The sequence below is a fragment of the Oncorhynchus mykiss genome, chromosome 10 (genome assembly GCF_057628025.1).
Source record: "Oncorhynchus mykiss isolate SJ-2025 chromosome 10, ASM5762802v1, whole genome shotgun sequence".
Classification (NCBI taxonomy): Eukaryota; Metazoa; Chordata; class Actinopteri; order Salmoniformes; family Salmonidae; genus Oncorhynchus; species Oncorhynchus mykiss.
In genome coordinates this window covers 62,397,466-62,469,554 of record NC_143031.1, presented here as the reverse complement: position 1 = coordinate 62,469,554, position 72,089 = coordinate 62,397,466, and the positions used below count along the sequence as shown (strand labels likewise).

Sequence of the window (72,089 nt, the reverse complement as noted above, 5' to 3'; positions counted from 1 at the left end):
CACTATATCTCAGTGCTAGAGGCGTCACTACAGACACCCTGGTTCAAATCCAGGCTGTATTACAACTGGCTGTGATTGGGAGTCCCATAGTGCAGCGCACAATTGGCCGAGTTTGGCCGGAGTAGGCCATCATTGTAAATAATAATTTGTTTTTAAATTACTTGCCTAGTTAAAAATTAAATACAAAATATGACCATGGTTTGTTTATTTGGTCTATTCAGCATAGCTCTGTTCTGCCCTGCCTTGCCCGCTTGTGGAGCTCAAGTTAGTTTCTTACTGTTATAACTCAAATCTGTGATTTTGTCAATGCAATAAACTATTTTTTATAGCAGTGTTTATTATGTTACTTCTTTGTAGTATTGTTTTATTGCTATATCCTTATATTGTATTCTAATGAATAATTATTCTTTATTCTGTACTTTCAGAAACTAGAAACGTTATTTGCCAATGTTATAACTGGAGCTGGACATCTTTGGAGCTGAAGAATGAGGACAGCTTTTGTATGCTAACGTACACTCCTTAACAGTTTTACTGGATGAAAACACAGCAAGAAAACACATATGCCAATATGTAATATTCATCTATTTTATTGCAGTATTGGTAGTTGGTTCAACAACTTGTTTTACTAGAGGACAAAAAACTGAATATGCATAACCCATATTTAATATCCATGCAGTGACTGAACAACAACTGCATTTCCACCCCCATCTCTAAAGGCATAGTATCATGGCAAGTCACATGTCAGGTCACCTGTCAGGTCAGTCAGTCACTTATTGCTGCAGATGTGCTCAATAATGCTTGAGCATGTGATACTCCTCAAAGCATGGTGAAATACATAGAGGTGTATCACAAGCTAAACACATGTATTTTGTCATCTTCCTCTGCTTACTTCTCCTGGCGCCAGACAGGCAGACTTTGCAATGCCTCCGTGTGCGACTACCTTGAGAAGCAGTTTGAGGGACTTTGCAGGGAAAATGCCATGCAGTGAGGCGTAGGGGATTGTCTGCAGCAGGACGACCCCCAGTGGATGGGCGTCGAGGGGTGTGGTGCTCCTCTAGCAGCTCTCTCATGAGGTTCTCTCTGTATTTTTGGTAGGTAATTACTTTACCTATGAGAGAGTGGGGAGGATGAGGAAAGTTAGAGGATGATGAGGCAGTGGGTAGGTGGGTGAGATATTGTCACTATAGTTGCATAATGGATTTGTATGTGAACTGTACATCCAATTACAAAAATACCTTGTTCAGTAATCTTCTTACCTGTTAGTTGGCGGTGAACTATGCTGCCGTTGAGGACAGCAGTGTCAAGCAGATGGAAAAATATCTTCTTATACCACTTGGTCGTTTTCCGAGTGCATTCCACAAAGCTGTTTATCATGTCCGCCTTATCCACGGCCCCCATTTTGAGGTTATAATCAAGCACACAATCTGGTTTGATCAATCTCTCTCCCGTCAGGTGGTCCACCTTCCCTGTGGCCGACATGGTTGCTGTATGGACAGTGGAGAGGATATGGACGTCTCGCTTGTCATGCCACTTTACTGCCAGCTGTTGACCGTTCTCCTGGAACTCCACCTCCCCTCTCTGCATCTTCCTGCATCCGAATGCCGGCATCCCCTTCCGGTTCGACCTGACTGTGCCACAGGCCTCTGTGCTGTTGGAGAGCAGATGCTGGAAGAGTGTGGGACTGCTGTACCAATTGTCCACGTACAAAGTGTGTCCCTTGCCGAGATGAGGAGCCAGCATGGTCATCACCACGGACCCTGACACCCCAAGCCCCTCATAATGTTTGATGTCAGTGGTGGACCCTGTGTAAACTATAATGTCCTGGACAAATCCTGTCTTCACGTCGCACATGACAAAGAACTTGACTCCAAACCTGTGCCTTTTGGAGGGAATATATTGACGGAACGCCAGCCTACCTTTCCATAACATCAGGGACTCATCAATGCATAGGTCCTTGTATGGCACAAAGACCCGACCAAATGCTGATGTCAGGCTGATAAGAACATTTCTTATTTTGTGTAACGGGTCATTTAGGTTGGCAGTAGCATTGTTGACGAAATGCAGGCATCGCAGCAGAACTAGGAAGCGATCTTGGGAAAAGAGGGTGGCAAAGAAGGGAGTTGCAAACATAGGATCTGTGCTCCAGTATTCTCTTAGGGAGTTCTTCTTTACTATTCCCATGAGAAGGACTGTCACCAGGAAGGTATACATTTCACTAATTGTGGTTGTCACCCATTTAGCGAGTTTCCCCCTCACTCCTGGCTCTCTCTTCTCCTGTAGCTCTAAGGCATAGCGATTGGTCTCCTCTACTATGTCTCCCACCAGCTCCTCTGTCAGAAACAACTTGAAGCACTCTGCCTCAGTTGGAAATGGCAAGGGGCGTTGCACTCCAGACTGGGATTCATCAAAGCAAACAGCAGGGCCAGGAGGGGTGAAATGACTGGTGGCCTTCCAGCTACCACAGAACTCCTGTACTTTATCCACTGTCGGTCTGCCTCCATCACCACCAGCATCTTCAAAGGGACCTGGTACTTCGTCAGTGGACAAGGGAAATTCAGATTCAGGGTTCTCAATGGCTACAAGGTTGGGGGGCAGCTCCTCACTGTCAGAATCTGATTCCTGACTTTCATACTCAGACTCATTGTCAGAATTTAAAAAAATCTCCAGAATTTCCACATTTGTTAGTTGTCTCCTTTTGAAAGACATTGTTAATGCTACAGCTTAGCTCACTAGCTACATACATAAACAACACTGAATGGCGCAGAGTGGGAGGTTACGTGGTTGACTGCCGGCACGCGCCACTTGTATCAATAAATCACTATCAGAAAATGTTTTCTGTGGCAATTATTTGTGTATTTAAGGTTTTATTCACGTTTTCAATTCTAGGTGACAAATCATGCATTCCGATTCTTGCACAGATTGTAATGGGCACATATTATGTGTGTAAAATAGTTTTTGAAGGTTGTACTGATTATGATGAGCTAAGCTAATTCCAGCTGTGTAGCCATGTTTGTTGACATACAATGCATTCTGGGATTCACGTCTGTTTGACCAAAGATGTTATAACAAAATGAGGTGAGTAAGAGTTCACACATTTTTTGAGGACTTCCGGAAATTAATGGTGGGATGTGAACGACGGTAGATGACACACCCCTTCAACATGCATACTATAAACAGACCAAACTCATCTCGTCTTCTCTTATTATCTTCGGTTTCTGTGAGGAAAAAATGCATGGCTGCGCGCTGAAACTAATCGTCGGATTACTTTCGATTTCTATAAAGTGTTTTACCTAGTTATTTTGATCAATGGTAAGCTCACCCATGATGTGATTAATTATATATTGCTATTAGCTAATTCATATTGTAGTTTATGTCAGCCGAGAGTTAGAAAATATGACTGCTTGTGTTGGGTCAATCTTTCCTCGGCGCTAGGACAAATGTAGCCTACATTTTTTCGGTTAGGATGATTGTGTAATGCTACATTTACTTCTGTGAATATCTGAACAATGCATCCCAAAATAAACTGCTGACATTCTGGACATAACTTTGTAAGGACTGTGTTTGTGTAAATAGTTTCTGAAAAAAAGTGTGGCCAGCTCAAACGCTGATTGTTGCGTCATTCGAAACTGCCGTTCTAAACGAGCATTCTAAACGAGTGTTCTAAACACACGGGTGTGATCGTACGCTTCAGGGACCACTGTAGAACGATCACACCCGTGTGATGGTACGTGTGAAAGGGTTAATGACATCACAAAATACTAAACAATATGATATGATTATTCTTTAGATCCCCACGACCATTCTTAACATTTGGATGTCAGGTATAATGTTCCAATGTTTCCCTTTTATAGACGTAAAAGTTTTGGTGGCAAAAGAGTCTCTGGAACAAAGATGTTTCAGTCTTCCCATACTAGTGAGCCAGAGTGAGAGTTTCTGCAAACTATTAAAACTTGTTAAGGATAGGGGGCAGTATTTCCCCTTTGGATGAATTGTGTGCCCATAGTGAACTGCATCAAAATCTGTCCTAAATTGCTAATATATGCATATTATTATTATTATTGGATAGAAAACACTCTGAAGCTTTTAAAACCGTTTGAATTATGTATGTGAGTATAACAGAACTCATAGGGCAGGCAATCTTCCAAACTAGTTTTGGATTCCTGAAAGTTGGGGCAACTTTGACGTCATCGCCCCCTCCCTTCCCAACAAGTTATGGATCTGGAAACACTTCCTATGTCTTCAACTAGATGTCCTCATTCAGTAGAAAGTGTAATGGAGCATTTGCTGTGAACTTTGACCTAATGGGAAGTAAAAGTACTAAGTGTCGCAAAGATTTCCATGTGCTTGCAGGCGCGTATGCGTTAGAGTGCTTCATCTGTTCCAATCAGCCCCAGATGAACTAGGATGGCCCGGTTGGAATGATATTCGATCTGTATGATTATAACATCCTGAAGATTGATTCTGCACTTAGTTTGACCAGTTTCGTCGACCTGTAATATGTCATTTGGAAGTTTTGATGCAAAATTATTCTGGACCAGAAGTCATTTTTTGGGCATTTGAGCTGAAAGTGGTAGCAAATGCTGCTACATGGACACTAGAATTGAACATTATGAAACAAAACGATTTATTGTTGAACTAGGACTCCTTGCACTACATTCTGATCGAAGACCATCAAAGGTAAGGGAATATTTATGTTGTAATTTTGTATTTCTGTTGACTCCAACATAGCGGAGAAATATTGTTAAGTCTGAGCGCCGTCTCAGATTATTGCATGGTAGGCTTTTTCCGTAACGTTAAAAAAAAATGTGACACAGCGGTTGCATTAAGAACCAGTGTATCTTTTTAATTATATGTAGAACATGTATCTTTAGTCAAAGTTTATGATGAGTGTTTCTGTTAACTGGCGTAGCTTTCTATAATTCCTCCGGACATTTTGGAGAATTTTCTGAACATGGCGTCAATGTAAACCGAGATTTATGGATATACAATGCATATTATCGAACAAAACATATATGTACTGTGTAACATGTCATATGACTGTCATCTGATGAAGATTTTCAAGAGGTTAGTGAATTATTATTTTTTTAATCGTGCTTTTGTCCTTTTATCTTTTGTGGTACAAAATGGCTACGTTTTCTCTTTGTTTTGGTGGTGGTCTAACATAAATATATGCTGTGTTTTCGCCGTAAAACATTTAAAGAATCTGACATGCTGGGTAGATGAACAAGGTGTTTATCTTTCATTTGAGGTATTGGACTTGTTAATGTGTGGAGGTTAAATATTTCTACGAATATTTTTGCATTCCCTGCGCCACCGTTTCAGCTGAACGGGGCGGTGTAGTTCCTGTAGGGGAACCCATAGGCTTAACAAGTCTGTTAAGTGTTGTGGGAGAGAGGGGTGGGGGGGTCTGGCTATCTGTCACCTTTGATCATCAGTAAGGAGAGAGTCATGACACCTGCCCCACCTGTGTGTTACATCACACTGATGATTTCATCACGGTGCATCCAAAATGTTATCCCATTCCCTACATACTGAACTTTTTTTGATCACAGCCCTTTATATGGTGAGATTTCAAATGTAGACCAGAACAAAGACAAGAGGGGTGTATGCCCCCCTGCCTGCCTGCACTCGTGTGAGGTAGGCAGGCAGGGGGGCATAGGCAGGCAGGGGGCATTTATCTTTAACCCCTTATTTTTGGCACTAACAGTCTCCATATACGTATACTTCCATTTATTTTTCAACTGGTACCGGTGGACATTAAGACGAGTCTTGTGAGGTCTGAAGGCATGCCAGAGCAAATGATTTTCGGGATGTCTCATGGGCAGATTAAAACCACTCTAGCTCTGTCATCATTCACCACAGATGTGGCTGTGTGATAATGGCAGATGGTGTGGATTGAGACACATCTAATGCAAAGAAAAAAAGATATCTATCTTAAACAGAGATTTTTTTTAATGGAGATTTTTCTATTTTGCTAATTAGATTTCTAAATTAGCACAGACATCGAACTCAGGGGTTAATATTTGAAACTGCACATTTCACATGTCAAACTGCAATTCACATGGGAGGTTAATTAACACGTTAATCTGCTCACAATTGAAAAGGTGGTGTTAACATGTGAACTCTAAATATGAACATATGGTTTCCCATGTGAAATTTAAATTCAGCATGTGAAAACAGTTACTTCACATCTGAAAATATACATTTGGCATATACATTTGGCAAGCTGGAACAACTAATACAACACCATTTATGTTAAGTATTATGTCCATGAGAGATTAGGTCAGGTCAAATGTTTAACTTATTTAAATGATGCGTCTATTATTATTTAACAAGACAGACAAACACGTATTGTTTAACTTGAGCCTTTATTGGAGAAGAGAAAATGGAGGAAAATTATACAGAGTAATAATTCCTCACACATCATGATAGTTTAGAACACAGTGAATAACATTAGTAGTACTAATTATGAAAAAGTCATTAGACATTAGATTTTATGCAAATCAATCAAACAGTCGATTTTCCAAAGTAAAAACAAAAAAATGTAATTTGATATACTAGAACTATTCATGCAAATGGGTACATTGTCTTTCTTAGAAGCCTCAATTATGTGAAATAATAAAGATTTATTTTCTGATCTTTCCACTATTGGATAAACCCTGTAGGGTTAGCATTTACAAACAGTGATACAAATATAATATCAGTTTTCAATTTAAAAGTGATAGTGGTCTATAAGATCTACATAGTTGCTCAGCCTCCACCTGCTTACAGAAAACTCTGACGTCAGTTATAAAGTCTATGGACATTAGCCATTCCTAAGAGAGTCATATAACATCACATTCAGTTTCTAATCATTTAAAAATAACTGCATTTAAAGGTCAACAAGACTAACTTATTGATTATAAACGGAAGTTTATAACGTTATTTTCATTATATCTACTACTTATCTATTTTCTTAATATTATTTGTACATTACCTATCACACAAGTGTGTCCTTTTCCACTTTCACAAGGTTTGATATTGAAAATTATGTATGACAGTAATCAAATTAAGTCAAACTAAATATCTTATCGATGCAATACTTCAGAGCAGTGACATCTAGCAGGACACTCACACTACTCACTACCTTCAGCTACGTTGTTGCCAAAACCTCCCTCAGGGGTGTATCATCTGAACTGCATGTAAAACAACATGTTGGTTGTTAGCCTGTCCAGCACAGTGTCAAAGCTGTCTAGCGAGACCCTCCTTCCTCTAATTGGCTATCAAGCATTTGCATCACTGATCACTAAGATGAATTTAGAAACTTCCTTAACTTTGGTCATATCTCTCTAGTCGCCAACTGTCAAATTGCTGAATGTGTCCCCCCATTGGATATGACGGATTTCTAGTAGCTTAGTTACTGAAAGTAGTGAGTAGTATGAGCACCCCGTAATAGGAAGTCATGTCTTCCTCAGAGACCTCTGATACACAGCAGTTTCCCAGCCCTGTGGAGGTAGAGGAGGGGCTGCATAAACCCAGTCACCACAGCAACGGTGAGAGACACAATCAAAGCCTGGGGTAATCTGGATCCCAAGTGCCCGTAAAGAGCTGCTACCAGCAGCATTGGGAGGTAGTTCATCACTAAAACTATTAGATTGATCAAAATGATCTTAAACGCCCTCATCTTCATGTTGTTTGTCACCTCCTTCTCACCATCCCCCGGCCTGGGGCGTTTCAGAGCCCAGAGAACTGAGAGGCAGCAGAATGACATCACTAATAAAATCACGATGTAAGCGCTCATGGCCAGTCTAAAGTAAGGAGCAAAGAAACCCATGAAAATTGTGGCCAAACAGAACCCGATCACAACCAACCAGACTAAACCAGTGATTCCGACCCTGTATCTGAGGGGTTTGTACTTCAGGTAGACCACAGGGTGGACCACCGCCAGGTAGCGCTCCACACAGACACAGCACTGGAACAGGGGCCGAGCACATATCAAGAAACCTGAGAAAAATTGCACAGCAGACCAAAGAGAAACTTTTGGGAGGTAAAAAGACATCAAAGAAAGGACGTCAAAAAGGCTGACAATGATTTCAGACATGGTCAGGTTGAGAGCGAAGAACTCTGAGGTCATCGTTCCTCCGGCTCTGGTCACTATCAGCCACAGGACATAGACATTGGTGGGGAAACTCAGGATGAGGTTGATTAAATGGGACACAACGAATAAGGTCTCTTGTTGAGATGTAAGGCCGGTGTTGTTGACCACAGATGGTAAATAAGAATCCCCCTCTTCAGAAGTGTTCATCTCCTCTCTGGAAGCTGCTTCTGTGGGTAGAGATGCAGGAGTGAACAACTGGGTTGAGTCCTAGACTGGATCTCAAATGGCACCCTTTTCCCTACATAGTGCACTACTTTTGAACAGAGTCCTGTGCCCTATATAGGGAATAGGGTGCCATTTGGGACACATCCTGGTTGTGGGAGAAGAGAGACACGATCAGATCAGAAACACACAAATGCATCAAGAGAAGATGATCATCAAGTTGTCACTTGAAACACCTTTACTCCAACTATATTATCAAAGACACGACAGACAAATATATGTATGTAATGTCATACTGTGGTCAACATCTGAATATTCCAATATTCAGATTTAAGGCTGAAATTACATTATTGCATCTATCTATGAATTTTGAGGTTTGTTGGTATTTTGGTCCATTAATATTAGTATTTTCGAAAAGTAAATATACTCATGTCAAAATCTTGATAAAAATGTATATTTTCTTTAGTTTATCATACTACCTTCATCAAAATGTCATGAATATTAACCCCTTTAAAATACATCCATACATCCATTTCAAAGCTCACTAAATTAAACTACACATAATCTAAAATGTAATCTGTGTAATACCCGAAAGTAATTATTTATCAGGAGATGACCATCTATGACAAACAGAAAGTGTTTTTTATTTAAAATATATGAAGTATTCCCTGAATCTGCTATAGTGATGAAACCACTCTCGCCCCGAAAGGCATGTGCTTTGCCAGTGGCTGTGATGTAGGGTTCAGCCGGGAGTTGGACAGTCGGAAGATCAAATTAAATGTAAGGTGGGACATCCCAGCGTCAAGTGGTTTCAGATTTCACATCTTACATCACACAGGTGCAAAAATATACTACTTTGTTTTTGGGAACAAGGGCTATCGCTCAATTTAAGCCATTTCGATCTACGGTGTAGAACCGGTACCAAACCATGCAGGTTCCCTAAACAGGGGAATTTACATGTAAGCAGTTGTAAAAGCCCATTTCATAGAGAATGTAACAAAATGGATAAACAATTTTAATTGAAAAAATTATAATATTTGTGTCTACATTCAACCGGTAAAAGTTGATTGTGATATGATTATGGGGAAATAAAATCCCTATTATGGAGTGGTGCCTGGCCTTAAAATAATATCTTTCTACATCTTATTGTTTTATTCAGAAACATATATATTGGATATTAATTGGGGTTTGAATTAAAAAAATTACATTTTAAAATAAAAAACAAACATTTGTCTAACCTGTATAGATGCAGCGTCCCTGTCCTCTGAGATGTGATGTGGTTGTGCCTGTCACAGACGCTGGACCTTATCCAAATCGCTGCTCTACCCAACCCTTTCCTGCCCCACCTGTTTGTTTCGTCACATTTTTTATTTCAAAGTGCGTCCAAAATGACACCCCATTCCTTTTATAGTGCACTTCTTTTGACCAGAGCCCTTTATAGGGTACAGGGTACTATTTTGGACGCAGACCTGAGCATCAACAAGAGGAGAGTCTGCCCCCCTTCCTGCATTCGCGTGGAGTATTTCATATTTCCCTTGACCTGACATGCAAATAGCCTGTTAACTCTGACTGGACTCAAACCCATCTAAGAGACACAAATATGTATGCAAAGACCGCTAATAGTTTTAATACGTTTTCTGACTTAATGATTGCCGGATTGTTTCCACTGTGTAAAAAGTAAAAGACATTAGTAATTCAACATAAGCATTTATTGAATATGAAGGATTCAAAAAAGAAAAAGAAAAACATGCAAAAAAATCTGAATTTAAAAACATTGAAAACATCCCATCTCTTTATTAAATTTAAACACAAAGATGCAATGTGAAACACTAGCAAGAATATTGTCACACCTACTCCATCTTCCCCGCCCTGGCGCTCAACGTCGCCAGTCTACCAACCAACGGCCCTAGCAACCATCATTACGCACACCTGGACCACGTTATTTTAATTATTACTCTTCCTTTATTTAGCCCTCAGTAGCCAAAGGGAAGCACAGCCAGAGCTGCCCATTGACACGAGCCTACCAGATGAGCTAAATTACTTCTATGCTCGCGTCGATGGCCAGTACGACTGAAACATGCATGAGAGCGGACGACTGTGTGATCACGCTCTCCGCAGCCGATGTAAGTAAGAACTTAAAAGAGGTCAACATTCACAAGGCTGCAGGGCCAGACGGATTACCAGGACGTGTACTCCAGCATGCACTGACCAACTGGCAAGTGTCTTCACTGACATTTTCAACCTCTCCCTGTCTCTCTGTAATACCAACATGTTTCAAGCAGACCACCATAGTCCCTGTGCCCAAGAACACTAAGGTAACCTGCCTAAATGACTACCGACCCGTAGCACTCACGTACGTAGCCATTAAGTGCTTTGAAAGGCTGGTCATAGCTCACATCAACACCATAATCCCTGAAACCTTAGACCCACTCCAATCTGCATACCGCCGCAACAGATCCACAGAGGATGCAATCTCTGTTGCAGTCCACACTGCCCTTTCCCACCTGGACAAAAGTGACACCAATGTGAGAATGCTATTCATTGACTACAGCTCAGCGTTCAACACCATAGCGCCCTCAAAGCTCATCAATAAGCTAAGGACCCGGGCACTAAACACCTTCCTCTGCAACTGGATCCTGGACTTCCTGATGGGCCACCCGTAGGTGGTAAGGGAAGACCCCCATGAAATGGACAAAATGGCTATTTATTGCTATTGGGCGACCCATATACAACATCGCAAATACCACTCCATTGGATGGCAGTTGGTCAAAAAACATATTGCAAGTGGAACATGTTAAATTCCGGGTGCCAACACTTTCGGTGTTGATTTCAATTTGGTGATGGTTTATCACTGTTTAAACCTATTAGAAATGGACAATAAGTCAGCCATCAAGTCTGCCATCTATCAGTCAATAAGATGTCATACTGACACCAAACCCACTTTATCCAACTCATTAAGAAGCCAACTATCACATATTTCATAGCAGGCCAAATTCACAGGGCCTTCTGTTAAAACCATTAAAAGATGTATAACACGTAGTTACGTTCTAGCTGCGGGTCCAGTTCTGACATTATGTGTAGCTGAGCTGACCTGAGGTGACCCCGAATCCCGAGTTTCGGCTTGATAGGTAATTCGGATCCCAAGCAGAGACCTTAATTAGTGCTGAAAATTATATTTTTTACGGCATTGCTACGGGAGGGAGCTATCGGACAGAAACGTGTAGGGTCGTCTATGGGCAGAGGCGGTTTCAATGCATCAATGTCTTGTGATTATGGAACTTATGGAATTTTCGCAACATTAAAAATGAATTGAAGATAATGCAAATGGCCGAGGCTGTTTCTCAGCGTGAAAACCTTCTAGAGCCATATAACTCACAGTGCACTACTGATTTAAGCTCTAGAACAGGTTTGTACAGTTTCAGAGCTCTAGGTCTGATGGTTCTTTGATGGTTCGAACGCCAGTAACTATTGCAGGCTCTGTGTGTCTGTAAGCCCCACACTGTGTCACTCCATATTGGCAGTGTGTGTGTGAGTACAGAAAATCACAGAAATCACATAGAGCTCCGAAACCCACCGTAACAGATTTGACTTAACACACCTCAACTGGATCTGTAACTTTTTTGAGAAAAGAAAACACATTTGTTTAAGCATAATTAAATGGACGTTGTACGATTTCTCGTAAACTACGATAGATAAATGGCTGGTTCTATTTTTCCTTACACCATAGTTTTATGCACTTTGACGTGAAGTGGTCAAATTAGCACTGTATTACCATTTTCAACCTTTAATCCCCAAAAATGTGCATTAACTCAAAGAGCGTTGTGGCCTCAACGCAATCTTGTTTCTGGGCTAAAAGTACATTTGGCCACCCCTGTGCTCATCGAGTTTCATCTTTGAAGTCTGTTCCATTTACAATAAAAGGCCATGTCCATTTGGTTATAAAATGTCCATTTACCATATAGAGTCATTTTTATTTCTTATTATTTCATTTTTTCTTATTTCTTTAATTAAGGTATTTTTCTTAAGCTGCGTTGTTGTTTAAGGGCGTGTAAGTAAGCATTTCACTGTTGTATTCGGCGAATGTGACAAAATACATTTGATTTGATCAGTCAGTAGGTAGTATTGTTTTTGATTCACGTACTGTAAGCTTCTGATGTTTTGTTTATCGACATTTATCATTATTAAACTCACCTTCTGCACCTGTTTCCTTACTCCCAGCTTATATACGTTACAGAATACTACCTCTACATATGGAAGCAGCAGAAGATAAAACCATCTTCCAGACAGTCAACAAACAGGGTCATCTACTCCACCAACATCACGACCAGCTGGCGCAACTAGGTACAGCCATGGAGGAGGTCCTCCGCATTCTCCACCGCCTCGACACGACCAGAGAAGATATTCGTACCATTATCAGAGGGCCTCCTATCACAAGTCGTCACAGTGAGCCAGTCCCCCAGCTTACCCAGAAGTTTGCCCAGGTCAGCAATGCCCGACTGTCCCTTACGGAGTATGATGGTACCGCATCGAAATATTGTGGCTTCTTACTCCAGTACTCCCTCTATTTTGTCCATCAGACAGAAGCCCCCACCACGGAAAGGTCCAAGGTTGACACGGTCATGTACCTACTGACCGAGCAGGAGTTGGAGTGGGCTACGGCTGTCTGCGAGAGAAGAGAGGAGGAGCGGGGTTCCTACAAGAGGTTTATGGTTCTGTTCAGGGTGGTCTTCGACCATCCACCAGGGTGCCCAGACCACTGCATAGTACGCCCTCACCTTTCGGACTGTGGTAGCCTAAAGCGGATGGAATGAGCCGGCGCTCCGCACCCTATTCCGGAGAGGACTGCACGAACAGGTCCAGACAGAGTCGTCATGTCGGGATTACGATCTTTCCTTGGTGCGCGACATATGTCAACTTCTGCTCCATATGTGCCCGAACAAAGTCTCCCTAGCATGGTCCAGCAGGGGGAGTCCTTCCCCTTCCCGTGCCTCAGCGGCCTTGGTTCTATCTGTCCATAGATTTTGGTATTGATCTTACCTGATGGTAAAATCCTGCCTTTTTATCCCTCTCTCTGGTTTCCCTACCACTCTCCAGGTCGCTGAGGCACTGTTCCAGCAGGTTTTCGAGCAGTATGGCCTTACGGAGGACATCGTCTCCCACTGTGGCCCCAGTGCGTCCTGGGATATCAGCCCTGGCCACATTGGCCACATCAGCCCTGGCCACATTGACCCCGCGCCAGACCGAAGCCCCAGCAGTGGACAACTGGTTCCGGCGCAGAGGAGGTTTGGAACGCTGCCCAAGTGAGGCTTCAACGTACCGTCCACCGTCAGAAGGATCAGGCTGACCGCCACCGTGTTCCATCCCGTGGTCCATCCTGGCGATGGCATCTGGCTCTCCACCAGGAATCTCCGTGTCGCCTGCCCTGCCGAAAGTTGAGTCCCCAGCTTGTGGGGCACTTCAAGGTCCTCTGTGGGATCCGGGGGGTCGGTGGTGGTCTGCCGGGCATTGGGATGACAACTCAATTCGGGATGAGGAGGGGTTTTAGCGGGTGGAATAGTGGAAACCAATTGGAGGTTTACTTAGTAGCAATGCAAATATCATGGTACAGCTATATAGACACTCAATCATCATGTTACTTTTTAATGATACGTTTACAATCATAGATTTTGATAAATATAATTTAAACTTGTATCTCATTATGGTCAATGCTGAAATAAGTATAGCCAGTTATAATTGTAATGGCTTAGCAGATAATAGGAAAAGACGATCAGTATTTACCTGGCTAAAAGAGAAGGAATATAATATCTACTGTTTACAGGAAACTCATTCAACAATTTTAGATTTTAGAACAATTTTTCATTGAAAAAGGACTGGGGGGGAGAAATGTATTTCTCCCATGGGCAAAGAAATTCTAAAGGGGGGTTGATATTAATTAACAGTAATTTTGATATAAATGTGCAAATTGTCCAAACAGATCATCAAGGTAGATGGATTATTTGAAATATGTTATTGGACAATAAACAGATATGGCTTATTAACCTATACGGTTCGAATAATGATGATCCAAGCTTCTTTGAAAAAAAAAATATATATATATATATATATATATATATATATATATATATATATATATATATATATATATATATATATATATATATAAGAATGTATCATTTCTACAAGCAACACTAGACTCTATTATTATGGTGGTGGATTTTAATAGGGTTTTAAATACCTCTATGGACAGTAAAGGAAATCACACTACCAACTATCACCCTCGGGCAGTTAAGGAAATCATGAATGTCATGGATATATTGGAATTAGTGGATATATGGAAGCTTAAATACCCTGACCTAGTAAGTAATACATGGTGTAGGCTTAATCAAGCTATTTGTCTTGATTACTTTCTTATGTCATTCTCTCTGGCACCAAAAGTTTAAAAAGTGTTGATAGGGGACAGAATGCGGTCGGATCATAATTGGCATATATATTACTTTTACAGAATTTCCACGTGGGCAAAGATATTGGAAATGTAATCAAATCAAATCAAATCAAATTTTATTTGTCACATACACATGGTTAGCAGATGTTAATGCGAGTGTAGCGAAATGCTTGTGCTTCTAGTTCCGACAATGCAGTAATAACAAGTAATCTAACTAACAATTCCAAAACTACTGTCTTGTACACAGTGTGAGGGGATAAAGAATATGTACATAAGGATATATGAATGAGTGATGGTACAGAGCAGCATAGGCAGATACAGTAGATGGTATCGAGTACAGTATATACATATGAGATGAGTATGTAAACAAAGTGGCATAGTTAAAGTGGCTAGTGATACATGTATTACATAAGGATACAGTAGATGATATAGAGTACAGTATATACGTATGCATATGAGATGAATAATGTAGGGTAAGTAACATTATATAAGGTAGCATTGTTTAAAGTGGCTAGTGATACATTTACATCATTTCCCATCAATTCCCATTATTAAAGTGGCTGGAGTTGAGTCAGTGTCAGTGTGTTGGCAGCAGCCACTCAATGTTAGTGGTGGCTGTTTAACAGTCTGATGGCCTTGAAATAGAAGCTGTTTTTCAGTCTCTCGGTCCCAGCTTTGATGCACCTGTACTGACCTCGCCTTCTGGATGATAGCGGGGTGAACAGGCAGTGGCTCGGGTGGTTGATGTCCTTGATGATCTTTATGGCCTTCCTGTGACATCGGGTGGTGTAGGTGTCCTGGAGGGCAGGTAGTTTGCCCCCGGTGATGCGTTGTGCAGACCTCACTACCCTCTGGAGAGCCTTACGGTTGAGGGCGGAGCAGTTGCCGTACCAGGCGGTGATACAGTCCGCCAGGATGCTCTCGATTGTGCATCTGTAGAAGTTTGTGAGTGCTTTTGGTGACAAGCCGAATTTCTTCAGCCTCCTGAGGTTGAAGAGGCGCTGCTGCGCCTTCTTCACAATGCTGTCTGTGTGAGTGGACCAATTCAGTTTGTCTGTGATGTGTATGCCGAGGAACTTAAAACTTGCTACCCTCTCCACTACTGTTCCATCGATGTGGATAGGGGGGTGTTCCCTCTGCTGTTTCCTGAAGTCCACAATCATCTCCTTAGTTTTGTTGACGTTGAGTGTGAGGTTATTTTCCTGACACCACACTCCGAGGGCCCTCACCTCCTCCCTGTAGGCCGTCTCGTCGTTGTTGGTAATCAAGCCTACCACTGTTGTGTCGTCCGCAAACTTGATGATTGAGTTGGAGGCGTGCGTGGCCACGCAGTCGTGGGTGAACAGGGAGTACAGGAGAGGGCTCAGAACGCACCCTTGTGGGGCCCAAGTGTTGAGGATCAGCGGGGAGGAGATGTTGTTGCCTACCCTCACCACCTGGGGGCGGCCTGTCAGGAAGTCCAGTACCCAGTTGCACAGGGCGGGGTCGAGACCCAGGGTCTCGAGCTTGATGACGAGCTCGGAGGGTACTATGGTGTTGAATGCCGAGCTGTAGACAATGAACAGCATTCTCACATAGGTATTCCTCTTGTCCAGATGGGTTAGGGCAGTGTGCAGTGTGGTTGAGATTGCATCGTCTGTGGACCTATTTGGGCGGTAAGCAAATTGGAGTGGGTCTAGGGTGTCAGGTAGGGTGGAGGTGATATGGTCCTTGACTAGTCTCTCAAAGCACTTCATGATGACGGAAGTGAGTGCTACGGGGCGGTAGTCGTTTAGCTCAGTTACCTTAGCTTTCTTGGGAACAGGAACAATGGTGGCCCTCTTGAAGCATGTGGGAACAGCAGACTGGTATAGGGATTGATTGCCTACTGGATGATAACTTGTCTATAACTTGGACAGAAGAATTTATAAGTGACTTTTTCCGCCCCTTATTGTATGGGACACTTTTAAATGTGCCTTTAGAGGCCATGCAATTCAGTACTCATCTATAAAACAAAATCAATTTAGATAAAAAAAGAGTCCATATTAACAAAGGAAATTGAAGGACTAAGAGTACAGTTAGGCAGGTAGACCACAGGGTGGACCACTGCCAGGTAGCGCTCCACACAGACAGGCAGAAGAAGATCTCAGACACGGTCAGTTTGAGAGCGAAGAATTCTGAGGCCATCTTCCCTCTCGCTCCATTCTCTATCAGCCAGAGAGGACATAGACATTGGTGGGGAGACTCAGGATGATTTTTTTTCTATTCCGGGCTCATGACATTTTTGTGATTTCAGACCAGGCCAGAGCTCAGGTTTTTGGTCAGAGCGGGATAAAAATGTTCTGTTCTGATGAGAACTATAAACTCCATTTGGTGTCTCTTGTGCTGTCCAGCAATGTCAATTATGCTTGTGCTTTGAATTTTTGGCAACTTTGTTTGAAGTAAATACGCTAGGCTATTTAATTTTTTTCCAATCTGCTGCTGCGGATGTGTAGTTTGTGGAATTGCATTAGGGTGTCATTGGGGGGGAAATGTTTTATTTCCCCAGCTCTTGTCATTGCATTTTTAATAGTCCCAGGAGTCAGAGTTACCGGTGTTAATCCCTAGTGGGAAGGAATTCAGGTAAATATATTGAATTATGCAATACAAACAAAGTGTGGTTAGTATATATATATGTCTACCTGACATTTGATGGTAGACATGTCTGCAATGTGCCATTTCGGGTGCAGACCAAAACACCAACAAGAGCACCCCCCCCCCCCCCTATCATATTTCCCTTGACCTGACATGCAAATAGCCTATTTACTCTGACTGGACCCAAACCCATCTAAGAGCCCCAAATGTATATGCAAAGACCACTAATAGTTTTTACAAGTTTTCTGACTGCATGATTGCCGGATTATTTCTGCTCTACAAAAAGTCAAAGACATGAGATGCAAAAAACGCTTTTTTATAACCATTTGTTTTATTTCACCTTTATTTAACCAGGTAGGCTAGTTGAGAACAAGTTCTCATTTGCAACTGCGACCTGGCCAAGATAAAGGATAGCAGTGTGAACAGACAACACAGAGTTACACATGGAGTAAACAAGTCAATAACACAGTAGAAAAAAAGAGAGTCTATATACATTGTGTGCAAAAGGCATGAGGAGGTAGGCAAATAATTACAATATTGCAGATTAACACTGGAGTGATAAATGATCAGATGGTCATGTACAGGTAGAGATATTGGTGTGCAAAAGAGCAGAAAAGTAAATAAATATAAACAGTATGGGGATGAGGTAGGTAAAATTGGGTGGGCTATTTACCGATAGACTATGTACAACTGCAGCGATCGGTTAGCTGCTCAGATAGCAGATGTTTGAAGTTGGTGAGGGAGATAAAAGTCTCCAACTTCAGCGATTTTTGCAATTCGTTCCAGTCACAGGCAGCAGAGTACTGGAACGAAAGGCGGCCAAATGAGGTGTTGCCTTTAGGGATGATCAGTGAGATACACCTGCTGGAGCGCGTGCTATGGGTGGGTGTTGCCATCGTGACCAGTGAACTGAGATAAGGTGGAGCTTTACCTAGCATGGACTTGTAGGTGACCTGGAGCCAGTGCGTCTGGCGACGAATATGTAGCGAGGGCCAGCCGACTAGAGCTTACAGGTCGCAGTGGTGGGTGGTATAAGGTGCTTTAGTAACAAAACGGATGGCACTGTGATAAACTGCATCCAGTTTGCTGAGTAGAGTATTGGAAGCTATTTTGTAGATGACATCGCCGAAGTCGAGGATCGGTAGGATAGTCAGTTTTACTAGGGTAAGTTTGGCGGCGTGAGTGAAGGAGGCTTTGTTGCGGAATTGAAAGACGATTCTAGATTTGATTTTAGATTGGAGATGTTTGATATGAGCCTGGAAGGATAGTTTACAGTCTAGCCAGACACCTAGGTACTTATAGATGTCCACATATTCTAGGTCGGAACCATCCAGGGTGGTGATGCTAGTCGGGCATGCGGGTGCAGGCAGCGAATGGTTGAAAAGCATGCATTTGGTTTTACTAGCGTTTAAGAGCAGTTGGAGGCCACGGAAGGAGTGTTGTATGGCATTGAAGCTCGTTTGGAGGTTAGATAGCACAGTGTCCAAGGACGGGCCGGAAGTATACAGAATGGTGTCATCTGCGTAGAGGTGGATCAGGGAATCGCCCGCAGCAAGAGCAACATCATTGATATATACAGAGAAAAGAGTCGGCCCGAGAATTGAACCCTGTGGCACCCCCATAGAGACTGCCAGAGGACCGGACAGCATGCCCTCCGATTTGACACACTGAACTCTGTCTGCAAAGTAGTTGGTGAACCAGGCAAGGCAGTCATCAGAAAAACCGAGGCTACTGAGTCTGCCGATAAGAATATGGTGATTGACAGAGTCGAAAGCCTTGGCAAGGTCGATGAAGACGGCTGCACAGTACTGTCTTTTATCGATGGCGGTTATGATATCGTTTAGTACCTTGAGCGTGGCTGAGGTGCACCCGTGACCGGCTCGGAAACCAGATTGCACAGCGGAGAAGGTACGGTGGGATTCGAGATGGTCAGTGACCTGTTTGTTGACTTGCCTTTCGAAGACCTTAGATAGGCAGGGCAGGATGGATATAGGTCTGTATCAGTTTGGGTCCAATGTGTCTCCCCCTTTGAAGAGGGGGATGACTGCGGCAGCTTTCCAGTCCTTGGGGATCTCAGAAAATATGAAACAGAGGTTGAACAGGCTGGTAATAGGAGTTGCGACAATGGCGGTGGATAGTTTCAGAAATAGAGGGTCCAGATTGTCAAGCCCAGCTGATTTGTACGGGACCAGGTTTTGCAGCTCTTTCAGAACATCTGCTATCTGGATTTGGGTAAAGGAGAACCTGGAGAGGCTTGGGCAAGTAGCTGCGGGGGGGGGGGGGGGGGGGTTGTTGGCCGAGGTTGGAGTAGCCAGGAGGAAGGCATGACCAGCCATTGAGAAATGCTTGTTAAAGTTTTCGATAATCATGGATTTATCGGTGGTGACCGTGTTACCTAGCCTCAGTGCAGTGGGCAGCTGGGAGGAGGTGCTCTTGTTCTCCATGGACTTCAGTGTCCCAGAACTTTTTGGAGTTAGAGCTACAGGATGCAAATTTCTGCCTGAAGAAGCTGGCCTTTGCTTTGACTGACTGTGTGTATTGGTTCCTGACTTCCCTGAACAGTTGCATATCGCGAGGACTATTCGATGCTATTGCAGTCCGCCACAGGATGTTTTTGTGCTGGTCGAGGGCAGTCAGGTCTGGAGTGAACCAAGGGCTATATCTGTTCTTTGTTCTGCATTTTTTGAACGGAGCATGCTTATCTAAGATGGTGAGGAAGTTACTTTTAAAGAATGACCAGGCATCCTCAACTGATGGGATGAGGTCAATATCCTTCCAGGATACCCAGGCCAGGTCGATTAGAAAGGCCTGCTCGCAGAAGTGTTTTAGGGAGCGTTTGACAGTGATGAGGTTGTGGTCGTTTGACTGCGGATCCGTAGCGGACACAGGCAATGAGGCAGTGATCGCTGAGATCCTGGTTGAAGACAGCGGAGGTGTATTTGGAGGGCCAGTTGGTCATGATGACGTTTATGAGGGTGACCTTGTTTACAGATTTAGGGTTGTACCTGGTGGGTTCCTTGATTATTTGTGTGAGATTGAGGGCATCTAGCTTAGATTGTAGGACTGCCGGGGTGTTAAGCATATCCCAGTTTAGGTCACCTAACAGAACAGCTGGGAGCTGTGCCCTGGACACATTTAAATAATGTAGGTCTTATTTTCCCACCTCATTATTAATTACAGACACAAAGATGCAATGTGAAGCACTAGCAAAACAATTGATAGGTAATCATCCCAGTTGAGAGGGAATTAATCAAACATAAGGTTGCAAAATTCTAGATTTCCTTCTTATTCCCACCTGATTACGGAATCTTCTGACCAGGATTTCTGGAGAACCTTTCTGGTTAAATTTACAGGAATATTGCAACCCTAATCAAAACACATTCTTGCCAGCACATCTACAACTAGCAACCTCTTTACAGACGATCACCAGTTGTAAACAAACAGGTTACAATTGGCCCTGTGTATCAGGTGAAACAGGTGAAACAACTCTCCTTCAGAGACCTCTGATACAGGGCAGTTTCCCTGCCCGGTGAAGGTGGAGGAGGGGCTGCACAAACCCACTAACCACACTGATGAAGAGACACACAGATATGGCATATAAAAACGGACCCAAATCTAAGATACCATTAAAGGGTAAAACCACTACCCAAGGGAGATAGTTTGCCATCATAGACACCGTGATAATCAAAATGGTCTTAAACGCCCTCATCTTCATGTTATTTGTCCCCTCTCTCTCCCCTTCCCCTGGCCCAGGATGCTTCAGGGCCTTGAGAACTGAGAAGCAGCAGAATAACATAAATGAAATTAAGACCAGAATTCCACCCCAAAACACATAAAATCATTGTTGTTGCTTTACAAACATAAAAGGTAAACAGTACCCAATCAAAACCAGCCAAACCAATCCAGAACACCCCACCTTGTATCTCAGGGGTCTGTACTTCAAGAAGAACACAGGGTGGACAACTGCCAGGTAGCGCTCAAAACATATACAGCACTGGAACAGGGGGCGGCCTAGGAACATAAAACCACTAAAGAATGATGCTATAGCTAGGATAGGAGGAATAGGGAGGTGTATGTAGACAAAGACAAAGACAGCACACAGGCAGTAGAGGATCTCAGATACAGCCAAGTTGAGAGCGAAGAACTCTAAGGCCATCGTCCCTCTGGCTCCGGTTAGCATCAAGCACAGGACGTAGCCATTGGTGGGTAGACTCAGGATGAGTTTGACTGCATAACAGGCAGTGGTGACAGCTGCGTCATGCTCCAGATAGTGAAAGGGGACAGAGGAATTGGTGGAGGAGTTCATTTTGGAAGTAAACGGCTTTTACGTTCCAACGATCGCTATGGAAGAGAGAGAGGTGACAATAACATCACCACCATGTTAACTATTGACTATCAAAGGGACTTAGGGGGAAAAAATCACAATATCAGGCAATGTATGCACTTCCCGGTGAAAATAACATCAAACACATTGAAAGGAATTTAAATACAAACATTTCACTCAGTTACACAGATAATATCAGAGATCGAAAAATGTAATCTACCTGAACTCTGTGTTTGGTGTTTCCTCTCTTCCCGGTCTTTCTGTGACTCTCCTTAGAACTAAGCTAAATCATATACCTGCCAACACACCTGTGTGACATATCACACACCAAAGGACCACATGTCAAGCAAATGTCCTACTCAGTGTGACAAAAACCACACCTACAAATGTGATTGATGAGGATGTGTTGCTGTTGCTACTGTAGGCCTACTTGTTAAACACAGAGCTGGTTGGTGCTACTACATGCTAGACAAAAAATATAATATTTTTATGATATGTTAGAAGAAATGTTAGTTATTTTTCAAGTAGTATACAAGGCTTACTAAAAAGTCCAACATGTGTATGCAAAGGTTAATGAAGTGTCCTCTGACATTTTGTCAGTCTTTGTTAGCTGTAGCCTCCTCACATATTATAGTAGTACTATAGGGCACTATACGGCACTCTGCCCTATAGACAGTAAATCATTGGATCTGACTAATTCGATTCAATACAATTTCATCTTTGAGGGATACAGCACACAACCACCCACACACCTCAGTGCTCCCGTCTGTAAACTGATGCTGCCCAGTCCCTCACTTGATGGACCACACCTGACATGCAAATGTAGAATATTGGTTATGACAACACTTTAGTATGATTGAAGAGAATATGACGTGTTGTGCGGAACATGTTAGGGACAGGGCGCTGATTTACTCCTGACCAGGTCAGGCCAAATGTGTCACTTATTTAAATGATGCTGGTATTATTATCGAACCAGACAGACAAAGGTGTGTACTCAGCTTCAGCCTATTAGAAATAAGAAAATGGAGGGAAAGTCTATAGACTAATAATTCTAGTAATATCATTTTCATAAACGATACAACCCGAAAATAGATAGAGGTAGTTGACGTTGAAAAAGTTATTATACCACAAGTTTTTTGCCAAATCTGTTAAACAGTCTGTTTCCAAAGTAAAAACTGAAAATGCAATGTGTCCATAGTGGTGGAAAAAGTATCAAATTGTCAAGTAAAGATACCTTAATAGAAAATGACTCAAGTAAAAGTAAAAGTCACCCAGTAAAATTCTACTTGAGTAAAAGTGTAAAAGTATTTGGTTTAAAATATACTTAAGTATCAAAAGTAAAAGTATAAATAATTGAAAATTCCTTATAAGGATCGGACCCTTTTTTTTAATTTTCAAGTTTGTGGAAATGTGAAATTAATATACGAGAATATTAGATCTGGTAAAAGATAATACAAAGAAAAAAAACTTTTTCATAAAATTTGAAATGCAAGAGAAAGGCCACAATATATTATTCCAGTTTAGGCGCAATTTAAAGTTTGGCCACTAGATGGCAGCAGTGTATGTGCACAGTTTTAGACTGACCCAATGAACCATTGCATTGCTGTTCAAAATGTTGTATCAAGTCTGCCCAAATGTGTCTAATTGGTTTATTGATACATTTTCAAGTGCATAACTGCATTCTCCTCAAACAATAGTATTCTTTCACTGCAGTAGCTGCTGTAAATTGGACAGTGCAGTTAGAATAACAAGAATTTAACCTTTCTGCCCATATCAGATAGGTCTATCTCCTGGGAAATGTTCTTGTTACTTACATCATCATGCTAATCACATTAGCGCATGTTAGCTCAACCGTCCCGTGGTGGGGGGTCAAACACCGATCCTGTAGAGCATTTTCTTGTTTTTTAAATTTCCCTATTAGCCAAAGGCACACTCCAACATTCAGACATCATTTACAAACGAAGCATGTATATTTAGTGAGACTGCCGGATCAGAGGCAGTAGGGATAACCAGGGACGTTCTGTTGATTAGTTGCGCGAATTGGACCATTTTCCTGTCCTGCTAAGCATCCAAAATGTAATGAGTACTTTTGGGTGTCAAGGAAAATGTATGTAGTAAAAAGTATAATATTTTTGTGTGGAATGTAGTGAAGTCAAAGTAAAAGTAGTCAAATATATAAATACCCCAAAAAACAACTTAAGTAGTAATTTAAAGTATTTTTACTTAAGTACTTTACACCACTGTGTGTCCATTATATACTAGAACTACATTCAAACAAATTAGCAGATTTTATTTCTTAGATGTCTCAATTATATGAAATAGTTCAAATTTATTGTCCGTTCTTTTTTGGATAAACCCCGTTTGGTCAGCATTTACAAACAGTGAAAATCTCATGTCAGTTTAAATTATTTTGAGATGTACATTTAACAGTGATAGTTGTCTATAAGATCCACAGTGTTGCTCAGCCTCCTCCTGCTTACAGAAAACCAATAGTACAGCCAATTGTAAGGTCTGTGGATGTTAGCCATTACTAAGAGACTCATATAACATCACAATCAGTTTGTCAATCATTTTATTGTTAGGTGCGTGAATGAGGACCCAAAAGCGAATCAACGTAAACAGAGCTTCTTTAATAACAAAACAAACGTAGGCTCAGATGGACCGGCAGATTCCGACAGGACAGGACAAGGTTGCAGCAAACATGACGATAGTCTGGTTCAGGCATGAATAACACAAACAAGAATCCGACAAAGACAGAAACAAAAACAGAGAGAGATATAGAGGACTAATCAGAGGGAAAAAGGGAACAGGTAGGAAAAGGGGTGACGAGGTAGTTAGGAGGAGACAAGGAACAGCTGGGGGAAAGAGGGGGAGAAAAGCTAACCTAATAATGACCAGCAGAGGGAGACAGGGTGAAGGGAAAGGACAGAAACAAGACACAACATGACAATACATGACAGTACCCCCCCACTCACCGAGCGCCTCCTGGCGCACTCGAGGAGGAAACCTGGCGGCAACGGAGGAAATCATCGATCAGCGCACGGTCCAGCACGTCCCGAGAGGGAACCCAACTCCTCTCCTCAGGACCGTACCCCTCCCAATCTACTAGGTACTGATGACCACGGCCCCGAGGACGCATGTCCAAAATCCTACGGACCCTGTAGATGGGTGCGCCCTCGACAAGGATGGGGGGGGGGGGGGGAGACGAGCGGGGGCGCGAAGAACGGGCTTGACACAGGAGACATGGAAGACCGGGTGGACGCGACGAAGATATCGCGGAAGAAGAAGTCGAACTGCGACAGGATTAATGATCTGGGAAATACGGAACGGACCAATGAACCGCGGGGTCAACTTGCGAGAAGCGGTCTTAAGGGGAAGGTTCTGAGTGGAGAGCCAAACTCTCTGACCGCGACAATATCTAGGACTCTTAGTTCTACGCTTATTAGCAGCCCTCACAGTCTGCGCCCTATAACGGCAAAGTGCAGACCTGACCCTCTTCCAGGTGCGCTCGCAACGTTGGACAAAAGCCTGAGCGGAGGGGACGCTGGACTCGGCGAACTGAGATGAGAACAGCGGAGGCTGGTACCCGAGGCTACTCTGAAAAGGAGATAGCCCGGTCGCAGACGAAGGAAGCGAGTTGTGGGCGTATTCTGCCCAGGGGAGCTGTTCTGACCAAGACGCAGGGTTGCGAAAAGAAAGACTGCGTAAGATGCGACCAATAGTCTGATTGGCCCGTTCTGCTTGACCGTTAGACTGGGGGTGAAAGCCGGAAGAGAGACTGACGGAAGCCCCAATCAAACGGCAAAACTCCCTCCAAAATTGAGACGTGAATTGCGGACCTCTGTCCGAAACGACGTCTGACGGAAGGCCATGAATTCTGAAAACATTCTTGATGATGATTTGTGCCGTCTCTTTAGCAGAAGGAAGCTTAGCAAGGGGAATAAAATGAGCCGCCTTAGAGAACCTGTCGACAACCGTAAGAATAACAGTCTTCCCCGCTGATGAAGGCAGTCCGGTGACAAAATCTAAGGCGATGTGAGACCACGGTCGAGAGGGAATGGGAAGCGGCCTGAGACGGCCGGCAGGAGGGGAGTTACCGGACTTAGTCTGCGCGCAGACCGAACAAGCAGCCACGAAGCGACGCGTGTCATGCTCCCGGGTGGGCCACCAAAAACGCTGGCGAATGGAAGCAAGCGTACCCCGAACGCCAGGGTGGCCGGCTAACTTGGCAGAGTGAGCCCACTGAAGAACGGCCAGACGAGTAGGAACGGGAACGAAAAGAAGGTTCCTGGGACAAGCGCGCGGCGACGGAGTTTGAGTGAGTGCTTGCTTTACCTGCCTCTCAATTCCCCAGACAGTCAACCCGACAACACGCCCCTCAGGGAGAATCCCCTCGGGGTCAGTGGAGGCTACTGAAGAACTGAAGAGACGAGATAAAGCATCAGGCTTGGTGTTCTTAGAGCCCGGACGATAAGAAATTACGAACTCGAAACGAGCGAAAAACAGCGCCCAGCGCGCCTGACGCGCATTAAGTCGTTTGGCAGAACGGATGTACTCAAGGTTCCTATGGTCAGTCCAAACGACAAAAGGAACGGTCGCCCCCTCCAACCACTGTCGCCATTCGCCTAGGGCTAAGCGGATGGCGAGCAGTTCGCGGTTTCTCACATCATAGTTACGTTCCGACGGCGACAGGCGATGAGAAAAATACGCGCAAGGGTGGACCTTGTCGTCAGAGAGGGAGCGCTGAGAAAGAATGGCTCCCACGCCCACCTCTGACGCGTCAACCTCGACCACGAACTGTCTAGAGACGTCAGGTGTAACAAGGATAGGAGCGGATGTAAAACGATTCTTGAGGAGATCAAAAGCTCCCTGGGCGGAAACGGACCACTTAAAGCACGTCTTGACAGAAGTAAGGGCTGTGAGAGGAGCTGCCACCTGACCGAAATTACGGATGAGACGACGATAGAAGTTCGCGAAGCCGAGAAAGCGCTGCAGCTCGACGCGTGACTTAGGGACGGGCCAATCAATGACAGCCTGGACCTTAGCGGGATCCATCTTAATGCCTTCAGCGGAAATAACAGAACCGAGAAATGTGACGGAGGAGGCATGAAAAGTGCACTTCTCAGCCTTCACAAAAAGACAATTCTCTAAAAGGCGCTGGAGGACACGTCGAACGTGCTGAACATGAATCTGGAGTGACGGTGAAAAAAATCAGGATATCGTCAAGGTAAACGAAAACAAAGATGTTCAGCATGTCTCTCAGGACATCATTGACTAATGCCTGAAAGACAGCTGGAGCGTTAGCGAGGCCGAAAGGAAGAACCCGGTATTCAAAGTGCCCTAACGGAGTGTTAAACGCCGTCTTCCACTCGTCCCCCTCCCTGATGCGCACGAGATGGTAAGCGTTACGAAGGTCCAACTTAGTGAAAAACCTGGCTCCCTGCAGGATCTCGAAGGCTGAAGACATAAGAGGAAGCGGATAACGATTCTTCACTGTTATGTCATTCAGCCCTCGATAATCTATGCAGGGGCGCAGGGACCCGTCCTTCTTCTTAACAAAAAAAAACCCCGCTCCGGCGGGAGAGGAGGAGGGGACTATGGTACCGGCGGCAAGAGCTACAGACAAATAATCTTCGAGAGCCTTACGTTCGGGAGCCGACAGAGAGTATAGTCTACCCCGGGGGGGAGTGGTTCCCGGAAGGAGATCAATACTACAATCATACGACCGGTGTGGAGGAAGAGAGGTGGCCCTGGACCGACTGAACACCGTGCGCAGATCGTGATATTCCTCCGGCACCCCTGTCAAATCACCAGGCTCCTCCTGTGAAGAAGAGACAGAGGAAACAGGAGGGATAGCAGACATTAAACATTTCACATGACAAGAGACGTTCCAGGAGAGGATAGAATTACTAGACCAATTAATAGAAGGATTATGACAAACTAGCCAGGGATGGCCCAAAACAACAGGTGTAAAAGGTGAACGAAAAATTAAAAAAGAAATGGTTTCGCTATGATTACCAGAGACAGTGAGGGTTAAAGGTAGCGTCTCACGCTGAATCCTGGGGAGAGGACTACCATCCAAGGCGAACAAGGCCGTGGGCTCCCTTAACTGTCTGAGAGGAATGTCATGTTCCCGAGCCCAGGTCTCGTCCATAAAACAGCCCTCCGCCCCAGAGTCTATTAAGGCACTGCAGGAAGCTGACGAACCGGTCCAGCGTAGATGGACCGACAAGGTAGTGCAGGATCTTGAAGGAGAGACAGGAGTAGTAGCGCTCACCAGTAGCCCTCCGCTTACTGATGAGCTCTGGCTTTTACTGGACATGAAGTGACAAAATGACCAGCGGAACCGCAATAGAGACAGAGGCGGTTGGTGATTCTCCGTTCCCTCTCCTTAGTCGAGATGCGGATACCTCCCAGCTGCATAGGCTCAGCACCCGAGCCGGCAGAGGAAGATGGTAGTGATGCGGAGAGGGGGGCAACGGAGAACGCGAGCTCCTTTCCACGAGCTCGGTGACGAAGATCAACCCGTCGCTCAATGCGAATAGCGAGTTCAATCAAGGAATCCACGCTGGAAGGAACCTCCCGGGAGAGAATCTCATCCTTTACCTCTGCGCGGAGACCCTCCAGAAAACGAGCGAGCAAAGCCGGCTCGTTCCAGCCACTGGAGGCAGCAAGAGTGCGAAACTCAATAGAGTAGTCTGTTATAGATCGATTACCTTGACATAGGGAAGACAGGGCCCTGGAAGCCTCCTCCCCAAAAACAGATCGATCAAAAACCCGTATCATCTCCTCCTTAAAGTCCTGATACTGGTTAGTACACTCAGCCCTTGCCTCCCAGATTGCCGTGCCCCACTCACGAGCCCGTCCAGTAAGGAGAGATATGACGTAGGCGACACGAGCAGTGCTCCTGGAGTAAGTGTTGGGCTGGAGAGAAAACACAATATCACACTGGGTGAGGAACGAGCGGCATTCAGTGGGCTCCCCAGAGTAACACGGCGGGTTATTGATTCTGGGCTCCGGAGATTCGAAAGCCCTGGAAGTGGCCGGTGGATCGAGGCGGAGATGGTGAACCTGTTCTGTGAGGTTGGAGACTTGGGTGGCCAGGGTCTCAACGGCATGTCGAGCAGCAGACAATTCCTGCTCGTGTCTGCCTAGCATCGCTCCCTGGATCTCGACGGCTGAGTGGAGAGGATCCGAAGTCGCTGGGTCCATTCTTGGTCGGATTCTTCTGTTAGGTGCGTGAATGAGGACCCAAAAGCGAATCAACGTAAACAGAGCTTCTTTAATAACAAAACAAACGTAGGCTCAGATGGACCGGCAGATTCCGACAGGACAGGACAAGGTTGCAGCAAACATGACGATAGTCTGGTTCAGGCATGAATAACACAAACAAGAATCCGACAAAGACAGAAACAAAAACAGAGAGAGATATAGAGGACTAATCAGAGGGAAAAAGGGAACAGGTGGGAAAAGGGGTGACGAGGTAGTTAGGAGGAGACAAGGAACAGCTGGGGGAAAGAGGGGGAGAAAAGGTAACCTAATAACGACCAGCAGAGGGAGACAGGGTGAAGGGAAAGGACAGAAACAAGACACAACATGACAATACATGACATTTATAATAATTGAATTGAAAAGGTCAACAGGACTAACTTAACTGATTATAAACTCAAGGTTCAAAACTATTATTTTCATTATTTCCACTTCTTATCTCCTTTTTTAAACGTTATTTCTACATTACCTATCACACTAGAACAGATTTTTCTTATTTGACACATTTTGATATAGAAAATGACGAATGACAAAAATCTGAGAGAGAGAAAGAGAGAATTAGAGAGAGCATACTTAAATTGACACAGGACACCGGATAAGACAGGAGAAATACTCCAGATATAACAAACTGACCCCAGCCCCCGACACATAAACCACTGCAGCATAAATACTGGAGGCTGAGACTGGAGGGGTCAGGAGACACTGTGGCCCCGTCCGACGATACCCCCAGACAGGGCCAAACAGGCAGTATATAACCCCACCCACTTTGCCAAAGCGCAGTCCCCACACCACTAGAGGGATATCTTCCTAACCGCCTTGTGGGTAGACAGAAAGACTTTTCCCAAAAACTCAATTAAATGCAAAGTAGGCTTACATGACAGAATGATTTCATGATTATTTGTATCAATTGGGTGGCGATTGTTTAGCAAACTCACCAATGAGCATGTTCTGCAGCAGTAGGCTGGACCGACACATTCAGCTCTTACTAGATGAGCAATTAATGGGGAATTACACAAGAAAATCTAAATGTGTTCGTTTTTTTGGCAGGGGGGGGGCCTCAAAATGGTATTCTGATGTGATTTAAGCATTGACATGGACTCAGAACGTCCATTTTTGTTGTTTCTCTATAAGTGTAATATTGAGAGTAATAAACAGGAGAAAAATCCCACAACAGACAAATCTAACAGAGAAAACAGAATTCGGGAAAAAACTAAATATGATTTTATGGGGCCCCCTTAGAGTTGTTTTACTAACCATTATTTTACTAGTTATATTGACAGAAAAGACATCTCTTGTGCACCAATGACCTGGAGAAGAGTCACAGGGTGGAGAAGATGCTAGAAAAGGCTATGGACATTCATGGGAAGTCTCCGATTTATCACATATGAACATAAATGTGCGTGGTTCTCCGAATCAGCGGGTGGCTCCATGATTCCCTGTCTGGTCTATATCAGGGCCCTAACCCTGTGAGTGAAAGAGGGCGACCTGGCTCTACATATTTCACTGGTGTATAACTCACTGACAACGCCCCAAGTTAAAGCAGCCCAAGAGTTAACAAAAGACAGGAACTTTAATCACACACAGGAAAAGATGAATTTGGGTATGTACATGGGTATGGCTCTACTTACTTACTGACTTTATTGTCCCCATGGGGAAATTTTGTTGCAGTGTCGTGTACACATTTAAAGTGGCGTTTAAATACAAAACAAAATTGACAATACAACTTTCATAACAGTTACATGACAATAAATAAAGAAATAAAACATTTTTTTAAAGATATTACACCTGGCACATATGATTGTCTAGTTCTGTTTTTCCTGCTGAGGGGTGCCCTATACCTGCGCCCAGAGGGGAGTAGTTCAAAGTCCAAGTAGAGGGGGTGGCTTGGGTCTAAAATTATTTTGTGAGCCTTACGGAGGGCCCTGACCTTAAAGATCTCATCCAGCCCTGACTGTTTGACTCCAAGTACCTTGCTTGCTGTGGTAATAATCCTTCTCAACATATTTCTCTAGCTGACAGTGGCATTGCCAAACCAACAAACAATACAAAAACTTATAGTACAATATAGTATAGTCTACATTAAAAGATCCCAGCTTTTTGAGAAAGCTGTGGGGACCTATTTTGACTCACTGTGAGCGTTGGCTCAGGAAGTCCAACAGCTACAAAACCAGCCCTCCATCTGAGGAGAAGTGTCGAATGAGTCTCTGTGCCAGAATGTAAGGCTGGATTGTGTTGAAGGCAGAAGAAAAGTCAACAAACAAAACCCTGACATGGGATTTGGCACCCTCTAAATGTCTATAGACCATGTTAAGGAGGGTCAGAATGGCATCATCAACTCTGCTAGGCTCATAGGCAAACTGAAATGGGTCGAGAAGCTTCTGGTTGACACTGAAAATATAACTTTTCACAATTTTCTCAAGGCATTTCATTACTAAAGATGTCAAGGCGACAGCTAGCGGCCTTTACCTTCTACACAGATACCATCCCTTTATTTTTAGTCTGGATAATACTCGCTAGCCTAACAGTATCGGACTGTCTCTCCACTACAACGGAATCCTGCCGGAATCCCTGGACCATTACTCCTGATCTTCACAGCTAGCTAGCACCCACTGAGTTACCCAGTACCGAAGCTATCCCTGAGGCCCACCTCCCGGCCTACTCAGTTGTTCACCCGCACTCCACCCAAACACGGCTAGAACCCACTACTCTACCGGATCCTTGCCATAAGCTCTGGACCTTGGCACCGGATCACCGCTGCTAACAAGTGACTATAGTGGCTAACACCCCTGCCCCGAAGCTAGCACCAGTTAGCCGTGAGACAGGCGCATCTCCCGGCTAGCAAACTAAATTACTACAACTACAATACCTCTTTCGCCATCTAGCTTGGATCCTTTGTCGACACGGCGCCCCGCCACACCACCACGACTGGTCTGCCGAAGAATACTCCATCCGCTGTGCCTTCAACCGGCCTCCATCGGAGCAGACGCTTCTACTAGCCCCAGGCTACTAACTTGAAACGCTGTGTCGTCCGCGTGCTAGCGTAGTAGCCTGCTATCGACCCCCCTCCCCTCCCAGCTGTGCCCAGGACACTATTTGTGAATTGAGTTCAGAGCTTCAGAGTTCATTCTGTTAGGTGACCTAAACTGGGATATGCTTAACACCGAGGCACTCCTACAATCTAAGCTAGATGCCCTCAATCTCACACAAATCATCAAGGAACCCACCAGGTACAACCCTAAATCTGTAAACATGGGCACCCTCATAGACATTATCCTGACCAACTTTCCCTCCAAATACACCTCCGCTGTTTTCAATCAGGATCTCAGCGATCACTGCCTCATTGTCTGTATCCGCTATCAAACAACCACCCCTCATCACTGTCAAACGCTCCCTAAAACGCTTCTGTGAGCAGTTCTTTCTAATAGACCTGGCCCGGACATCCTGGAAGGATATTGACCTCATCCCGTCAGTCAAGGATGCCTAGTCATTTTTTAAAAGTAATTTCCTCACCATCTTACATAAGCATACCCCGTTAAAAAAATGCAGAACTAACAACCCCTGTTACCAGCCTGTTCAACCTCTCTTTTGTATTGTCCGAGATCCCTAAAGATTGGAAAGCTGCCACGGTCATCCCCCTCTTCAAAGGGGGTGACTCCCTAGACCTAACTGTTACAGACCTATATCCATCCTGCCCTGCCAATCTAAAGTCTTCTAAAGCCAAGTTAATAAACAGATCACTGACCATTTTGAATCCCACCGTACCTTCTCCGCTGTGCAATCCGGTTTCCGAGCCGGTCACGGGTGCACCTCAGCCACGCTCAAGGTACTGAACGATATCATAACCGCCATCGATAAAAGATAGTTCTGTGCAGCCGTCTTCATCAACCTGGCCAAGGCTTTCGACTCTGTCAATCACCGTATTCTTATCGGCAGACTCAATAGCCTTAACTCTTTTCTCTGTATATATCAATGATGTAGCTCTTGCTGCGGGCGAACCAAATGCATGCTTTTCAACCATTCGCTGCCCACACCCGCCTGCCCGACTAGCATCACCACCCTGGACGGTTCCGACCTAGAATATGTGGGCAACTATAAATACCTAGGTGTCTGGTTAGACTGTAAACTCTCCTTCCAAACTCATATTAAACATCACCAATCCAAACTCAAAATCACACTTCACTACTTTTAATCCAAAATCACACTTCACTACTTTGATTGGTGCAGCAAAACCACAAGTGTCTATCCTATAATGAACAGCAACTTGTTAATATATTTTGTTGTGCTGTTACATTTGTATTGGTGTTTCATGTGTGATGCACTCAGGGTGTTGTTACATATCCTTCTTTGGATGTTGAACCTAAACAAGCACTTCCTCTCTAGGTCCGGAATTATGTCGAAATAGGGGCAGATGTGCCTTCTGGTGTTCGCCTTTAAAGTATTTGTACAAATCCCTTATCTTTTTATGTTTGGAAAGAGCACTGAACTGAAAGTAGAATTGGACAAATAAACTAACTCACTGGCATTTAATCAGTGTACCGCAATTAATAAGAAAGTGTAAATCTGTCATGGGTGCATTCATTGCAATGGACACTGACAACATATTTTTCAGAGGAGTATGCTTTAATTAAAGGAAAACCATTATTTTAACAGGTGATATACAGGGTATATCAACTTCAATTGACAAGAAATAGGAAAATAGTTTAAATTCAAATGTAAAATAACATTTTGGACATTTACTTCGGAACAATAGTTGGGGCTAACGAGTGACGCAGCGGTCTAAGGCACTGCATCTCAGTGCAAGAGGTGTCACTGCAGTCCCTGGTTTGAATCCAGGCTGTATCACATCCAATTGTGCGCTATCCCATAGGATAGCGCACAATTGGCCCAGCGTCGTCCAGGTTTGGCCGTCATTGTAAATAATGATTTGTTCTTAACTGACCTGCCTGGTTAAATAAATACACATTTATTGAAATATGGATGCGTTTTAAGATTATATTTCTCACCGATAACACCCCTCTTCAGAATTATCCAATGTGTTTTATTCTTCCTTCATTTCACAATTTCACACTTCATTTTAGCGTTTTTTCACCAAAGCTACACAGAAAAACCTCTCAGCAGATGTCTCTGTTACGCCATAATTACTCTTCTACATAAACTGCTGAGCAGAATAAGAAGACGTTTATTTATTTTTATTTAACCTTTATTTAACTAGGAAATTAAGTTAAGAAAAAAATCTTATTTACAATGACGACCTTTGGAATTTCCTTACACAAACAGGGAAGAAACCATCTTTAAGCTATCACAGTTGACCAATTGGTGGCAGCATTGGACTTGCAGTGTTTCACAATCTCAAAGCGGAGGTAAACATGTACACTGAAAACATTGATTTTATTGGGAAGGCTTTCCACCAGTGGTGCAAATTACTTAAGTAAAAATACTTTAAAGTACTACTTAAGTCGTTTTTTGGAGTATCTGTACTTTACTATTTATATTTTTGACTACTTTTACTTCACTACATTCCTAAAGAAAATGTTGTACTTTTTACGCCATACATTTTCCCTGACAACCAAAAGTACTCCTGTCATTTTGAATCCTTAGAAGAACAGGACAATTGTCAAATGCATGCACTTATCAAGAAAACATGTCGTCATCCCTACTGCATCTGGCCTGGCAGACTCACTAAACACAAATGCATATTTTGTGAGTGTTGAAGTTTGACCCTGGTCATTCATACATTTTTAAAACAAGAAAATGGAGCCTTCTGCTTTGCTTAATATAAGGAATTTGAAATTATTTATTGTTTTACTTTTAATACTTTAGTATATTTTAGCAATTACATTTACTTTTGATACTTTAAGTATATTTAAAATCAAATAATTTTACTCAAGTAGTATTTTACTGTCTGACTTTTATTTGAGAGACTTTCTATAAAGGTATCTATACTTTTATGATAATTGGGTATTTTCCCCACCACTGGTGATTTGCCTGCACTGTCGGCTACAATCTCGAACAAGCCCTGCAGTTAAAAAGTATTCCAAAAACGCCACTTTTTTTTCCCAAATGAAGGAAAGGGAGGAATCTGTTTTTTCTTTTGCCCTTCCTTTTTCGGAAAATGTAACCAATTATTGTTCCTTATGTGTTTTCAACTGGCCAATCACCACCATTTCACAAAAGAGGCGGGACTATTTCCAAGGATTCGTCCGCATTGACCTCGGCCACATCCTTCGTGCCCTTTAATTCGCAGTTTACACATTGGCAGACTGGAAATTTATCCAGCGAGTTTTATTTTACTTGTCTATCTAAATTAGAAAATGGCGTTGCTAACACCTCTCCTTGCATTCCTCTACCACTTGCCGCAGGTGTACAAGTGGCTGCTAAAGCCATACTATGTCGCGTCTCTGTTCATGTCAGTCGCGTTTCTCATGATCCGCAAGACGCCAGGCATCTGCGAGCATCTTTCGACACAACGAGAGGATGGCAACCCCTGCGACTTTGACTGGGTCAGTATTGAATGGTGTAACAAATGGGGATTGAAAAATGGTAGGAAGGATACACGTGATTAGGCCGAGATAAAGACTGGTTAGATTGCCAACGAGCTAACGTTAGCTATCCCATGCTAAATGTGATGACAGAGTGGGAGTTTAGTTCGCTACATGAATGGCCATTCTGAAATTCGGTGGGAGCTGGCCTGGGTTCGACACTGAAAGATGCTATATAGACTGTAACCCGAAACTAAATCGGAAAGTAACAGTCAGGTGATGTGAGACAGAGCCGTGCAAAGGGTGGGTGTACTGGGGAGTTTGCAAGTGCGTGCCCCCCTCTCATACTAGGCTACCAGGACCTTGTTTTTTTTTTTATTTTTTTTTATCTCGGGCTGAAAGTGCCACTACCACCATGAGTGCACACACCAAAACCACCCAAAAAAGTACACGGGCAAAAACTGGAGTTAGTTGCACGCCTGCCCCGACCCTGTAATGTAAAGCAGTAGATTAAACGTCAAAAGACTGAAATGCCCTGACCTGTATGTTTTATTCTATTCTCATGTTCCACAGAGAGAAGTGGAGATTCTTATGTTCCTCAGTGCCATCGTCATGATGAAAAACAGAAGAGCTAGTAAGTATCAGCCCTGAACTAGAGCCCTGTCAGAGATCTAGCTAGCGTACCCATACTTTTATGACCCATTCTCATCTGTTTACTTACTTAAAAACAGAGGCGCACACATCGTTATACAAAAATCCTTGACCAATACAGCAGCTCACTATCGCTAATTCACTCCATGTAAATGTTTCATACAGAGCTAAATTCAAAGGCTAATCATCAGCGGAGTTGTACCTGTCTGCGTTTAGACACTATAATACTGACCCCCCATCAGTTGGTCATCATCACAAGTTACCACAGCCACATAGCATTTTAGAGTTTATTAGTCACATGCACAGGGTCACACACACATGATTGCAGGGTACAGCTGACTAGTGGTGGCTATTCAGCAGCCTGGTGGTCTGTGGGTAAATGCTATTGGCCAGTCGTCAGTTTTTGCCATGACGGTCCTGTACTGACTACGTGTTGGAAGCGGGGAGAACAGGCTGTGGCTTGGGTGGCTGAGGTCATAAACCCCGCCTATTTCTATTGATCTTCGCAGCGGTCTAATGTACTACAGACCCTGGTTCGATTCCAGGCTATATCACAACGGGCTGTGATTGGGAATCCCACAGGGCGGCGCACAATTGGCCCAGCGTCGTTAAGTTTTGGCCGGGGTAGGCCGTCATTGTAAATAAGAATTTGTTATTAACTGACTTGCCTAGTTAAATAAATACACAAAAGTCTGATTTTAACCTTAACCATGCTGCCAACCATATGCCTAACCTTAAATGAAGACAAAAAAAAACACATTTTTGTTTTGATGAATGTTTATGATATAGCCAATTTTGAGGCTGTTGTATCTAGGGGAAACACCCTCAGTTTGAGCTAGGGGTCTCCTTCAGCAGGCAGACATGTTTGTTTTACATGACATTCAACACATGGCTACCATTTCCGTTAAATGATTGGTACCCACACACATTGCTAGCGAAGTTTCACTTTTGTATCCACAAGGCTAACATTTCAGACACTTAAACTTTGTCTGAGCAAATCGTTTGGTGTAAAGCCAAATATTTTTTTGTTCTTGGTTACTGCTGTATATTCATGATACTGTTCTAATTATTCATCCAATCTACTATGGCAAATATCTTGTCCGCACAGCCCTATTTAAATTAATACTTTAGTGTTGTAAACGGACTGTTTTAATAGATCGTTCATAGGAAGAAATGATAAGGCTGTGTTGTCTGTCGACCTTGTGGTGTCATTGTGGTGTTTACGTTATTGTAGCTCTGTTGTTGGTCGTTGGCGCTCCCTTCGTCTTTCATCGGCCTGTCTCCCCCTCCTCCCTAAAGTGAATCCCTCCCTTGTTAGGCCTCAACTGTTAACTGTCCCTCTTTCTCAGGCTCAAAGTTTTTACACTTTTCTTCATAGTTCTTCGTGTCACTCCTTTACCCGTCGTTTTACAAAACAGTTTGTTCCTGCCTTCTATTCACGTCGGTTCTTTCTCTGTCGCTCTAAATGTTATTGTTCTTTGCGTTTCCTCCCCAAGTTCACTCTTGTCTTCAACCTGCAAATTGTCCTTATTCTATGCCATAGTTTCTTTTTTTTTTTAAAGATGAAAAAAGGTTGTTTACTTGATTTAACCCCTTCTCTCCATTTCTCATTGTCTCAGTAACTGTGGAACAGCATGTGGGGAACATCATTCTGTTCAGTAAGGTTGCCAACGTTATCCTCTTCTTCAGACTGGACATCCGCATGGGCCTGCTCTACCTCACCCTCTGCATCGGTCAGTACGCACACTTGCGCCACACAATGTGTGCATGCATACACACTTTGTTCATACATACACATACATGGATACACACACACGCACTCCTGTACTGTTGTGGTAATTAATTATACCGGTAAATGCCTAGTTAGATGACATGACCTATAACCTGATGACCCCTCATTCGGCTCACTGATTGGCTGATTGTGTGTTCCAGTGTTCCTGATGACCTGTAAGCCTCCTCTCTACATGGGCCCAGAGTACATCAAGTACTTCAGTGACAAGACCATAGATGTGAGTACCATAGATTTCCTCTAAGGCTCTACTGTGACTGACAATATTGCCATGTTAGTTTGAAAACAACACAGATGCGTGTATCATAAATGATACTTTCACAGGATCGCCGAAGGTGACACCAGTTAGGTTGTTTTTGACATTTCAGTTGAAAGTATTTTCATCAGGTGATTTCAAAACCGATCCACGCAGACGATGCTTTTATTGATTGAAATTGGACTTTTAGTGAAACTGATGGCTGACTTGTGACTCTGTTGCAGGACGAGTTGGAGAGGGACAACAGGGTGACGTGGATTGTAGAGTTCTTCGCTAACTGGTCCCCGGAGTGTCAGTCCTTTGCCGCCGTCTACGCAGACCTCTCCCTCAAGTAAGACGGCGACTAATCTTCACTATACACGACGAAAGTCTCCATTTTAATGCATTGCACCATAAACCCATAGCGTCAATCAACATCCTCTCCTGGATTGTGTTCCCTATTAGTATCACCTGTCAGTTTGTGGTGCGACTGAAGTGGTACTGCTATTGCTGCGAGTTTGTTGGGAAATTGACGTTTTCTCTCTCATGGTTACAGGTATAACTGTGCTGGGCTCAAGTTTGGGAAGGTGGACATCGGCCGGTATGGAGACGTGTCTAAGAAGTAGGTCCCTTTTCTCATTCACTCTCTTTCCTCCTTTCTCTCTCTCTGCAGATTGGATTATATTTAAGTGAAGTAGATTTCTGATTGAACGTCTCTGATTTTGAAACATTGTAATCGCTTCCCATCCTCCATCGCTCTTCTCCAGGTACAAGGTGAGTACCTCGCCCCTCTCCAAGCAGCTGCCCTCGCTGCTGCTGTTCCAGGGGGGCAAGGAGGTGATGCGACGCCCCCAGGTGGACAAGAAGTGTAGGGCCGTATCCTGGAGCTTCACTGAGGTGAGAGGAGTGGTTTCAAAGCAGAACATAGAAATGCGCACACACCAGGGTTTCCGTTAGCTGATAACAGCTGACTTTTAGTGTGTGTGTGAGAGAGTTTGCACCAGCCCATTGACTGGGAGAGGGGAAAATCGTAGTTATCGGTCTAAGTTAATTAGCACAATTTAGTGTACAGTATATTCGCTATGTATTTTCTCACACTCGTATAGGATACAGCGCCTTTGAGTGGAAAAATCTGTCAGACACCGTGAGAGCTGCTACAGCATCTCAAACAGAACATGCATACATAGGGCAATGGAAGGCATGCTCTTCAGCATGTCACACACCACTTTGCAATGAACTGGAGGCAGTATGCATTTTGAAAATATATACTTCATTTTTTTCGAAAACCTGAACGCTTTAATAATACATATTGAGGCATGTCTTACCTTGCTTCAAAGTAGCCTAGCCAAAATCAGACCATCTTTGGAGGCAGGGGTAATTAGCGGGGTATTTTCCCCGCTAATTTCATTATGGAAGGAACGTTTGTGCGTAGCCTACTGCCTTGTTTGCATTGCTGCTCTTAAAATGTAAAGAAATAAGTTTATCAACATTTTATGTTAAACGTTCTGATCTGTTGCATCAGACTCATTGCGTTAACTTTATTTTTTATAAAGCCCAGTACTGGTTGTATGAATTTGGGATCTAACGTCCCCCAACTGTTCTGGAGTCTGTTTGGAATAGGCTATTTCTTTCTCGACAAGCTGATTTAATAGAATAGTTGAACCTTTTCTGCTATGCGGGACAGTAGATTAACATAGGCTAAGTGATTTTGCTGTTCGTTACTCGTCTTGGCTGAGGAAAAGTAAATGTGGACAGTCATTCTAACATCCTCAGTGCACATCAGAATGAGGTAAGAAGGACCTCACATTGTTGTGTCCTTGACTTCTGTTAATGAATTACCATCTAAATGTGATTTGTCATTCTGAGCACCGTGTGGACGCCCTAATCCGGTTACGCACCCAATCAAATCAAATGTATTTATATAGCCCTTCGTACATCAGCTGATATCTCAAAGTGCTGTACAGAAACCCAGCCTAAAACCCCAAACAGCAAGCAATGCAGGTGTAGAAGCACGGTGGCTAGGAAAAACTCCCTAGAAAGGCCAAAACCTAGGAAGAAACCTAGAGAGGAACCAGGCTATGTGGGGTGGCCAGTCCTCTTCTGGCTGTGCCAGGTGGAGATTATAACAGAACATGGCCAAGATGTTCAAATGTTCATAAATGACCAGCATGGTCAAATAATAATAAGGCAGAACAGTTGAAACTGGAGCAGCAGCACGGCCAGGTGGACTGGGGACAGCAAGGAGTCATCATGTCAGGTAGTCCTGAGGCATGGTCCTAGGGCTCAGGTCCTCCAAGAGAGAGAGAATTAGAGAGAGGACACTTAAATTCACACAGGACACCGAATAGGACAGGAAAAGTACTCCAGATATAACAAACTGACCCTAGCCCCCCGACACAAACTACTGCAGCATAAATACTGGAGGCTGACACAGGATGGGTCAGGAGACACTGTGGCCCCATCCGAGGACTCCCCCGGACAGGGCCAAACAGGAAGGATATAACCCCACCCACTTTGCCTAAGCACAGCCCCCACACCACTAGAGGGATATCTTCAACCACCAACTTACCATCCTGAGACAAGGCCGAGTATAGCCCACAAAGATCTCCGCCACAACCCAGGGGGGGCGCCAACCCAGACAGGAAGATCACATCAGTGACTCAACCCACTCAAGTGACGCACCCCTCTTAGGGACGGTATGAAAGAGCCCCAGTAAGCCAGTGACTCAGCCCCTGTAATAGGGTTAGAGGCAGAGAATCCCAGTGGAAAGAGGGGAACCGGCCAGGCAGAGACCGCAAGGGCGGTTCGTTGCTCCAGAGCCTTTCCGTTCACCTTCACACTCCTGGGCCAGACTACACTCAATCATATGACCCACTGAAGAGATGAGTCTTCAGTAAAGACTTAAAGGTTGAGACCGAGTTTGCGTCTCTTACATGGGTAGGCAGACCATTCCATAAAAATGGAGCTCTATAGGAGAAAGCCCTGCCTCCAGCTGTTTGCTTAGAAATTCTAGGGACAATTAGGAGGCCTGCGTCTTGTGACCGTAGCATACGTGTAGGTATGTACAGCAGGACCAAATCAGAGAGATAAGAGCAAGCCCATGTAATGCTTTGTAGGTTAGCAGTAAAATCTTAATCAGCCCTTGCCTTGACAGGAAGCCAGTGTAGGGAGGCTAGCACTGGAGTAATATGATCAATGTTTTTGGTTCTAGTAGCCGTGTTTAGCACTAACTGAAGTTTATTTAGTGCTTTATCCGGGTAGCTGGAAAGTAGAGCATTGCAGTAGTCTAACCTAGAAGTGACAAAAGCATGGATTAATTTTTCTGCATTTTTTTCAGAAAGTTCCTGATTTTTGCAATGTTACGTAGATGGAAAAAAGCTGTCCTTGAAATGGTCTTGATATGTTCTTCAAAAGAGAGATCAGGGTCCAGAGTAACGCCGAGGTCCTTCAGTTTTATTTGAGACGACTGTACAACCATTAAGATTAATTGTCAGATTCAACAGAAGATGTCTTTGTTTCTTGGGACCTAGAACAAGCATCTCTGTTTTGTCCGAGTTTAAAAGTAGAAAGTTTGCAGCCATCCACTTCCTTATGTCTGAAACACATGCTTCTAGCGAGGGCAATTTTGGGGCTTCACTATGTTTCATTGAAATGTACAGCTGTGTGTCATCTGCATAGCAGTGAAAGTTAACATTATGTTTTCGAGTGACATCCCCAAGAGGTAAAATATATAGTGAAAACAATAGTAGTCCTAAAACGGAACCTTGAGGAACACCGACATTTACAGTTGATTTGTCAGAGGACAAACCATTCACAGAGACAAACATGATTATTTTCATCATTGTGTCAAGAGATATAGTACTAAAACACTTGAGCGTCTCTCTTGATCCTAGGTCCTGGCAGAGTTGTGCAGACTCAGGACAACTGAGCTTTGAAGGAATATGCAGATTTAAAGAGGAGTCCGTAATTTGCTTTCTAATAATCATGATCTTTTCCTCAAAGAAGTTCATGAATTTATCACTGCTGAAGTGAAAGCCATCCTCTCTTGGGGAATGCTGCTTTTTAGTTAGCTTTGCGACAGTATCAAAAAGGAATTTCGGATTGTTCTTATTTTCCTCAATTAAGTTGGAAAAATAGGATGATCGAGCAGCAGTAAGGGCTCTTCGGTACCAAGCTAGTCGGAAGACTTCCAGTTTGGTTTGGCGCCATTTCCGTTCCAATTTTCTGGAAGCTTTGCTTCAGAGCTCGGGTATTTTCTGTATACCAGGGAGCTAGTTTCTTATGAGAAATGTTTTTAGGGGTGCAACTGCATCTAGGGTGTTGCGCAAGGTTAAATTGAATTACTCAGTTAGGTGGTTAACTTATTTTTGTCCTCTGGTGTCCTTGGGTAGACAGAGGGAATCTGGAAGGACATCAAGGAATCTTTGTGTTGTCTGTGAATATATAGCACGACTTTTGATGTTCCTTGGTTGGGGTCTGAGCAGATTATTTGTTGCAATTGCAAACGTAATAAAATGGTGGTCCGATAGTCCAGGATTATGAGGAAAAACATTAAGATCCACAATATTTATTCCATGGGACAAAACTAGGTCCAGAGTATGACAGTGAGTGGGTCCAGAGACATGTTGGACAAAACCCACTGAGTCGATGATGGCTCCGAAAGCCTTTTGGAGTGGGTCTGTGGACTTTTCCATGTGAATATTAAAGTCACCAAAAATGTGAATATCTGCTATGACTACAAGGTCCGATAGGAATTCAGGGAACTCAATGAGGAACGCTGTATATGGCCCAGGAGGCCTATAAACAGTAGCTATAAAAAGTGATTGAGTAGGCTGCATAGATTTCATGACTAGAAGCTCAAAAGACGAAAACGTATTTTTTTTTTTTGTAAATAGAAATTTGCTATCGTAAATGTTAGCAACACCTCCGCCTTTGCGGGATGCACGGGGGATATGCATATACTTCCACTTAATTTGACAAATGTCCGTAAACCCAAACATGCACACACTCACTCTCAACAGGAGAACATCATCCGGGAGTTCAACCTGAACGAGCTCTACCAGAAGTCCAAGAAACTCAATAAGTCCAAGGGAGACTGGAGCGACAAGATCAACGAATCACAGTTCCCGCCGTTGCACGAAGAGGAGGAGCCCGAGGTCGACACCCAGGGGGAGGAGATGGAGACCAAGAAGGACAAATAGAATTGTCAGGGGTAGTGGCCTCAGAAGAACGCTGGGACATCACAATGGGACTAGCTGGTGTTATGTTCTATCGAGGGAACAAACATGATTGTTACGAATCCTTTTTTATTTTGCTATGTACAACACGATTTGTTGCAAAATGTGATTATGATTAACTCATTAACTAATATCTCAACTGTACAGTTAGATTTGTACGTCTCCGTCATACTTATGAGTTGCATCGATCTTTCCTCCAGTTCCCTGGAGAAACTCTATGCTCATCATTGGTTGTGTCCCAAATGGCATTATATTACCTAATATAGTGCACTAGGGAAAAGGGGTGTGACATGACTTAACAATTGAATGCATTTTATTTAGGCTTTAATATTGGCACACTACAATTATACACTCCATTCCTAGTGTTTCACTTGATTTAAAACGTGTCCCATTTGGGATATAGTGTGAATTTACACTCTGTCCAGTCCATGCTTGGTGAGACAAATTGCATGCACCCATTGAACTGAGGTTACATTGGCTTCGTCTGAAATGGCTTAATGGTTCAGACATGGTCAAATATTTTACGGCAGCTACCTACCTTCAACTGGGTCCATGATAATGAGTATGAGCCACGGCCTCTGTCCCAAAAGGTCTTTGAGAGGAAACTTGTTTTATTTTTTTTCTCTTCCATAAGTGGTTGTCACCTAATAGTTTTCAGTTCAAGATGATGCTGGAGTGAACAGAGCATTTGGCTAATAACACTAAGTCGATGTGAGAACTAGACCTGTTATTTTGTCATCTACAAAATAGTCATATCAGAGATGGTTGAGGGAGGCACTGGTAGTCTCTATCCCTCACTCCCTTCCATGACAGAATATCTCTCAATCCCCTCCATGACAGAATATCCCTCACTCCTCTCCACCCTGACAGAATAGGTAGAATTACATGTTTACTTTCAAACGCTCCCATTTCAGGGCTGGCTTCCATCTAAACTATTAACATTTTGACACCAGCATCTCTAGGTGATGTAACAGAACATTTTACTACCTGTTTGACATTCCCTTGGTTACTGTAGAATTCGGTCTCAACCTTCCGTTCAGAATGTGTAGATTGAATGGGTGAGCCTGCCGCTTGAGGTGTCTGACATGTTTTTTTTATGCAATAAAAATGTGTACATGAATACATTGAGTCTGGTAATGTTCCTGACCACAGGAACATTGCCTTTACATTTCAAGTTGCACTATACTATAAGAAATCATGAACGAAGGGGTGTGGTATATGGCCAATTTACCACTAAGGGCTGTTCTTAGGCACAAATCATCAGAGTGCCTGGACACAGCCCTTAGCCATGGTATATTGGCCATAAACCCGAGATGCCTTATTGCTATTATAAACAGGTTACCAATGTCATTAGAGCATTAAAAATTAATGTTTTGATATACCACTGCTGTCAGCAAATCAGCATTCAGGGCTCATCCCACCAGGTTTACAATTAAAGATAAATGGGAATTTAAGCATTTTTAGCAACATGTATGTTTTGGTGGCATAATGTAAAAAAAAAAAAATACTGCATAGTTTCCTATGAACGCGAAGCGAGGCGGCCATCTTTGTCGGCGCCGGATGTTGAACCTACATTTTGGCACCGCCTTCTGGTAGTGACGGCATTTAAGAGTTACGGAGGGAGGCGAGTCTGAGTTTGCTCCCTACATATGAACCTGAGAACTACTGACTGATGTAAACCCCACAATGATTCTCTGGCCCCTTAACAGAAGAAATTCTGTTAAGTTGCATGAAAATCTACTGTAACTGGATCATAACTTTTAATTGCCAATGTGGAATCCTTTGGTCCAACTTAAAAGTTCTACTCTGAATGTGTAGTAAGTATGGGACAGACTATGTTCTGCCCTTTCTCATGTGTTGCATTGGCAGACCTCAACTGCAAACAAAAATAACACTGCCTTTGGTTTTAAATACTTTATTACCAATGCTCAAACACACACGCACATACACACATGCACACGCCCACACACATACAGAGCTATACAGTACTTTTTAAATTTGATTTATTTATTTCAAAACACCCAAGTCCAGGGCCTGTACTTGTCTAAACATCATCTGTAAGGGCATTGGCTGTTCCTGATGGCAGTCAAACATATTGGGCGACGTGCTTTTTTTTTAGTCCTAGACCATTTTGTTTCATTCTACGCTCCTGACTGGTCAAACAAACTGTCAGTCTAAAGCAATGCCCTGTAAATTGTCTTAAAATCTTGCAAAAAAAAGAAAAGTACAAATTAAATATAAAAAGGATGTTACTGACTTTCAGCTGCTCATCATTGGTTTAAACCATTAACGAATATAAGAGTAGGTTGATATGAATCTCTTGCTCTCTCTGGATTGGTCGCGCCAAAGCATGTGATCCTCGCTAGTTTCTCAATAGGTCAGCTAGTGGACTGCAACCAGAGATGTCAGTATCCGGACCAATAAAACAAAACATTGGGTGTGTGTTATGGCATTCTATTCCCTACATAGTGCACTGCTTTTGACCAGAGTCTTTTAGGCCCTGGTCAAAAGTAGTGCACTATATAGTGAAAAGGGTTCCATTTCAGACACACCCATTACAAAGCTCAGAAGTAAACAATCAGAAAGTACAGCGGGGTATTTCTGAAATATGCCCCAAGAGAAGTCGAGTGGTTACTGTGTATCAAAGGACTTTAAAAATGCTACATCGCCTTCTTTTATCAAATACATTGTTTCCCATTGGCTGAACCATATCATTGTCCAGCTCCTCTCTTTGGCTGAATACTCAAAACTCAGCCTCTGATTGGCTGGTGCAGCCATCAATCCAAATTAGCCGCATTCCAGTGCTAGTCGGAACTAGGAAACTGACATTTTCGACTTGCTACCTGGTTGAACGTGGCACGTGTTTAACTAAAACCAGTTAATAAGTCAGAAATGTCCCAAGTTCCGACTAGCACTTGAACGCGGCAACAGTTTCTTTCCTGTTTGGTTATAATTCTGAAATTAACTCAAAACCAGAAAAACCCTATATCAGCCCGTTAAAAAAAAAATCTTATCAACAGCTATATATAAATTCATATAAAATAACATTTTGAAATTAAATAAGTAAAATAAAAAAAAACACCTTGATTATCAAGGCCATTGCTCCAAAGTTTGTTTAGAAAAGGCTGCTCCATCTTTAGTACAGACCCGATGATTGTGTCACTGGTCGAGTTTCTTATTTTTTATCATTCCATTGGTCCTTAAGTGAAATCTCCGCCCACTCGGGGAACCAGGCCAGGCCAAAAACGAACTCTACCAATGATCCTGCCATCTACTACAGTTTAGCATCTCCATTTCTGATTGGTCGAGAGAGAATGGCAGCGTGATCACTAGCCAATCACAGTGGTCCATGGTGGCCGGTGCATGCCACAGTCACCTTTAAATGCCACTGATTGGAGGAAATCACCATAAATTCCAAACCATATAATTCTGTACAGAGAATGAATCATTACACATTTATGAATGAATGAAAGAACATTTTTGTTTTTCTCTTTAAAATATGGGCTGTTTTTACAAGCAGCCCAATCCAGATGTATTTTTCCCAATCAGATCAGATCCTTTTTCTTTCTCAGAGCTGATCTGATTGGTCAAAAAAATATCAGAATTGAGCTGCCTGTGTATACGCAGCCATGTTGATCTTCCTTGTTTTATCCAATAAAGGCAAACCCAGTTGTAACTGTCAATCATTCCCACAGAGTTCAATCTGCCCAGAAATTGGTGGATTGTCAGAGTCCCTCCCGCCTCTTATGATTGGCTCCCTGGGCCCGTAAGCCCACCATGTCATAATGGTGTATTGTGTTCTTGAATGTGATTGGTTAAACAACTTCCTCCCAAATAGTTCTGTAGTTCCTTGACTGGAGGTCTCTGAATGAGAGAGGAAGTCCGGAGTCCATCGCATTTGGAAGAAGAGCAAGAAAAGTCTGTCGTTTCACTCTTCCTCATCACCCAACTTTTAAAACGTCTGTTTATTAAAAGCTTTCCTCTCCTGAAGGGTCCGAGAGGCAGAAATATCATCAGTCAATCTCTGACCCCTCCTTCACCTTCAACCCCTGACGCCATTAGTCGGAGTAGCCGCCCGTCAAACTCAGACTGAAATCTCATAGGTGGTCCCGCCGACGCCCGTCACTTTCTTCACCCCGCCCCCCGGCTTGTGGGCGGGGCTCTGGGTGATTCCAGGGCTGGGATAGGCCTGTCCGGGGCGAGTGGACATGCTGATTGGGTGAGAGGGGGAGGAAGGGGTGGAGCCTGAGGAGGAAATGGAGGACCTGGGCTGCCCGTTCGTCCGGCTGAACAACTTCATCTGAATCTCGTCCCTGGATAGAGAGAACGAGAGAGGGAGGGAAAGAAGGATTAGTTAAGAAATTGGAGAGGAAGAGCGCACACTCGGGGTATATACTAAATGGCACCCTATCCCCTCAATAGTGTACTACTTTTCACCAGGGCCCAAAAGAGCTCCTATTCACTTTAGGGAATATTGTGCCTTTGTGGAAGCATTCATAATCAATCGATGGGATATATCATGCAGGGGTGACCAAGGGCTGTTACATACAGATATCTTCTACTGTAATCCTATAGTCAAACAGAGGGACGTCATGCTGGATAAAAATGACACACGCAGAGGGCAACAGGATAAAACATATCCACAACTACATCGATAACACAACCATGGTCTATGGTGGACAAAATGCATTTTGAGATGGTCAACAGTAGTACACTACATAGGGAATGGTATGTCATTACATAATGTATTGTGATGTCTCATAACAAAGACCTACACGTACAGTAACAACACCATCACATAGTGAAGGGAACCAGGACAGGCGACAGAGAGACAGTTCGGGACAGAGAAAGACTGAATGGAACAACTACAGCAGCCGAAAACAGACAGCGGGTACGTACCAAATGGCACCCTATTCCCTATACCGTGCGCTACTTTTCACCAGAGCAGTGGTCAACAGTAGGGCACTCTATAGGGAAAAGGGTGACAGTCGGGGCTGAACCAACAGAAGCAGTGATGAGGAGAAGCACCGACTCTACAGACGAGTGGAAAACACACAACGGGGGGGGGAGAAGAGGTAAAGGAACTCACAGGAGCCTGGGAGGAGGAGGAAGAAGAAGAGGAGGAAGAGAAGGAGGAGAAGGAGGAGGCAGCGGGCTGCAGTCAGTCGGTAAAGAGCAGAGCCGTTACTCACTTAGGTGCATGGATCCCCCCTCCCGCCCCTCCCCCTCCGGCCGAGGCCGACGCCTTGCGCACCATCCGGTACTGCATCTCCGCCGCCGCCGCCGAAGAGTACGACAGAGACTTCCCCAGCGGCGGGGGGTGGGGGGAGCGCGGGGGGTGCGTGGAGGGGGCCAGGGGGGTGTCCGTGGACCGGGTGCGGTACGGGTAGTGGTGGGGGGCGGCAGAGTCGGACAGGAGCGGGGGTCGGGAGAAGCGGGGGGGTCTGGAGCTGTGGCTGCTATGGTGGTGGTGGTGGTGATGATGGTGGTGGTGTGGGTGGGGGGGCTGGGGGGCCGCGGAGGAGGGAGGGGGCTGAGAGTGGTGGGAGTGGGGATGCGATTCCTGGAGATAGTGGGCGCGGTGTGGGGAGGAGAGGAGGGCTACGGAGGAGGCGGAGGGCTGGTGGAGCTCTGCGTCTCTCTGCTGGCTGAGCTGGGCCGACAGGTAGGGGGAGGAGTACCCCAGGATGGGGGGTGGTGCCGGGGTACGGTGGTGCCCGGGCGACATGTCGGGTGCGGCCGACTCAAAGTCGGGGCTCTCGGAGGGCGTGAGCAGGCTGTCGTACGATAGGCTGCCGTTGCGCGGAGGAGGCGTCTGATTGGCCAGGCTCTTGTAGCTCGTGGAGGTCGTTGCCTCGGAGACATGCGTTGCGTTGTGGGCGGAGCCAGAACGCATGCTGGAAGAATGGGAAGCACCTCCCCCTCCACCGGAGGATAGAACCGTTGGGTCTGAAAAGGAGGGGTAGGAACGTCCCCCTAGAGAGTAACCGGGGATACCGCCACCCCCTGACCCTGGTGCCCCCCCTCCTCCAGGTCTGTCTCCACCTCCTCCCAATCCTCCTCCCCCTCTCTCCCCTGGGGCCTCTCTCCCATCCAGGCTGGGTTCAGAGCGGAAGCCAGGCTGCTGGCTGGACTGGAGCAGAGAAGACGACTCCTTCAGACTGTCCCCTCGACTCATCTGGTGGGGGGAGAGAGAGAGGGGGGGGAAAAAGAGAGAGAGGGGGTGGGTGGGTGGGGTAGAGAGAGAGAGGGTGGGGTAGAGAGAGAGAGAGAGAGGGTGGGGTAGAGAGAGAGAGAGAGAGAGAGAGGGTGGGGTAGAGAGAGAGAGAGAGAGGGTGGGGTAGAGAGAGAGAGAGAGAGAGAGAGGGTGGCGGAGAGAGAGAGAGAGGGTGGGGTAGAGAGAGAGAGAGGGTGGGTGGGGTAGAGAGAGAGTGGGTGGGGTAGAGAGAGAGAGGGTGGGGTAGAGAGAGTGGGTGGGGTAGAGAGAGAGGGTGGGTGGGGTAGAGAGAGAGGGTGGGTGGGGTAGAGAGAGAGAGAGAGAGAGGGTGGGTGGGGTAGAGAGAGAGAGAGAGGGTGGGTGGGGTAGAGAGAGAGAGGGTGGGGTAGAGAGAGATAGAGAGGGTGGGGTAGAGAGAGAGAGAGATAGAGAGGGTGGGGTAGAGAGAGAGAGAGAGGGTGGGGTAGAGAGAGAGAGAGAGGGTGGGGTAGAGAGAGAGAGAGAGGGTGGCGTAGAGAGAGAGAGAGAGGGTGGCGTAGAGAGAGAGAGAGAGGGTGGCGTAGAGAGAGAGAGAGAGGGTGGCGTAGAGCGAGTGAGAGAGAGAGGGGTAGAGAGAGAGAGAGGGTGGGGTAGAGAGAGAGAGAGGGTGGGGTAGAGAGAGAGAGAGGGGTTGGGGTAGAGAGAGAGAGAGAGGGTGGGGTAGAGAGAGAGAGAGGGTGGGGTAGAGAGAGAGAAAGAGTGGGGTAGAGAGAGAGTGGGGTAGAGAGAGAGTGGGGTAGAGAGAGAGTGGGGTAGAGAGAGAGTGGGGTAGAGAGAGAGTGGGGTAGAGAGAGAGAGAGGGTGGGGTAGAGAGAGAGAGAGCGAGATAAAAAGAAAAGAGCCAGAGGTAGAGAAAGAAAGAAAGAAAGAAAGAAAGAGGGAGAGAGAGTAGATAAAGTCATGTTAACTCTAACCTGGAATGAGAATTGGATGTCCAAATGTACAGACAAAGCACTAGACCAGTACCAATAAAACCACAGTGGGAAGAACAAGGTGAGACATAGGGGAAGGGAACAACTCTTTCAGGCCAGATGCATGGGCTTCACTATACACAAGGGGTCTGCTGCAGGGGGAAGAATATACAGGCCTACAACTTTTACAATGCCCACATGGCTTCTGTAGCAGTTTGTTATCTTTACAACACATAGGACAGAAGAGACACACACAGTATATATAGCCAGATGGCTGTGGGATAGGGGGGGAGGCAACATGTGTGCCCAGTGAAACAATAAGCTTGTGTCTAAAAATGGCACCCTAGTACACATTTAGTGCACTACTTTTGGACCCACAGGGCTCTATATAGGGAATAGAGTGCCATTTGGGATGCTCAGCATGAGAGTTAATGAAATGGATGTTGTTTGGGCTAACAGATAACACAGTTAAAAGAGTTTATAGAGCAAAACAACCATCTTCTCTCCCTGCTCCTGACAGAGCTCTTCTAACACATGGGCCGTGTCCCAAATGGCACCCTATTCCCTATATGGTGCACTGCTTTTGACCAGAGCCATATTGGGACCTGATCAAAAGTAGTGCACTATATAAAGGGAGGGATGGGCAACTTTGATGGGGGAGGGGGCCACAAGAAAATCTAAACTCATCCCTAAGGCTCGCGGGTCTGCGTATCCCCCCACGTTGCGAGCAAAACATTTTAGTATCCCCCCCACTTGAGTTTTAAAGGAGGCTGGCGGTACCTTAATTGGGGAGGACAGGCTCATGGTAATGACAGGTGCAGAATCAGTGGAACAGTATTAAATACATGGTTTCCATGTGGTTGATGCCATCCCGTTTGCTCCGTTCCAGACATTATTAGGAGCCGTCCTCCCCTCAGCAGCCTCCACTGAATTCTACTTATTTTGCCATGGGGCAGAGAGAGGTTTTTGCTATTTTAAATATGATATCTGAGTAACAAAAAGCAAATGGGGCCCACCGGTCGGTAATTCGACTATGATAACAAGTTTAGATACCTGGCCGCATGACTTACGTAGAAATCTAAAACATTTTTGTTGGGCTAATTGACTGACTCTGTGACCCGACTTAACAAGAGAAACTGATGATGCACAACCACATTTAGAAACTGCACCTTGTGCATTCTAAACTCAGCAACAAAAAAAAGAAACCTCCCTTTTTCAGGACCCTATCGTAAAAATCCAAATACCTTCACAGATCTTCATTGTAAAGGATTTAAACACCATTTCCCATGCTTGTTCAATGAACCACAAACAATTAATGAACATGCACCTGTGAACGACCGTTAAGACACTAACAGATTACAGACGGTAGACAATTAAGGTCACAGTTATAAAACCTTAGAACACTAAAGAGGCCTTTCTACTGACTCTGAAGAACACCAAAAGAAAGATGCTCAGGGTCCCTGCTCATCTGCGTGAACGTGCCTTAGGCATGCTGCAAGGAGGCAAGAGGACTGCAGATGTGGCCTGGGCAATAAATTGAAATGTCCATACTGTGAGACGCCTAAGACGGCGCTACAGGGAGACAGGACGGACAGCTGATCATCCTCGCAGTGGCAGACCACGTGTAACAACACCTGTACACGATTGCAGGTATTGTACAGGATGGCACCAACAACTGCCCGAGTTACACAAGGAACACACAATCCCTCCATCAGTGCTCAGACTGTCCGCAATAGGCTGAGAGAGGCTGGACTGAGGGCTTGTAGGCCTGTTGTAAGGCAGGTTCTCACCAGACATCACCGGCAACAACGTCACCTATGGGCACAAACCCACCATCGCTGGACCAGACAGGACTGGCAAAAAGTGCTCTTCACTGACGAGTCGCGGGGTGATGGTCAGATTTGCGTTTATCGTCGAAGGAATGAGCTTTACACCGAGGCCCGTACTCTGGAGCGGGATTGATTTGGAGGGTCCGTCATGGTCTGGGGCGGTGTGTCACAGCATCATCGGACTGAGCTTGTTGTCATTGCAGGCGATCTCAACGCTGTGCGTTACAGGGAAGACATCCTCCTCCCTCATGTGGTACCCTTCCTGCAGGCTCATCCTGACATGACCCTCCAGCATGACAATGCCACCAGCCATACTGCTCGTTCTGTGCGTGATTTCCTGCAAGACAGGAAGGTCAGTGTTCTGCCATGGCCAGCGAAGAGCCCGGATCCCAATCCCATTGAGCACATCTGGGACCTGTTGGATCGGAGGGTGAGGGCTAGGGCCATTCCCGCCAGAAATTTCTGGGAACTTGTAGGTGCCTTGGTGGAAGAGTGGGGTAACATCTCACAGCAAGAACTGGCAAATCTGGTGCAGTCCATGAGGAGAAGACGCACTCTAGTACTTAATGCAGCTGGTGGCCACACCAGATACTGACTGTTACTTTTGATTTTGACCCCCCCTTGGTTCAGGGACACATTATTCCATTTCTGTTAATCACGTCTATGGAACTTGTTCAGTTTATGTCTCAGGTGTTGAATCTTGTTATGTTCATACAAATATTTACACATTAAGTTTGCTGAAAATAAACACAGTTTACAGTGAGAGGACGTTTCTTTTTTTGCTGAGTTTACTATTCTAACTCTCAACAGTAAGTTGAGACCCAGACAGAGTTCCCCAAAAAAACAAATACAAATATTTATTTTATTGTTCCCTTCAAAAAGGCCTGCGGCTGCCAGTTGCTCTTTCCCGTTATAGGGGATAGGGTGCCATTTTTTGACACAAGCACAGTTTTGGTTGTATTGAGCCCAAAGGAGGCTCGTGCGACCCTGCCTGTTCGACTGTGCACCTTGATGCCCTCTTGTGGAGAAAACGTCAAACAGCAGCTGGGCCATTGACGGTCCACTGTGTGATTCCAGAATTGATTTGAAGTGAATTATGATCAGATTGTGTGACATATAGGAAGCATACCGTACATGTAAAATAGGTCAAATACAAATGTAATAATATGTTAATTAACTTCCACAAAACCTTTCTACAACAAGAAATTGCTAGGGGAGAATCTTTTACACAAAACTGTGGGGAAAGCGTTCGGCTAAAAGACGACACACAAGGTTGGGTAACAAGAAAAAAGCACAGACACTCAAACTAAAGAAAATAAAGAAAAATAGTCCAACATTCACTTACTGATACTGTTCAACTGAAAGCCACTGAATAACCAATCAAAAGGCAGGAAAAGAAGCCACGAGTAAAAACAGAGATGCATTAACAAATCATAACAAATCAAACGATTAAGGACAGACAGGCAAGCAGCCAACGGAGATGTAAAATATAAATCTGAGTCAGAGAGAACAATGTGTGTGCCACCCGAAGTAGTGTGATATGCATCCTACCTCGCACAGCATTTACACAGTCTTTCACACAGAGACACACAGTCTTCCACGGTCACTTTATGCGCGAGCTGGTTGGTTGGCATCAAAGACAGTGTGTGTTTGTTACCTGGTTGGCGTAGGCATGGGTAAGGGCAGTGTGGTTCTTTCCTGGACTGCTATAGGTCGGCCTGTATTTATACATGGTGGGTGTGGGCGGGGCTTTGTTCAGAAGACTACTCTCTGTGGGGAGAGAGGGAGAGGGACAAATAAATTAACTCAGGTACATAATTGTTATCATAGGTAAAAAACTTTATTTTCTTTTATCAGCTAAGTTGACTGATAACACACTTATTCACAGCCACAACCTGGGTCATGTTCATTAGGCACCAAACGGAAGGAAACAAACAGGGAGGGACAACCTGACCATGTCCATCAGCAAACCGCTTGCTTACCTTTTTCCATTGCAAAACGTTTTCCTACGGTGTGTAGTAATGAGTACAACTCTGGTGAACGTACCCTCGGTGTGTTGTCCCTGGTGGCCTCTGGACAGGGCGGGGTACCTGAGCTCTGGTTTGGGAGGAGGAGGGGGCTCCGCATCGCACGACTGACTCTCCATCATCTCCAGACTACTCTTAGACTGAGAGGGAGAGAAAGAGGGAGAGAAGCAAACAGAGAAAATTAATGACATTAAATAGAATAAATGTCAAAGTCTATACAACCCAGTGTAGTGGCAGAGTGGAAACTGGAGAGCATTAACTATACACAATGCTGAGAGCAAGAAGGAGCCATGAACAAACAGATCGTGTGTGTGTGTGTGTGTACGCGTGTAAATGCGTCTACATGGGTCTTTGTCGCGTCATACCCGGTGGAGGTCTCCGTGGATACCGTTGTCGAGGACCTTGGCGGCCAGCTGGGTGTCAGTGAGCTGTGGCCGGAGGAACGGAGGCTGGACAACCACACTGTGAGGCTTCCTCTTCCTCCCCAGGTACCTGATGAAGACCAAATCAAATCGTGTTATTTAAAAGCACAAGGAGGAAGAGGAGAAGAGGGTAGCTGATGGAGAGGGGGAGGGACAGGAGGGAGAAAGAGTAGTAAGCGAAGGAACGAAGAAGATGAGGAGGATGAAGAGGACCCATTGAGTTCGAGGACTCATCTTTGGATCTGTGCCATTATGGCACCTGTGACAGCATCTCCATTTAAAAGTAGTCACTTTTCTTAATTAGTGATTTGAAAAAAAAAATCTGTTATTGTGGCCACTAGATAGCAGTGTTCTATCTTTAATCCCATTTTCAACCAAAGGCAACCCAATTTGAAGAAAACAACGCTCTGGTCATTGGCTGATTGCTCCCAACCCATAGCAAATCCCACCCAGTTGACTACTTTAAAAAAAGGCAGAAGCCCTCAATGGAAATGTCCAGGCTAAAAACGGGTTGTATCCATCTAGAGTCCTCTATCCAGCTCTAAGCGGACCTAGTCTCGGTCATCAATCAAACCCCTAATAGCATGTAGGGATGACAGCAGCTCAAAACACTGTTTGAACTGATAGTAATGCAACACTAATAACATACTGTAAAACCATAGACAATGATGAGAGAGAGAGAGACCTGGGCGCTTGGGAGCTGCAGAGCACGTGAGAAACGTTCTTCCAACAGCCATTAGTGAAAGGGTTCACTCCTCCCCTAAACTTCCCCGTCACCTGGGGGAGAGAGAGAGAGAGAGAGAGAGAGGGCACAAATGGAGAAAGAAAGAGCGAGAGAGAACGATAGAGAAGGTTATTCATTCCCCTCAAGACATCCTCCATTCATCAACACAACATATTTAAAGTGAAAACATCAGACATGGAGAGTCATATAAAAGAGGGAGATAAATGGAGGGAGGGATGAGGGAGAGGACGACAGAGGATTATTCTCTCTCCGTGATGAGATTATGACCTGTATGTTTTCATACCGGGACGAAGGGGGGGGGTCACATTTTCGAGGATGATCATGGGGCTGTTGTTGAGATTAAATGTTTTGGGCCTTTAAGAACGACGTCAACACAAGCCAACGGTTTAGATCTCAGACAACAACAACAACAACAACAACAACGTCAGATAAGAGGGTGTGATTGTTTGGGACGGGTTGGGCGGAGTGTTGGATCTGACGCTAGCAAGGGGTCTACATGTCTCTCCAGGGAGAAGAATGGGCAGGAATAAGGAGACAACTCCTTTTCTGTAAGCATGTCATTGCACTGTTTACGCCCGCTGTATCCTGTGTACATGACAAATAAACTTTGATTTGATTTAACGTTGAGCTCAGTCTCTGTTCTCAAGGGGTGTGCAGTATTTTTTTTGTGGTAAGCATCTCTCATTATTTACGTGATGACAGCTAATCTTTGCAATTGCAGGGCAAATTCTAGTCGGGGAGGCTGCCAGCCGTGCTTAAATTTGTAAATCGGGAGGTGCCAAAACAAAAAGTGAGCGCGAGAGAGGGGGGAGGGGGGGGGAGGGGGTGACGACCTGGGGAGATCAGCATGATAACAAAATGAATCTACTTTTTTTTTTAAAAAGCATTGCATGCATATCGTTGCATTGTTGTGAAATTGTTACAACATTTACTTGTTAGATATTACTGCGCCGTTGGAGCTAGAAACACAAGAATAACATAGATAACATCTTGCTAGACACGTGTATGTGACCAATAAAATGTGATTTGATTAGCGCCGTGGCACAGAGCAGTAGAGAAGAGGCACTTACAGAAGGTGCACCACTTTGGGGTACATTTATTTAGTAGCCTAGAGTCCGGGGGAAAATATTGCATGCAATTCTACTGTCATCTGACATGACTGGAGACCGGCAGAATGTGTTTTAACCCCGCTCAAATGACATGACAGGCTTACTTTGACACTCACAAACTGAGACTCTTAAAGATCAATAAAAAAACGACCTGGTCTTGAATCCATCAATAGCCTAGAGGTCTAGGTGTGTGGAGACGCATATTGTAGGAGGAAATTACCTAAAAATGCTAAAAATCCTAAATCGGGGTCACCCGATGACGCGCAGCTCACTCGCCGGCGGCGGCCGATGCGTTGGTGCCAAAAGCCTATATATATCTCACTCGTTTTGTTTTGTAAAACAATATTTGGAAGCCGATCAAACATTTTGTTCGCCTAGAGAAGAGAGATCAAGAGTATTGTCTTTTCAGCAGGAACCATTTGCTTTCCAACCCGTTTTGTCTGGCATGCTGCTCACCGACCGATTTGCCGCGCGTTCCCGACTGTAGGCTGTGTCTTGTTATTGGGATACACTCAATCCACAGCTAGGTAATTGTTTCAAAGAAGACACTGACCCTCAGTGGCTAAATTCTAGGCCTAAACATGGTGTAGTAATCTATTCTGAATGATTTCATTGATTTCTGACAGACAGCAGTAACACTATAACTTTGGCTAATGTGTTTCAATCTATGAAGGGTGTTGCAGCTCCTCCAGAACCCTTTGCTATGATTCTATAAATAAATGATGAAGTGCAACTCTGGAGAGACGAGAGTCGCAGGCTCACGTCTAGCAGAGCAGAGAGAGATCTTGGAAAGGGGAATGTCATTCTAGTTCTTGTGAGAGTTACAAGCGTGCTACTCATACAGCCACGGCCACGCGTTGGGTCTCAAACGCGGGTTACAGGAGGACAATTCACCAAGAGGCAACTCCAAAATGACACTTTGGCCACTTTTATTCACATTTTTACATTGAAAAAAAAAGCGACTTTTATTTTTTTGAGCCAGAAAGAGATACTGGATCCGGCCAAATTAGGTTCCCGGACCGAAACAATCCAAAACAGAGAGGTGTTGGATCCCGTTTCCCGGCAGGAACCCGGCTCAAATTAAGCACTGGCTGCCAGCTTTTGTTCCAGCATCTTGGCCATTAGGACATTTCTGACAGAGGTAAAAGCACTTTGAAAACTACAGTTGTACCTATTAGTTGGTGGTTCATTCCTGATGTGTGTGTGTGTGTTGTACCTGTTAGTTGGTGGTTCTTTCCTGGTGTATGTGTGTGTGTGTGTTGTACCTGTTAGTTGGTAGTTCATTCCTGGAGTGTGTGTGTGTTGTACCTGTTAGTTGGTAGTTCATTCCTGGAGTGTGTGTGTGTTGTACCTGTTAGTTGGTGGTTCATTCCTGGTGTGTGTGTGTGTGTGTGTGTGTGTGTGGTACCTGTTCGTTGGTGGTCCGACCCCGGGCCACCAGTACCATGTGGAAGCCAGTGAGACCAGCCACCGGGATGAAGAAGAGACCAGCCACACACATCACTGCCATACTGAGAGACCAGCGGTTGAGGAGAGAACAGAGACACCAACTAACACACTCTTAGGGGCTGCGTGCCAAATGGCACGCTATTCCTTACATAGTGCACCAGGCTAACACTTCCCAAATGTGTTGAAAATTAAACACCTATAGAAGCACGCCGTCCGACAGATGGAAACACAGTCATCTACCGCCCCAAAACACACACACCCCAACCAACCTACACATCCAACCACACCCTCTCGCAACAAAACACACACACACCAACCAACCTACACATCCAACCACACCCTCCCGCAACAAAACACACACACCCCAACCAACCTACACATCCAACCACACCCTCTCGCAACAAAACACACACACACCAACCAACCTACACATCCAACCAAACCCTCTCGCAACAAAACACACACACCCTACCCCTCCCAAAACACACACACACCAACCAACCTACACATCCAACCAAACCCTCTCGCAACAAAACACACACACCCTACCCCTCCCAAAACACACACACACACTCACTAACCCCCCCCCCCCCCCAAGAACCCAGACTCCTGGCTTTCAGGACATTCCAACACCTAAGTACAGGATACGTGACGGCAGAGTGGACCCTGTCCAGCTGCTGTGTGTGGTAGAGGATGTAGAGCAGGCCGAAGCCAAACACTCCCATGATGTGGACCGTCAGGGACAGCAGGAACAGGAAGAAGTAGCGGTAGTTCCTCCGGCCGATACAGTTGTTCACCCACGGGCAGTGGTGGTCAAAGTCCTGCAGGGGGGGGGGGGGGGGGGGGAGAGGGGGGGGGGGACAGGAGTAAAGGGCGAGTTAGAGCCGTTTGTACAAAGTTAAAGGGACAGTGGGAGATTTGGTGCTGGTGTATGTTTGTGTGTGACACTGACAGGAGAATTGAGCTGAGGGCTCATTCCAACAGAGGTTTGTTCAAAGGCATCTCTCCAACCCTGTCCCTGTAGTACTACCCTCCTGTAGGTTAACTCCAACCCTGTTCCTGGAGAACTACCATCCTGTAGGTTAACTCCAAACCTGTTCCTGGAGAACTACCATCCTGTAGGTTAACTCCAACCTTGTTCCTGGTGAACTACCATCCTGTAGGTTAACTCCAACCCTGTTCCTGGAGAACTACCATCCTGTAGGTTAACTCCAACCCTGTTCCTGGAGAACTACCATCCTGTAGGTTAACTCCAACCCTGTCCCTGGAGAACTATCCTCCTGTAGGTTAACTCCAACCCTGTTCCTGGAGAACTACCCTGTAGGTTAACGTGTGTGTGCGTACCTCCACACAGTTGTCACACACAGAGCAGTGTGAGCAGCGGGGCGGTCTGTAGAAGCGGCAGGTGGAACACCATTTCATCCTGACCTGGATGCCTCGGATCTCCACCGTCTTGTAAAGCGGAGCGCGGAAATCATCCTCCTTGTCCTCATCCTCATCCGCTGGAGCAACCCACACACACACACTGTTAGTACACTAGCATGAACATCACCCTTACTAGATCAGCATAAACATCCCCCTTACTAGATCAACATAAACATCCCCCCCTTACTAGATCAGCATAAACATCCCCCCCTTACTAGATCAGCATAAACATCCCCCCCTTACTAGATCAGCATAAACATCCCCCCCTTACTAGATCAGCATAAACATCCCCCCCTTACTAGATCAGCATAAACATCCCCCTTACTAGATCAGTATAAACATCCCCCCCTTACTAGATCAGTATAAACATCCCCCCTTACTAGATCAGTATAAACATCCCCCCCTTACTAGATCAGTATAAACATCCCCCCTTACTAGATCAGTATAAACATCCCCCCTTACTAGATCAGTATAAACATCCCCCCCTTACTAGATCAGTATAAACATCCCCCCTTACTAGATCAGTATAAACATCCCCCCTTACTAGATCAGTATAAACATCCCCCCTTACTAGATCAGTACAAACATCCCCCCTTACTAGATCAGTATAAACATCCCCCCTTACTAGATCAGTATAAACATCCCCCCTTACTAGATCAGTATAAACATCCCCCCTTACTAGATCAGTATAAACATCCCCCCTTACTAGATCAGTATAAACATCCCCCTTACTAGATCAGTATAAACATCCCCCCCTTACTAGATCAGCATAAACACCCACACACCCCCTTACTAGATCAGCATAAACACACACACCCCTTACTAGATCAGCATAAACACCCACACACCCCCTTACTAGATCAGCATGAACACACACACATCCCCTTACTAGATCTGCATGAACACCCACACATCCCCTTACTAGATCAGCATGAACACCCACACATCCCCTTACTAGATCAGCATAAACACACCCACACATGCCCTTACTATATCAGCATAAACACCCACACACACACACTCTTACTAGATCAGCATAAACCACACACACATCCCCTTACTAGATCAGCATGAACACACACACATGCCCTTACTAGATCAGCATAAACACACCCACACATGCCCTTACTATATCAGCATAAACACCCACACACACACACTCTTACTAGACCAGCATGAACACACACACACACCCTTAATCGACCAGCATGAACACACACACACACCCTTACTAGACCAGCATGAACACACACACACACCCTTACTAGACCAGCATGAACACACACACACACCCTTACTAGACCAGCATGAACACACACACACACACACACACCCTTACTAGACCAGCATGAACACACACACACACCCTTACTAGACCAGCATGAACACACACACACACCCTTACTAGACCAGCATGAACACACACACACACCCTTACTAGACCAGCATGAACACACACACACACCCTTACTAGACCAGCATGAACACACACACACCCTTACTAGACCAGCATGAACACACACACACCCTTACTAGACCAGCATGAACACACACCATTATACTATATTACACTGCATTGGCAGGAGACAGTCATACAGAGAGTTTGCAGAGAGCATGAGATGGAAGAGGCTGGTGTTGTTATACACCTGTGCAACACACACACACACACACACACACACACACACCTCTGGGGAAGATGCCCGGGTCCATGAAGGTGGCCATGCAGAAGTTGGCCAGAACGAACAGGAAGATGACACCGTTGTAGATCGGCACGGCAACCGAGAACTGCTCCGACAGCCATGGACACCTGAAAGAGAGAGGGAGGGAGAAGAAGAGAGGGTTTAAAGAAGTTCGATCAACTGTCGTTATTCATAACAAGAACCACAGCAATGCCCCCGCTGCCTCTGAACACCTCAATAAAAGGAAGGAATATCACGGTAGCATTGTTGACAGTAAGCTCCCATCTATGAATTTCAGAGGGGTTACATTTGTCCCGCCCCCATCTTTCAGCCTCGTAGCAAACCAAGTGGCAGGGCTGCCCTTTTGGTGTGCTTTTCTGGAAATGTTTTAATGAAGGAGTGGGCCCTTAAAAGCAGTGTTTTTGACAGGGGGGGCAGTGGCACTACAGGACAGCTTGTCTCATTGCCATGGGAATGGGGTGACCCACATGTCGCATGGACAACACCCTGACAGAGAGAGAGAGAGAGTTCATGCTAGGTTTAGCAAAGACTGCATTTGTCTAGTGAATAAAGCACTTTCGCACTAAACCGAGTTGAGCAAATTCAGAGGGAGACGGATAGGGGAAAAAAGAGCGAGAGGATGAGATAGATATAGAAGGACAGGGACACAGAGAGAGAAGGACAGCTCTTTATTAAGGGTGACAGATGCTGGCCTATTTCCCTCGGTTCCAGCATGGTGGTGGTGGTTGTTGTTGTTGTCTGGAGTAGAGCTATGAACTGACAGGAGACGACCTCCACACACACACACCCTGACGTTGATCTGTCCTGTCTATCCTACTCTGCACTACTACTACTGTCACACACTCAATATGTGTGTGAGAGTGAGTGAGTGAGTGAGTGAGAGAGCGCTGAGGAATATGTTGAGTAGACAGAGATAGAAATGTGCTCATCTGTGGGGACACAAATGCGCGCACAGGAACACTACCTGATCTAACGAGCACACGAGGGGACAGCTTTATTACAGGCCATAGTGTCTAACTGTCTTCATCTCCCCCATAGAAACAACAGTGACAGCACCGTCAACAACAACAGAAGGGATCTGTTGCAGCTCTGTAGAAGCCTGGGTCTGTACTTTGTCAATGGTAGGTTACGGGGGGGACTCTTTGGGGAGATTCACCTACTGCTCACCTCTTGGCCACAGTACAGTAGACTAAATGATCACAGACATTGACCCGTTCTCTCTCAGCTCATTCACTGTCAAGCCGCTAGCACCTCTGTCTGATCACAGCCAAATTACATTGTTCCTCAAAAAAAACAGACATGGAAACAACCAGACATTCACAGCCCAATAAGCTGTACAACATCAGAAATTCATACAGATGGGCCCGAAACAGCACAGAATAATACCAGAAAGCAACCTGGAACCAAAACATCCAAACACTCTTAGATAACTTTCTGGATACCACATTCACTCACAGTAAAGAAGGCATCAATCTGGCAGTATAAAACATCAACTATATATTCAGGCAAACGGCAAAAGAAGCACAATTGAAATGGATAAAAAACAAAACAAAAAAGACCACAGATGACAAGTGGTTTGATGCAGATTGTAAAATTATAAGGAATAAACTATCCAACCAAAAGCACAGAGACCCAAATAATGGTGAATTACGCCTTCATTACTGTGAGACTTTAAAACACTATAAAAACGTACACCCAGAACCAAAAAAAGCACAGTTCAACAGCAAGCAGCTGACACTAATTGAGGAGTCCATAAACACACACAACTTCTGGCAAAATTGGAAAAAAACGATTAAAAAATCTAAACAAGAGGAATTAGCGATACAAAATGGTGACATATGGACAACTCATTTTAAAACACTCTACAACACCGTTCAAATTGACACAAACGCAGAACAACGCCAAATTCACGAGAAGTTGAATGGATTAGAAAAAGCTATGAAGGACAATCAAAATCCACTGGACTCCTCAATTACTGACCAGGAGCTCTAAGAAACTTCAGGCTCTCAAATTTAAAAAAGCATGTGGACCTGATGGCATCCTAAATGAGATGCTCAAACTCACTAGTGCAAAATCTCAATTGGCTATATTAAAACTGTTTAATTTGATCCTGAGTGTAGGTTATTTTCCTGACATCTGGAATCAAGGACTCATAACCCCAATATTTAAAAACGGAGACAAATTTGACCCTAACAATTACAGAGGAATTTGTGTGAACAGTAAGCTGGGGAAGGTTTTCTGTAGTTCTAAACTTCTTTAATAAGCACAATGTCTTGAGTAAAAGCCAAATTGGATTTATACCAAAACATCGCACAACTGATCATATTTACACCCTACGCACCCTGATAGATAAACATGTCCACCAAAATAATACCAAAATATACGCTTGCTTTATCGACTTCCAAAAAGCATTTGATTCTATTTGGCATACAGGACTGTTTACAAAGTTATTGAAAGTGGTGTAGGGGGAAAACATATGACATAATTAAATCAAATGTATACTGGCAATATGTGCAGCATTAAAATTGTCAAGAAAATAACAGAATTCTTTAATCAGGGACGGGGCCTTCGTCAGGGTTGTAATCTGAGCCCTGCACTCTTCAATATTTACATCAACGAATTGGCCACTATTCTAGAAAAATCCTCAGCCCCTGGGGTTAGTCTCCACAATTCAGAAGTCAAATGCCTACTCCTCGCATATGACCTATGCCTGCTGTCACCCACAGCACATGGCCTACAGCAGAACCTGGACCTGCTAGAGCAGTACTGCCAGACCTGGGCCCTGGCAGTAAACCCCAAAAATACTAAAATAATGATTTTTCCAGAGAAGATCCAGATCTCAGGAAATTAGACCAAAGTTCTCAATTGGTACAAAATATATAGAGTACTGCACACACTACAATTACTTAGGTTTAAAAATAAGCTCAACTGGACACCTTAATGAGGCAGCGAATGAACTGAGAGAGAAAGTACGCAGGGCATTCTACGCCATTAATAAGCGCATTCAAATTTAAATACCTATTAAAAAATGGCTAAAACTAATTGAATATGTCATTAAACCAATTGCACTCTATGGCAGCGAGGTGTGGGGTCCACTTGCAAAACAAGATTTCATCAAATGGGACAAACACCCCATTGAAACCCTGCATGCAGAGTTCTGTAAGATTCTCCTACATGTCCAGAGGAAAACTACAAACAATGCATGAAGGGCAGAATTAGGCCAATATCCACTAATAATAAAAACTCAAAACAGAGAAATTCAGTTTTGGAAACATCTAAAATACAGTGACCCCCTCTCATATCACTACCAAGCCCTGCAATGCCAAGAGCTGAGCAAAGAAAAGAGTCCCCTCATCCAGCTGGTCCTGGGGCGCACTGAACGCACTGAAGCCTCAGGACCAGAACATCCAATCAATCAGGATAAACCAAATTACAACACAGTCAAAACAAAACTATATTGCTTATTGGGAAACACAAGCACAAACACAAAGCAAAATGCAGTGCTATCTGGCCCTAAATCGACAGTACACTGTGGCTAAATATTTGACCATGGTTACTGATCAAAACCTTAGAAAAACCTTGACAAAGTACAGGCTCAGTGAGCACAGCCTTGCCATTGAGAAGGGTAGACACAGGAAAACCTGGCTCCCTGTAGAGGAAAGGCTGTGCAACCACTGCAGAACAGCAGAACCTGAGACGGAGCTGCATTTCCTGACAAAATGTCAAAAATATAAAACAATTAGAGAGTGTCATTTCCCCAAATTTGAAACCCTTATTCAAGGTTTCAAAGACCTCTCTGATGAGAGTAGGCTACCCGTCCTGTTGGGGGAGGACGCAGAGAGCTGTGGGTTGGCAGCACACTACATTACTGCCTGCCATTAGTTGAGTGACAGTGTCTGGCAGACCAATCAACCTGCACATGTCCTCTACTGTATACTTATTGTTATTGTTGAATGTATGGTTATTTTGACACTTGGTTATTGTTGTTACTGTTGTCCCGTTGACAATTTTGATTCTCATTTTTATATTGTAAATATCCTAAATAAGCTTTGGCAATATGTACATTGTAACGTCATGCCAATAAAGCAAATTGAATTGAATTGAGAGAGAGAGAGCGCGCTGAAGTGCATGTTGAGTAGAGAGAGAGAGAGAGAGAGAGAGAGAGAGAGAGAGAGAGAGAGAGAGCGCGCTGAGGTGCATGTTGAGTAGAGAGAGAGCGAGCTGAGGAGCATGTTGAGTAGAGAGAGAGCGAGCTGAGGAGCATGTTGAGTAGAGAGAGAGAGCGAGCTGAGGAGCATGTTGAGTAGAGAGAGAGAGCGAGCTGAGGAGCATGTTGAGTAGAGAGAGAGAGCGAGCTGAGGAGCATGTTGAGTAGAGAGAGAGAGCGAGCTGAGGAGCATGTTGAGTAGAGAGAGAGCTGAGGGGCATGTTGAGTAGAGAGAGAGCTGAGGAGCATGTTGAGTAGAGAGAGAGAGCTGAGGAGCATGTTGAGTAGAGAGAGAGAGAGAGAGAGAGAGAGAGAGAGCTGAGGAGCATGTTGAGTAGAGAGAGAGAGAGCTGAGGAGCATGTTGAGTAGCGACAGAAAGAGAGAGAGAGAGAGAGAGAGCTGAGGAGCATGTTGAGTAGAGAGAGCTGAGGGGCATGTTGAGTAGAGAGAGAGCTGAGGAGCATGTTGAGTAGAGAGAAAGAGAGAGAGAGAGAGAGAGAGCTGAGGAGCATGTTGAAGAGAGAGAGAGAGCTGAGGAGCATGTTGAGTAGAGAGAAAGAGAGAGAGAGAGCTGAGGAGCATGTTGAGTAGAGAGAGAGAGAGCTGAGGAGCATGTTGAGTACATGTCTTTACGTCTGACATTGCTCTGCTCTGTCCCATTGTCAGGGGTTGACTGATGGTGCACTACTCAATAACTGTCACACTACAGGCCGTAGGGGACTGGTGTGTGAGGACTGATGTGCATGCGAGTGTCTTTCTAGAAAGGCAGAGAACAAACCAAGTGAGGGTGTGTGTGGTGATAGCAGTGTTTATGTAAAGGTGTGGGTGTGTTTGAGGAGACGGTCTTGTGTGTTTGTGTGTGTGTGTCAGACTTGTGTAGGACGTGTACACGCTGTGCATTTGAATGTCTGTGTATGACGCGTGTATGAGTGTGTGGTTTGGTCGTACTCACGTGAAGCAGAAGAAGAGCGTGGTGGATCCCACCAGGAAGGCTGTCGCCGCTGACACGGGCACGTAGCGGGACGGGCGAAGTGGCCGGGACGGGGAGGCGGTGTGGGGGGGCGAGGGGAGGCCACCCACACCTCCACTCTTACTGCTGCCCGGCATCACACAGGGGGAGAGGGGAGGGGAATACCCAGGGAGGGAGGGGGATTTGTCTGGGGTGTGTGGATGGAGGGATGGATTATAGATAAAGAGCGAGGGAGAGATTAAGAGAAAGGGCACAGAGAGAGAGAGGGAGAGGGATTGACGGGGTTAGAGAGGGAGGTAGAGGAGTCCCCTTCTCAATCGGACCAGGACGAGAGAAGACCCACGTCTCTGCATGTTCACCGGAAAGAGGGGGATGAAGAGAAAGGGAGCTAGATCGGCCCTCCCTAAACCGCGTGTTCATAAAACAACTCCGTCCCTCTGCTTAAAGTTGTCGAGCGTCTATTCAACTTGACCTTCGGCCTCGTCTGAGAGGAGGGGGTAAGATAAGACAGAGGGTATTTGAAACGGGGGAGATAAGACAGAGATAGGGGGGGGGGTGGGGGGGGGGTTGATTGAGTTGGACTCTGACAGCTAAAGGCTTAAAGAAACTCCACTAGAAGGCCTTTTGTTTCAACACACAGGTCAACATAAAAAGTAGACTGGAACATGAAGCTAAACAAGAGCCGCTATTTAAAAAAAAGACGTGTTCTCGTAAGATTGAGGCGTTGCCGCTCTATGCTTGAAGTACTGGCTTTATACAGGAGGACGACAACGACAAGCTCTGCTCAAATGTGGGTCAATCTCAAGGCTGATGCTTTTAAATTGCTTGGTTTCTCCACTTTAGTCTTTAAAAATGGTTCCTTACAGTGGATTTGGGTAAATATCTTGACGTTTTTAAAAGGAATATCAAGAAATGTGTGCGTGCGAGAGGTAAATAACTTAATTGAAGGCTTAGTGATTGTACGATACAAAAATAAAATTGTGCAATAAAAAAAAAAATGTAAAAGCTGTGATATGGCTTGATCGTTTCGGTGGGGTTTAGAAAAATCTTGGACCCTCCCTTTTCTAAAGGAAAGAAGTAGGATGTCTCAGTAAAGCATAATGTATATGATTTGGTGAAGCCGTTTTAAAAACGTACATTTCCTCTTTATTCATTACAAGCTCACCCTCATCTAGTCCTTAAGACTCATAAACTCTTTTTTTTTTTTTTTAAACAACAACTCAACTTTGAGGGGTCAAAAGGTCAGTTAGGTACAGAGGATGAGGCAGATCGCTTTGGTTGACCTGCTATACATTCCCTGTTCAATGAAAGCCCGGATCAATAACTTAATATTTGAACGACCTCTGGTTCAGTTCAATGACATTCAGACCCAATAACCTTCTCCCCTTCCAGACGAAGATGACAGATTGCTTCCGTCTGCAGATTGTATGGTTCCGTCTGCAGATTGTATGGTTCCGTCTGCAGATTGTATGGTTCCGTCTGTAGCCTGTTCCGTCTGTAGCCTGTTCCGTCTGTAGCCTGTTCCGTCTGTAGCCTGTTCCGTCTGTACGCTACTCTTGTCTGTGACCGACTGAGTATGAATGTGGCTCTGACACAGATGTTTTAAAAAGGGGGATGGAGCGATCGAGAGGTAGAGATTGATTGCAAGGTTTTTGATTTGATGCGGGTCAAGACGTAAAAAGATCGCAACATAGCAGTTTATTTTCTGCCTCGATAGAAAGGTCTCACTGTAGCTGGTCTACTGTGTAAACAGAGAGAGAAAGAGAGAGAGAGAGAGAGGAGAGAAAAGGAGAGCAAAATGGTCTTTGATTGTGTCCAAGTGGGATTCTTGTCTCCCTGGTTGGCTCAATCCTCAGATGAGATGGGGAAAACAAAACAACATCAAAACAAGAGCGAAAAATCAGCGGAGACTAATATCAGGCAGTCCTGTAGTTGCTCTGGAAGTCAGCTAGTTTCCTCACTAAATAAAAATGGCTGTCCCTTCAGTCCAAACAGCATTTTCAAAACGCCAATGTGCTCGTAGGCGGACGCTCAGACGTTGGTCTTCCTGGTCGGGGCATCCCTGAGCCAACGGGAGACAAGCGGGAGGTCTCAGAGGTCGATCCCACCTGCTACAGGTGTGGGTGGAAGAAGACGTGTACACAGGTCAAATTGTGTGTGTCCCTGTAACCTGCAGGAGTCCATGAGGGGGCACATATCCGAAACACCCTGAAAGATCCTCCTGGAAAATGGTTAAAGAAAAACAAACAAAAAAATGTTTTTTTTTTTAAAACAACGTGACGTTGAACCCAGAGAGGAAGGGCCTGAAAATTAGAAGCTGGATCTCCCTAGTGGAGATTGATGAAGAGCTCCTCCCCAGTGCCTGTGGACATCCAAGGCCCAGCTGCGTTAGCTAGCCAAGGAGAGGACGATGAGGAGGGCCGTTAGTTACATAAGCCGCCGTCTCACTGAGCGAGGCAGCCAGCCAGCCATTCCCATTCCCCCAGGGCCATTCCTCTACTTCCGTCCCCCAGCGGAGTGCACCGAGAGGGGGGGGGGGGGGGGGGGGGGGGGCACACCCTCCCACTACGACCCCTGGGAAGCAACTCTGGGTCTCGGAGGGCGTGTCTGAGTGACTGCGAGACGTTTATGTGACTCTCTAGGGCTACTTCTAGAGGAGTGTGTGTGATTCTGTGTGTGTGTGTGTGTGTGTGTGTAAAGGGGGATAGTGGCAGTTAGGAGAGCAGTGTGATAATCTGTAATAAAAGATCCAACAGGTTTTCCAACAGGCACGGCCTCTCTCTCCACCCCGCTGGCGTGTCACTGGTGATCGTCCTCTCTGTAGTCAGATACGTCTTTGCACGGCCTCTAGACGTCTGCTGGGACACAGCTCCTATAGGGAGGGAGGAGCAGGAGAGTGGGGAGAGAGACAGATGGGATAGAGAAAGGGGAGGGTGGGAATAAGAGAGAGGGGAAAGCGAGGGAGAGGAAAAGCGTGGGAGAGAGATACACGTCTTTAGCTCCATCATGAACCACAGCCAACTCTATGTATGGGACGTCATCGTAAACAAAACAGCATTCAATGTCGAGCACCAACTTGTCTAGCAGGAAAGCGTCGGTTGTTCACCTTGCTTCTGCTGTGGAAGTGATCTGCTGTTGTCACTCTGTGTGTGTGTGTGTGTGTGTGTGTGTGTACGACGCGCGAGTGAGTCCGTCAACCGGGAGTGTGTCTGTGGGCAATATATATATATATATATATATATTTTTTTTTTTTTTTTTATCTCGGCCAGCAATCATTCTGGTTCCTAAAAAACGAATCCATAAAAACAAAGGTGTGATTCAGTCTGGCAGATATTCCGTTAGCCCTCCAGGGATTCATCTGAAAGAGTGTGAGAACAACAACAAAAAAAGACAAATAAAAGTGTCCTGTCCCTCGTCTCCAAACAGTGTATGACAAGGTGTTGAGAGATGACGCTTTTCATAATTAGCCAACTCAAAAATGGGAGTTGGGCCCTATAACCAGGGCCCCATGTGCCACTCAGACACAACCAATGCTAGAGGGCGTGAACCGTGAACGTACGAGTGAGACTGAGTGAATGTGAGTGACTGTGACTGTGTGTCTGGGCCTGCGAAGGACACCAAGGTTGGCACGAAATGAGAGTGCGCTCGTCGGGACCGGGGGTACAACCTGAACTTGCACAATAACGACGCTCATTTTGCCGTTTTTCCCCAGGAGGCCTACATCCTCTGTCGAAAGAGGTATTGTCCAGAACACGGCCCATTGTCCGCCACATGAGGTGAGAAGACAGCGATAAGATGCAGCACCTGAGGTCTCGCTCCATTCAGACTCAGGAATTTCACTCCTAAGTCCTAAGTCCTTTACTAGAGTGCAAACATCAGCAAGTTATTATGATTTGTGAACAGAATCTGCATTTATAGTGGCTTAGTGCTTTTTCCTCAATCTCAAAGTGCTTTGAAATTGTATTGGGTTGAATTGTCCGTTCCTCAACCAATTAGGCGCCATCTCCCCTTCGACAGTTGAAGTAGTCAACTCAAACACCGGTCCCTCTGTTACATCCTTCCCAGGGTCGTATTCATCAGGCACCAAGCTGAAGAAAAACAGACAGACAGGGGAGGGAGGGAGGGGCCTAGCTGAGCTAGTCCAATAAAAACGTTTCTAAAACACAACACTTTTTTTTTTTTTAAGTGTTTCTCCCATGTGCCGCCTCTTACGCCGGACAGGTCCGTAATTAGGGTGATGTAGTTCTAAACGGGCTGACTAACAGGGGACATGCCTATAGGTATCAGGCTCAGCTATGCAGAGACTGGAAGTGACGGTGACAGTCAGACCGGTGACCTGAATCATTCAAACACTAATAGAGCATGGAGCACATCAGAGGCGGCTGCCTATAGACATAGATCAGGAACCACTGGCCACTTTAGTAATGTACCCGTATTTAGCGTCTCACATTCCACTGTGTCTTAGTCACTTCAATTGTTTGTAAATATTGCATCCCCCACCTCATATGTATATACTGTACTCCATACCACGCCACTGTACCTTAGTCCAATGCCGCTTTTACGGGTATGTATATATTCTTAATCCAATCCTTACTTAGGTTTCCGTGTATTTTGGGTATATGTTGTGAAACTGTTTAGATATTCATTGTTAGACATTACGCGTATGTGACCAATAACATTTGATTTGTAACATGATCTCTCCCATGTTCTTCTAAGTCTACGTCCCAACTGGCACCCCGCTTGCTTTTTCCTGCACTACCTTTGACCTGGGCCCACACCATTTACTATAGGGCCCTGGATCAAGGTAGTGCACTATAAAGGAACTAGGGTGTAATTTGGGACACAAGCCAAGTAAGCCTCTTCCCGAGCCAGAACGGCGATAGTACCTAGGCCTGTCTCCTGTCTCTGTAGTGGGAGGCAGCTTGGAGGTATAAGGAAACCCCCCTAGACAGGACGCTGGTCTGTCGCAAGGCCTCACCCCCGATCCGTCTCCTTGGCCTAACCCTAAAATTGTCATTTTGGACTTTGAGTCTACGACTATCACCTATGACTGACCCCTCTCTCCCTTTCCTTCTGGAATCTACATCTCCAGCATAAGGAAAAGGGAAAGACAGAATGGTAACAATAGAACAATCCCTGGTATGTCTGGAACATATAAACTTCTCCTCTGCTTTGGGCTAAGTTCCAATCGAATGTGTGAAATACATAGACCTCTGCTCTGGGCTACGTCCCAATCAGATTCAGCAACCTCCTAGTATCCTCATCTCCTTTCCTTCATCCTAATGGAGGTAGCTAGGCAGACCAAGGAAAACCCACGGTGCTAGCTAGTTATAGCCATGTAAAAAGAGGCCCAGCGTTTTTCCTAGTCAGTTCACATGGTCGGGAACACTTCTGGCTTTACTTGTAAGAGAGAAGACTGGCTTGTATCACTCAGACCAATGGCTATCGGAGTGAAACAGATGCTATCTAAGAGTATTGGGACACAGCATGATACTGATATAGGCTTGTGTCCCAAATGGCAAACCTATTCCCTAGAAAGCACACTACCCTATGGGTTCTGGTCAAAAGGGAGCCATTTGGGACGCAAAATAGATGGTTAGCCTGCAGCAGTAGAATCTTGCCAGGAAAAGGGTGTCTCTGCCTAGGCTGTCATAGTACTGAGATCTAGATAGAGATTACACATATTGAGCAAAATGGGCG

The 72,089-nt window shown here is 44.8% G+C and overlaps 2 protein-coding genes across 5 annotated transcripts; one reads left to right on the top strand and one right to left on the bottom strand.

Annotated features, from left to right (window-relative positions):
- Positions 1-33,583: 33,583 nt before the first annotated feature.
- LOC110534429 (thioredoxin-related transmembrane protein 2-B) lies at positions 33,584-44,458 on the top strand. The gene is made up of 8 exons (XM_021619286.3): positions 33,584-35,447; positions 36,000-36,060; positions 37,697-37,810; positions 38,010-38,086; positions 38,347-38,453; positions 38,658-38,723; positions 38,869-38,998; positions 43,123-44,458. The coding sequence occupies exons 1-8, from the start codon at positions 35,259-35,261 to the stop codon at positions 43,300-43,302; spliced, it is 924 nt and encodes a 307-aa protein (XP_021474961.2). The 5' UTR covers positions 33,584-35,258; the 3' UTR covers positions 43,303-44,458.
- A 779-nt stretch (positions 44,459-45,237) lies between these two features.
- Positions 45,238-68,208, bottom strand: LOC110533174 (palmitoyltransferase ZDHHC5-A). 4 transcript variants are annotated; one of them, XR_005034198.2, is made up of 11 exons: positions 66,372-68,208; positions 61,197-61,318; positions 59,431-59,588; positions 58,735-58,907; positions 58,046-58,148; positions 55,469-55,560; positions 54,727-54,853; positions 54,381-54,501; positions 53,992-54,104; positions 48,428-49,516; positions 45,238-47,651 (listed from the first exon to the last, which is right to left on the bottom strand). XR_005034198.2 is itself a non-coding variant. In XM_036933551.2 (11 exons), exons 1-11 carry the CDS (start codon positions 66,524-66,526, stop codon positions 47,423-47,425), a joined length of 2,379 nt encoding a protein of 792 aa, XP_036789446.2. In that variant the 5' UTR covers positions 66,527-68,208; the 3' UTR covers positions 45,238-47,422. The 4 variants fall into 4 exon arrangements, 3 of the variants coding, with proteins under 3 accessions (XP_036789446.2, XP_090043512.1, XP_090043513.1); XM_036933551.2 differs by having other exon boundaries at positions 48,531-49,516; XM_090187387.1 differs by lacking the exon at positions 45,238-47,651 and adding an exon at positions 53,680-53,702 and having other exon boundaries at positions 49,443-49,516; positions 66,372-67,734.
- Positions 68,209-72,089: the final 3,881 nt, after the last annotated feature.

Coding starts and splice junctions, on each gene's coding strand:
- LOC110534429 (XM_021619286.3), top strand. CDS start 35,259: ATGGCGTTGCTAACACCTCTCCTTGCATTCCTCTACCACTTGCCGCAG. Junction 36,061..37,696: donor GATGAAAAACAGAAGAGCTA/GTAAGTATCAGC, acceptor TCATTGTCTCAG/TAACTGTGGAACAGCATGTG. Junction 37,811..38,009: donor CTACCTCACCCTCTGCATCG/GTCAGTACGCAC, acceptor TGTGTGTTCCAG/TGTTCCTGATGACCTGTAAG.
- LOC110533174 (XM_036933551.2), bottom strand. CDS start 66,526: ATGCCGGGCAGCAGTAAGAGTGGAGGTGTGGGTGGCCTCCCCTCGCCC. Junction 61,319..66,371: donor ACGCTCTTCTTCTGCTTCAC/GTGAGTACGACC, acceptor TCTCTCTTTCAG/GTGTCCATGGCTGTCGGAGC. Junction 54,502..54,726: donor TCCACGGAGACCTCCACCGG/GTATGACGCGAC, acceptor TCTCCCTCTCAG/TCTAAGAGTAGTCTGGAGAT.